This window comes from Drosophila miranda, assembly GCF_003369915.1.
Source record: "Drosophila miranda strain MSH22 chromosome Y unlocalized genomic scaffold, D.miranda_PacBio2.1 Contig_Y1_pilon, whole genome shotgun sequence".
In the NCBI taxonomy this organism is placed as follows: domain Eukaryota; kingdom Metazoa; phylum Arthropoda; class Insecta; order Diptera; family Drosophilidae; genus Drosophila; species Drosophila miranda.
Window position 1 is genome coordinate 47973236 of NW_022881603.1, and position 72089 is coordinate 48045324.

General features: G+C 42.3%; 3 protein-coding genes, 2 non-coding genes and 1 pseudogene across 5 annotated transcripts; 5 read left to right on the forward strand and 1 right to left on the reverse strand.

Annotated features, from left to right (window-relative positions):
• Positions 1-21581: 21581 nt before the first annotated feature.
• On the forward strand, positions 21582-23576 carry LOC117192125. Its single transcript, XR_004474221.1, has one exon. It is a non-coding gene; the product is annotated as a small subunit ribosomal RNA (ribosomal RNA).
• A 596-nt stretch (positions 23577-24172) lies between these two features.
• On the forward strand, positions 24173-24351 carry LOC117192115. Its single transcript, XR_004474213.1, has one exon. It is a non-coding gene; the product is annotated as a 5.8S ribosomal RNA (ribosomal RNA).
• A 406-nt stretch (positions 24352-24757) lies between these two features.
• LOC117192133 lies at positions 24758-27539 on the forward strand (annotated as a pseudogene).
• Positions 27540-34038: 6499 nt separating this feature from the next.
• On the forward strand, positions 34039-34590 carry LOC117191934. Its single transcript, XM_033396682.1, has 2 exons — positions 34039-34185; positions 34250-34590. Exons 1-2 carry the CDS (start codon positions 34079-34081, stop codon positions 34566-34568), a joined length of 426 nt encoding a protein of 141 aa, XP_033252573.1. The 5' UTR covers positions 34039-34078; the 3' UTR covers positions 34569-34590.
• Positions 34591-36233: 1643 nt separating this feature from the next.
• On the reverse strand, positions 36234-38195 carry LOC108158873 (transient receptor potential cation channel protein painless; the record flags this gene model as incomplete). Its single annotated transcript, XM_033396500.1, is given in 4 exon segments — positions 36234-36317; positions 36385-37018; positions 37020-37991; positions 37993-38195. Coding segments are annotated over 4 exon segments (1893 nt in total), but the record flags the coding sequence as incomplete, so codon positions are not given.
• A 14278-nt stretch (positions 38196-52473) lies between these two features.
• On the forward strand, positions 52474-53287 carry LOC117191713. The gene is made up of 3 exons (XM_033396501.1): positions 52474-52615; positions 52681-53152; positions 53210-53287. The coding sequence occupies exons 1-3, from the start codon at positions 52509-52511 to the stop codon at positions 53285-53287; spliced, it is 657 nt and encodes a 218-aa protein (XP_033252392.1). The 5' UTR covers positions 52474-52508.
• Positions 53288-72089: the final 18802 nt, after the last annotated feature.

Genomic DNA, 72089 nt, shown 5'->3' on the forward strand with positions numbered 1-72089 from the left:
GCGGAGGGCGCTCTCCTAACAGAACGAGCACACGATGCGGTCAACCTATTCGTCGACAGCCAAGCGGCGATAAGATCCATGCTGTCGTCCGCGGTCAGTTCCAGAAGTGTCTTGGCGAGCAGGGAGGCATTAGACATCCTAAGCACGACAAAGACAGTGCGGATCTATTGGGTTCCCAGCCACCAGGGCATCGAAGGAAACGAAGCGGCGGACGTACTAGCTAAGGAAGGCGTCGGGCTGGAGAATAGGAGAACCGAGAACGTGCCTGTCTCCCTTAGAACGCTGCAATGCGATCTAGAGAAGCAGGCTAGAACACAGACTGATAACAGGTGGAACAGTACCACCACCTGCAAAACCTCGAAGATAATGTACAAGGAACGCAACGAGAAACTTAGCCACTACCTACTCTAGCCTTAATAGTCTCTGAGATTTGTGAATATCCCCAGACTTTCATCCTTTGCGGGGGCGGAAGGGGGTGTGGCGAAATTTTGAAACAAACTCGTCTCGGTCCGATATATTAGGAGTGTGGATACCAAATTTGGTTGCTCTAGCTTTTATAGTCTCTGAGATCTAGGCGCTAATGTTTTACTCTAAGCAAAGCCGGCTATGCTACGTGTGTGTTAGAGAGAGACAGGGCGAGAAAAAATTAAATTGTTTTCTTGATTCTGGCTATAATAATTATACGATCTGGTTCAGATTTTGCACTCTAGAAGATATAGTCATCTTCTACGATTCTGCGTTTTTAGTTTTCTCGAACCGTCGAAATTGTGGATGCCACAGATTTTCGCCCTTTGTGGGGGCGGAAGTGGGCGGGGCAAAGTTTTGAAATAGTCTTGTGGCAGTGACATATCACAGAAGTCTGGATCCAAAACATCGTTGCTCTCGCTCTTATAGTCTTTGAGCACTAGGCGCTGAAGGGGACGGACGGACGGACAGACGGACAGACGGACGGACGGACAGACGGACAGACATGGCTCAATCGACTCGGCTATTGATGCTGATCAAGAATATATATACTTTATGGGGTCGGAAACGATTCCTTTTGGACATTACACACATCCACTTTTACCACAAATCTAATATACCCCAATACTCATTTTTTGTATCGGGTAATCACTTTTGCACCAAACTCATTTTATTTAATTCGACCTTATATTTAGCTTATTTCTACCCAAAATCGACCATAAACCGACATTATTTAGACAAAAAAACACTTGCACCAAACTCATTTTATGCCTAAATCGACCACATATTTAGCTTAATTGTTCCCAAAATCGACCAAAAACCGAAACCATTTTAATAAAAAACCACTTTTGCATCAAACTCATTTTATGCCTAAATGGACCACATATTTAGCTTAATTGTACCCAAAATCGACCAAAAACCGACACGATTTAAAAAAAGTCACTTTTGCACCAACCTTAGCTTATGCCTAAATCGAACTTATATTTAGATTATTTCTACCGTAAATCGACCAAAAACCGAAACCATTTTAACAAAAAATAACTTTTGCAACAAACTCATTTAATTCCTAAATCGACCACATATTTAGCTTAATTGTACCCAAAATCGACCAAAAACCGACACCATTTAAAAAAAGTCACTTTTGCACCAACCTTAGCTTATGCCTAAATCGAACTTATATTTAGATTATTTCTACCGTAAATCGACCAAAAACCGAAACCATTTTAACAAAAAATAACTTTTGCAACAAACTCATTTAATTCCTAAATCGACCACATATTTAGCTTAATTGTACCCAAAATCGACCAAAAACCGACACCATTTAAACAAAAAGTCACTTTTGTACCAAACTCATTTTAAGCCTATGTCGACCACATATTTAGCTTATTTCTACCCGAAACTGACCAAAAACCGAAACCATTTTAACAAAAAATAACTTTTGCAACAAACTCATTTAATTCCTAAATCGACCACATATTTAGCTTAATTGTACCCAAAATCGACCAAAAACCGACACAGTTTTAACAAAAAATCACTTTTGCACCAAACTCATTTTATGCCTAAATCGACCACATATTTAGCTTAATTGTACCCAAAAACCGACACCAGTTAAACAAAAAGTCAATTTTGCACCAACCTTAGCTTATGCCTAAATCGACCTTATATTTAGATTATTTCTACCGTAAATCGACCAAAAACCGAAACCATTTTAACAAAAAATAACTTTTGCAACAAACTCATTTAATTCCTAAATCGACCACATATTTAGCTTAATTGTACCCAAAATCGACCAAAAACCGACACCATTTAAACAAAAAGTCACTTTTGTACCAAACTCATTTTAAGCCTAAGTCGACCACATATTTAGCTTATTTCTACCCGAAACTGACCAAAAACCGACACAATTTTAACAAAAAATCACTTTTGCATCAAACTCATTTTATGCCAAAATCGACCAAAAACCGACACCATTTAAACAAAAAGTTACTTTTGCACCAAACTCATTTTAAGTCTAAACCGCCACATATTTAGCTTATTTCTACCCAAAACTGACCAAAAACCGACACAATTTTAACACAAAATCACTTTTGCACCAACCTCATCTTATGCCTAAATCGTCCACATATTTAGTTTTTTTTACCCAAAATCGACAATAAACCGACAACATTTAGACAAATAAACACTTTTGCACCAACCTCTTTTTTTTGCCTAAATCGACCACATATTTAGCTTAATTGTACCCAAAATCGACCAAAAACCGACACCATTTAAACAAAAAGTCACTTTTGCACCAACCTCATCTTATGCCTAAATCGTCCACATATTTTGTTTTTTTTTTTTTACCCAAAATCGACCATAAACCGACAACATTTAGAGAAAAAGTCACTTTTGCACCAAACTCATTTTATGCCTAAATCGACCACAAATTTAGCTTAATTGTACCCAAAATCGACCAAAAACCGACACCATTTAAACAAAAAGTCACTTTTGCACCAACCTTAGCTTATGCCTAAATCGACCTTATATTTAGATTATTTCTACCGTAAATCGACCAAAAACCGAAACCATTTTAACAAAATCGACCAAAAACCGACACAATTTTATCAAAAAATTACTTTTGCCAACCTCATCTTATGCCTAAATCGTCCACATATTTAGTTTTTTTTTATCCAAAATCGACCATAAACCGACAACATTTAGAGAAAAAGTCACTTTTGCACCAAACTCATTTTAAGCCTAAATCGACCACATATTTAGCTTATTTCTACCCGAAACTGACCAAAAACCGACACAATTTTAACAAAAAATCACTTTTGCATCAAACTCATTTTATGCCAAAATCGACCAAAAACCGACACCATTTAAAGAAAAAGTCACTTTTGCACCAAACTCATTTTAAGCCTAAATCGACCAAATATTTAGCTTATTTCTACCCAAAACTGTCCAAAAACCGACACAATTTTAACAAAAAATCACTTTTGCACCAACCTCATCTTATGACTAAATCGTCCACATATTTAGTTTTTTTTTACCCAAAATCGACCATAAACCGAAACCATTTTAACAAAAAATAAATTTTGCACCAAACTCATATTAAGCCTAAATCGACCACATATTTATCTTATTTCTACCCAAAACTGACCAAAAACCGTCACAATTTTAACAAAAAATCACTTTTGCTAACCTCATCTTATGCCAAAATAGTCCACATATTTAGTTTTTTTTTACCCAAAATCGACCATAAACCGACAACATTTAGACAAAAAGTCACTTTTGCACCAAACTCATTTTATGCCTAAATCGACCACATATTTAGCTTAATTGTACCCAAAATCGACCAAAAACCGACACCATTTAAACAAAAAGTCACTTTTGCACCAACCTTAGCTTATGCCTAAATCGACCTTATATTTAGATTATTTCTACCGTAAATCGACCAAAAACCGAAACCATTTTAACAAAAAATAACTTTTGCAACAAACTCATTTAATTCCTAAATCGACCACATAGTTAGGTTAATAGTACCAAAAATAGACCAAAAACCAAAACCATTTTAACAAAAAATCATTTTTGCACCAAACTCATTTTAAGTCTAAACCGCCACATATTTAGCTTATTTCTACCCAAAACTGACCAAAAACCGAAACAATTTTAACACAAAATCACTTTTGCACCAACCTCATCTTATGCCTAAATCGTCCACATATTTAGTTTTTTTTACCCAAAATCGACCATAAACCGACAACATTTAGACAAATAAACACTTTTGCACCAACCTCTTTTTTTGCTAAATCGAACACATATTTAGCTTAATTGTACCCAAAATCGACCAAAACCGACACCATTTAAACAAAAAGTCACTTTTGTTCCAAACTCATTTTAAGCCTAAGTCGACCACATATTTAGCTTATTTCTACCCGAAACTCACCAAAAACCGACACAATTTTAACAAAAAATAACTTTTGCACCAACCTCATCTTATACCTAAATCGTCCACATATTTGGTTTTTTTTTTACCCAAAATCGACCATAAACCGACAACATTTAAAAAAAAAGTCACTTTTGCACCAAACTCATTTTAAGCCTAAATCGACCACATATTAAGCTTATGTCTACCCGAAACTGACCAAAAACCGACACAATTTTAACAAAAAATGACTTTTGCACCAAACTCATTTTATGCCTAAATCGACCACATATTTAGCTTAATTGTACCCAAAATCGACCAAAAACCGACACCATTTAAACAAAAAGTCACTTTTGCAACAACCTTAGCTTATGCCTAAATCGACCTTATATTTAGATTATTTCTACCGTAAATCGACCAAAAACCGAAACCATTTTAACAAAATCGACCAAAAACCGACACAATTTTAACAAAAAATTACTTTTGCCAACCTCATCTTATACCTAAATCGTCCACATATTTATTTTTTTTTTACCCAAAATCGACCAAAAACCGACACCATTTAAAGAAAAATTCACTTTTGCACCAAACTCATTTTAAGCCTAAATCGACCAAATATTTAGCTTATTTCTACCCAAAACTGACCAAAAACCGACACAATTTTAACAAAAAATCACTTTTGCACCAACCTCATCTTATGCCTAAATAGTCCACATATTTAGTTTTTTTTTTACCCAAAATCGACCAAAAACCGACACCATTTAAACAAAAAGTAACTTTTGTACCAAACTCATTTTAAGCCTAAGTCGACCACATATTTAGCTTATTTCTACCCGAAACTGACCAAAAACCGACACAATTTTAACAAAAAATCACTTTTGCACCAACCTCATCTTATGCCTAAATCGTCCACATATTTAGTTTTTTTTTACCCAAAATCGACCATAAACCGACAACATTTAGAGAAAAAGTCACTTTTGCACCAAACTCATTTTAAGCCTAAATCGACCACATATTTAGCTTATTTCTACCCGAAACTGACCAAAAACCGACACAATTTTAACAAAAAATCACTTTTGCACCAAACTCATTTTATGCCTAAATCGACCACATATTTAGCTTAATTGTACCCAAAATCGACCAAAAACCGACACCATTTAAACAAAAAGTCACTTTTGCAACAACCTTAGCTTATGCCCAAATCGACCTTATATTTAGATTATTTCTACCGTAAATCGACCAAAAACCGAAACCATTTTAACAAAATCGACCAAAAACCGACACAATTTTAACAAAAAATTACTTTTGCCAACCTCATCTTATGCCTAAATCGTCCACATATTTAGTTTTTTTTTACCCAAAATCGACCAAAAACCGACACCATTTAAAAAAAAATTCACTTTTATACCAAACTCATTTTAAGCCTAAATCGACCAAATATTTAGCTTATTTCTACCCAAAACTAACCAAAAACCGACACTATTTTAACAAAAAATCACTTTTGCACCAACCTCATCTTATGCCTAAATAGTCCACATATTTAGTTTTTTTTTACCCAAAATCGACCAAAAACCGACACCATTAAAAGAAAAAGTCACTTTTGCACCAAACTCATTTTATACCTAAGTCGACCACATATTTAGCTTATTTCTACCAAAAACCGACACAATTTTAACAAAAAATCACTTTTGCACCAACCTCATCTTATGCCTAAATCGTCCACATATTTAGTTTTTTTTTACCCAAAATCGACCATAAGCCGACAACATTTAGAGAAAAAGTCACTTTTGCACCAAACTCATTTTAAGCCTAAATCGACCACATATTTAGCTTATTTCTACCCAAAACTGACCAAAAACCGACACAATTTTAACAAAAAATCACTTTTGCACCAACCTCATCTTATGCCTAAATAGTCCACATATTTAGTTTTTTTTTTACCCAAAATCGACCAAAAACCGACACCATTTAAACAAAAAGTCACTTTTGTACCAAACTCATTTTAAGCCTAAGTCGACCACATATTTAGCTTATTTCTACCCGAAACTGACCAAAAACCGACACAATTTTAACAAAAAATCACTTTTGCACCAACCTCATCTTATGCCTAAATCGTCCACATATTTAGTTTTTTTTTACCCAAAATCGACCATAAACCGACAACATTTAGAGAAAAAGTCACTTTTGCACCAAACTCATTTTAAGCCTAAATCGACCACATATTTAGCTTATTTCTACCCGAAACTGACCAAAAACCGACACAATTTTAACAAAAAATCACTTTTGCATCAAACTCATTTTATGCAAAAATCGACCAAAAACCGACACCATTTAAAGAAAAAGTCACTTTTGCACCAAACTCATTTTAAACCTAAATCGACCACATATTTAGCTTATTTCTACCAAAAACCGACACAATTTTAACAAAAAATCACTTTTGCACCAACCTCATCTTATGCCTAAATCGTCCACAAATTTAGTTTTTTTTACCCAAAATCGACCATAAACCGACAACATTTAGACAAACACTTTTGCACCAACCTCATTTTTGCCTAAATCGAACACATATTTAGCTTAATTGTAACCAAAATCGACCAAAAACCGTCACCATTTAAACAACAAGTCACTTTTGTACCAAACTCATTTTAAGCCTAAATCGACCACATATTTAGCTTATTTCTACCCGAAACTGACCAAAAACCGACACAATTTTAACAAAAAATCACTTTTGCACCAACCTCATCTTATGCCTAAATCGTCCACATATTTAGTTTTTTTTTACCCAAAATCGACCATAAACCGACAACATTTAGACAAAAAGTCACTTTTGCACCAAACTCATTTTAAGCCTAAATCGACCACATATTTAGCTTATTTCTACCCGAAACTGACCAAGAACCGACACAATTTTAGCAAAAAATCACTTTTGCACCAACCTCTTTTTTGGCTAAATCGAACACATATTTAGCTTAATTGTAACCAAAATCGACCAAAAACCGTCACCATTTAAACGAAAAGTCACTTTTGCACCAAACTCATTTTAAGCCTAAATCGACCACATATTTAGCTTATTTCTACCCGAAACTGACCAAAAACCGACACAATTTTAACAAAAAATCACTTTTGCACCAAACTCATTTTATGCCTAAATCGACCACATATTTAGCTTAATTGTACCCAAAATCGACCAAAAACCGACACCATTTAAACAAAAAGTCACTTTTGCAACAACCTTAGCTTATGCCTAAATCGACCTTATATTTAGATTATTTCTACCGTAAATCGACCAAAAACCGAAACCATTTTAACAAAATCGACCAAAAACCGACACAGTTTTAACAAAAAATCACTTTTGCACCAACCTCATCTTATGCCTAAATAGTCCACATATTTAGTTTTTTTTTACCCAAAATCGACCAAAAACCGACACCATTTAAAGAAAAAGTCACTTTTGCACCAAACTCATTTTATACCTAAATCGACCACATATTTAGCTTATTTCTACCAAAAACCGACACAATTTTAACAAAAAATCACTTTTGCACCAACCACATCTTATGCCTAAATCGTCCACATATTTAGTTTTTTTTTACCCAAAATCGACCATAAACCGACAACATTTAGAGAATAAGTCACTTTCGCACCAAACTCATTTTAAGCCTAAGTCGACCACATATTTAGCTTATTTCTACCCGAAACTGACCAAAAACCGACTCAATTTTAACAAAAAATCACTTTTGCAGCAAACTCATTTTATGCCTAAATGGACCACATATTTAGCTTAATTGTACCCAAAATCGACCAAAAACCGACACCATTTAAACAAAAAGTCACTTTTGCACCAAACTCATTTTATACCTAAATCGACCACATATTTAGCTTATTTCTACCAAAAACCGACACAATTTTAACAAAAAATCACTTTTGCACCAACCTCATCTTATGCCTAAATCGTCCACATATTTAGTTTTTTTTTACCCAAAATCGACCATAAACCGACAACATTTAGAGAAAAAGTCACTTTTGCACCAAACTCATTTTAAGCCTAAATCGACCACATATTTAGCTTATTTCTACCCGAAACTGACCAAAAACCGACACAATTTTAACAAAAAATCACTTTTGCATCAAACTCATTTTATGCAAAAATCGACCAAAAACCGACACCATTTAAAGAAAAAGTCACTTTTGCACCAAACTCATTTTAAACCTAAATCGACCACATATTTAGCTTATTTCTACCAAAAACCGACACAATTTTAACAAAAAATCACTTTTGCACCAACCTCATCTTATGCCTAAATCGTCCACAAATTTAGTTTTTTTTACCCAAAATCGACCATAAACCGACAACATTTAGACAAACACTTTTGCACCAACCTCATTTTTGCCTAAATCGAACACATATTTAGCTTAATTGTAACCAAAATCGACCAAAAACCGTCACCATTTAAACAACAAGTCACTTTTGTACCAAACTCATTTTAAGCCTAAATCGACCACATATTTAGCTTATTTCTACCCGAAACTGTCCAAAAACCGACACAATTTTAACAAAAAATCACTTTTGCACCAACCTCATCTTATGCCTAAATCGTCCACATATTTAGTTTTTTTTTACCCAAAATCGACCATAAACCGACAACATTTAGAGAAAAAGTCACTTTTGCACCAAACTCATTTTAAGCCTAAATCGACCACATATTTAGCTTATTTCTACCCGAAACTGACCAAAAACCGACACAATTTTAACAAAAAATCACTTTTGCATCAAACTCATTTTATGCCAAAATCGACCAAAAACCGACACCATTTGAAGAAAAAGTCACTTTTGCACCAAACTCATTTTAAGCCTAAATCGACCAAATATTTAGCTTATTTCTACCCAAAACTGTCCAAAAACCGACACAATTTTAACAAAAAATCACTTTTGCACCAACCTCATCTTATGACTAAATCGTCCACATATTTAGTTTTTTTTTACCCAAAATCGACCATAAACCGAAACCATTTTAACAAAAAATCAATTTTGCACCAAACTCATATTAAGCCTAAATCGACCACATATTTATCTTATTTTTACCCAAAACTGACCAAAAACCGTCACAATTTTAACAAAAAATCACTTTTGCCAACCTCATCTTATGCCAAAATAGTCCACATATTTAGTTTTTTTTTACCCAAAATCGACCAAAAACCGACACCATTTAAAGAAAAAGTCACTTTTGCACCAAACTCATTTTAAACCTAAATCGACCACATATTTAGCTTATTTCTACCAAAAACCGACACAATTTTAACAAAAAATCACTTTTGCACCAACCTCATCTTATGCCTAAATCGTCCACAAATTTAGTTTTTTTTACCCAAAATCGACCATAAACCGACAACATTTAGACAAACACTTTTGCACCAACCTCTTTTTTGCCTAAATCGAACACATATTTAGCTTAATTGTAACCAAAATCGACCAAAAACCGTCACCATTTAAACAAAAAGTCACTTTTGTACCAAACTCATTTTAAGCCTAAATCGACCACATATTTAGCTTATTTCTACCAAAAACCGACACAATTTTAACAAAAAATCACTTTTGCACCAACCTCATCTTATGCCTAAATCGTCCACATATTTAGTTTTTTTTTACCCAAAATCGACCATAGGCCGACAACATTTAGAGAAAAAGTCACTTTTGCACCAAACTCATTTTAAGCCTAAATCGACCACATATTTAGCTTATTTCTACCCAAAACTGACCAAAAACCGACACAATTTTAACAAAAAATCACTTTTGCACCAACCTCATCTTATGCCTAAATAGTCCACATATTTAGTTTTTTTTTTACCCAAAATCGACCAAAAACCGACACCATTTAAACAAAAAGTGACTTTTGTACCAAACTCAGTTTAAGCCTAAGTCGACCACATATTTAGCTTATTTCTACCCGAAACTGACCAAAAACCGACACAATTTTAACAAAAAATCACTTTTGCACCAACCTCATCTTATGCCTAAATCGTCCACATATTTAGTTTTTTTTTACCCAAAATCGACCATAAGCCGACAACATTTAGAGAAAAAGTCACTTTTGCACCAAACTCATTTTAAGCCTAAATCGACCACATATTTAGCTTATTTCTACCCAAAACTGACCAAAAACCGACACAATTTTAACAAAAAATCACTTTTGCACCAACCTCATCTTATGCCTAAATAGTCCACATATTTAGTTTTTTTTTTACCCAAAATCGACCAAAAACCGACACCATTTAAACAAAAAGTCACTTTTGTACCAAACTCATTTTAAGCCTAAGTCGACCACATATTTAGCTTATTTCTACCCGAAACTGACCAAAAACCGACACAATTTTAACAAAAAATCACTTTTGCACCAACCTCATCTTATGCCTAAATCGTCCACATATTTAGTTTTTTTTTACCCAAAATCGACCATAAACCGACAACATTTAGAGAAAAAGTCACTTTTGCACCAAACTCATTTTAAGCCTAAATCGACCACATATTTAGCTTATTTCTACCCGAAACTGACCAAAAACCGACACAATTTTAACAAAAAATCACTTTTGCATCAAACTCATTTTATGCAAAAATCGACCAAAAACCGACACCTTTTAAAGAAAAAGTCACTTTTGCACCAAACTCATTTTAAACCTAAATCGACCACATATTTAGCTTATTTCTACCAAAAACCGACACAATTTTAACAAAAAATCACTTTTGCACCAACCTCATCTTATGCCTAAATCGTCCACATATTTAGTTTTTTTTACCCAAAATCGACCATAAATCGACAACATTTAGAGAAAAAGTCACTTTTGCACCAAACTCATTTTAAGCCTAAATCGACCACATATTTAGCTTATTTCTACCCGAAACTGACCAAAAACCGACTCAATTTTAACAAAAAATCACTTTTGCAGCAAACTCATTTTATGCCTAAATGGACCACATATTTAGCTTAATTGTACCCAACATCGACAAAAAACCGACACCATTTAAACAAAAAGTCACTTTTGCACCAACCTTAGCTTATGCCTAAATCGACCTTATATTTAGATTATTTCTACCGTAAATCGACCAAAAACCGAAACCATTTTAACAAAATCGACCAAAAACCGACACAATTTTAACAAAAAATTACTTTTGCCAACCTCATCTTATGCCTAAATCGTCCACATATTTAGTTTTTTTTTACCCAAAATCGACCATAAACCGACAACATTTAGACAAATAAACACTTTTGCACCAAACTCATTTTAAGCCTAAGTCGACCACATATTTAGCTTATTTCTACCCGAAACTGACCAAAAAACCGACACAATTTTAACAAAAAATCACTTTTGCATCAAACTCATTTTATGCAAAAATCGACCAAAAACCGACACCATTTAAACAAAAAGTCACTTTTGCACCAACCTTAGCTTATGCCTAAATCGACCTTATATTTAGATTATTTCTACCGTAAATCGACCAAAAACCGAAACCATTTTAACAAAAAATAACTTTTGCAACAAATTCATTTAATTCCTAAATCGACCACATATTTAGCTTAATTGTACCCAAAAACCGACACCATTTAAACAAAAAGTTACTTTTGTACCAAACTCATTTTAAGCCTAAGTCGACCACATATTTAGCTTATTTCTACCCGAAACTGACCAAAAACCGACACAATTTTAACAAAATCGACCAAAAACCGACACAATTTTATCAAAAAATTACTTTTGCCAACCTCATCTTATGCCTAAATCGTCCACATATTTAGTTTTTTTTTATCCAAAATCGACCATAAACCGACAACATTTAGAGAAAAAGTCACTTTTGCACCAAACTCATTTTAAGCCTAAATCGACCACATATTTAGCTTATTTCTACCCGAAACTGACCAAAAACCGACACAATTTTAACAAAAAATCACTTTTGCATCAAACCCATTTTATGCCAAAATCGACCAAAAACCGACACCATTTAAAGAAAAAGTCACTTTTGCACCAAACTCATTTTAAGCCTAAATCGACCAAATATTTAGCTTATTTCTACCCAAAACTGTCCAAAAACCGACACAATTTTAACAAAAAATCACTTTTGCACCAACCTCATCTTATGACTAAATCGTCCACATATTTAGTTTTTTTTTACCCAAAATCGACCATAAACCGAAACTATTTTAACAAAAAATCAATTTTGCACCAAACTCATATTAAGCCTAAATCGACCACATATTTATCTTATTTCTACCCAAAACTGACCAAAAACCGTCACAATTTTAACAAAAAATCACTTTTGCCAACCTCATCTTATGCCAAAATAGTCCACATATTTAGTTTTTTTTTACCCAAAATCGACCAAAAACCGACACCATTTAAAGAAAAAGTCACTTTTGCACCAAACTCATTTTAAACCTAAATCGACCACATATTTAGCTTATTTCTACCAAAAACCGACACAATTTTATCAAAAAATCACTTTTGCACCAACCTCATCTTATGCCTAAATCGTCCACAAATTTAGTTTTTTTTACCCAAAATCGACCATAAACCGACAACATTTAGACAAACACTTTTGCACCAACCTCTTTTTTGCCTAAATCGAACACATATTTAGCTTAATTGTAACCAAAATCGACCAAAAAACCGTCACCATTTAAACAAAAAGTCACTTTTGTACCAAACTCATTTTAAGCCTAAATCGACCACATATTTAGCTTATTTCTACCAAAAACCGACACAATTTTAACAAAAAATCACTTTTGCACCAACCTCATCTTATGCCTAAATCGTCCACATATTTAGTTTTTTTTTACCCAAAATCGACCATAAGCCGACAACATTTAGAGAAAAAGTCACTTTTGCACCAAACTCATTTTAAGCCTAAATCGACCACATATTTAGCTTATTTCTACCCAAAACTGACCAAAAACCGACACAATTTTAACAAAAAATCACTTTTGCACCAACCTCATCTTATGCCTAAATAGTCCACATATTTAGTTTTTTTTTTACCCAAAATCGACCAAAAACCGACACCATTTTAAACAAAAAGTCACTTTTGTACCAAACTCATTTTAAGCCTAAGTCGACCACATATTTAGCTTATTTCTACCCGAAACTGACCAAAAACCGACACAATTTTAACAAAAAATCACTTTTGCACCAACCTCATCTTATGCCTAAATCGTCCACAAATTTAGTTTTTTTTTACCCAAAATCGACCATAAACCGACAACATTTAGACAAACACTTTTGCACCAACCTCTTTTTTGCCTAAATCGAACACATATTTAGCTTAATTGTAACCAAAATCGACCAAAAACCGTCACCATTTAAACAAAAAGTCACTTTTGCACCAACCTCTTTTTTGCCTAAATCGACCACATATTTAGCTTAATTGTACCCAAAATCGACCAAACACCGACACCATTTAAACAAAAAATAATTTTTGCAACAAACTCATTTAATTCCTAAATCGACCACATATTTAGGTTAATAGTACCCAAAATAGACCAAAAACCAAAACCATTTTAACAAAAAATCATTTTTGCACCAAACTCATTTTAAGTTTAAATCGACCACATATTTAGCTTATTTCTACGCAAAACTGACCAAAAACCGACACAATTTTAACAAAAATCACTTTTGCACCAACCTCATCTTATGCCTAAATAGTCCACATATTTAGTTTTTTTTTTTACCCAAAATCGACCAAAAACCGACACCATTTAAACAAAAAGTCACTTTTGTACCAAACTCATTTTAAGCCTAAGTCGACCACATATTTAGCTTATTTCTACCCGAAACTGACCAAAAACCGACACAATTTTAACAAAAAATCACTTTTGCACCAACCTCATCTTATGCCTAAATCGTCCACATATTTAGTTTTTTTTTACCCAAAATCGACCATAAACCGACAACATTTAGAGAAAAAGTCACTTTTGCACCAAACTCATTTTATACCTAAATCGACCACATATTTAGCTTATTTCTACAAAAACCGACACAATTTAACAAAAAATCACTTTTGCACCAACCTCATCTTATGCCTAAATCGTCCTCATATTTAGTTTTTTTTTACCCAAAATCGACCATAAACCGACAACATTTAGAGAAAAAGTCACTTTTGCACCAAACTCATTTTAAGCCTAAGTCGACCACATATTTAGCTTATTTCTACCCGAAACTGACCAAAACCGACTCAATTTTAACAAAAAAATCACTTTTGCAGCAAACTCATTTTATGCCTAAATGGACACATATTTAGCTTAAGTGTACCAAAATCGACCAAAAACGACACACTTAAACAAAAAGTCACTTTTGCACAAACCTTAGCTTATGCCTAAATCGACCTAATATTTAGATTATTTCTACCGTAATCGACCAAAAACCGACAAAATTTTAACAAAAAATTACTTTTGCAACCTCATCTTATGCCTAAATCGCCACATATTTAGTTTTTTTTACCAAAATCGACCATTAACCGACAACATTTAGAGAAAAAGTCACTTTTGCACCAAACTATTTTAAGCCTAAATCGACCACATATTTAGCTTATTTTACCCGAAACTGACCAAAACCGACACAATTTTAACAAAAAATCACTTTTGCATTAACTCATTTATGAAAAATCGACGAAAAACCGAACCATTTAAAGAAAAAGTCATTTTGCACCAAACTCATTTTAAACCTAATCGACCATATTTAGCTATTCTCAAAAATCCGACACATTTTCAAATCACTTTGCACCAATATCTTATGCTAATGCACATAATTTATTTTTTTTAGCGAAGATAGACCTTAGGTCGAAACGATCTTAACCTATTCTCAAACTTTAAATGGTAAGAACCTAACTTTCTTGATATGAAGTTTAAGTTATGAATAATGTGCCAGTGGCCACTTTGGTAACAGAATGGCGCTGTGGATGAACCAAACGTTTTCTTGCCTAACATCATGCAGAAACCATAAAGCGTTGGTTGCTTAAAACAGCAGACGGTGATCATGAAGTCGAAAATCGCTAAGAGTGTGTAACAACTCACTGCCGAAGCAACTAGCCTTAAATGGATGGCGCTTAAGTTGTATACCTATACATTACCGCTAAAGTAGATGATTTATTTTTGTATAAATTTTACTTTAGTGTAAAGTGACAATGTTGTAGTGTATTTCTACGCATAACTGACCATAACTGACACAATTTGGTAGTAGCAAATAATCGAATGAGACCTTGGAGGACTGAAGTGGAGAAGGTTTCGTGTGAACAGTGTTGATCACGAGTTAGTCGTCCTAAGTTCAGGCGAAAGCCGAAAATTTTCAAGTAAAAAATCAGTGAGTAATATTGTCAAATCTTTTATGATTTTTAAATACTTGAATAAAATTTTCCCGATTTTAACGAAAGGGAATACGGTTCCAATTCCGTAACCTGTTGAGTATCCGTTTGTTATTAAATATGGGCCTCGTGCTCATCCTGGCAACAGGAACGACCATAAAGAAGCCGTCGAGAGATATCGGAAGAGTTTTCTTTTCTGTTTTATAGCCGTACTACCATGAAGTCTTTCGCAGAGAGATATGGTAGATGGGCTAGAAGAGCATGACATATACTGTTGTGTCGATATTTTCTCCTCGGACCTTGAAAATTTATGGTGGGGACACGCAAACTTCTCAACAGGCCGTACCAATATCCGCAGCTGGTCTCCAAGGTGAAGAGTCTCTAGTCGATAGAATAATGTAGGTAAGGGAAGTCGGCAAATTAGATCCGTAACTTCGGGATAAGGATTGGCTCTGAAGATTGAGATAGTCGGGCTTGATTGGGAAACAATAACATGGTTTATGTGCTCGTTCTGGGTAAATAGAGTTTCTATCATTTATGGTAGTTACTTGTTCCCCGGATAGTTTAGTTACGTAGCCAATTGTGGAACTTTCTTGCTAAAATTTTTAAGAATACTAATTGGGTTAAACCAGTTAGTTCTTATTAATTATAACGATTATCAATTAACAATCAATTCAGAACTGGCACGGACTTGGGGAATCCGACTGTCTAATTAAAACAAAGCATTGTGATGGCCCTAGCGGGTGTTGACACAATGTGATTTCTGCCCAGTGCTCTGAATGTCAAAGTGAAGAAATTCAAGTAAGCGCGGGTCAACGGCGGGAGTAACTATGACTCTCTTAAGGTAGCCAAATGCCTCGTCATCTAATTAGTGACGCGCATGAATGGATTAACGAGATTCCTACTGTCCCTATCTACTATCTAGCGAAACCACAGCCAAGGGAACGGGCTTGGAATAATTAGCGGGGAAAGAAGACCCTTTTGAGCTTGACTCTAATCTGGCAGTGTAAGGAGACATAAGAGGTGTAGCATAAGTGGGAGATATTAGATTTCGGTTTGGTATCGACAATGAAATACCACTACTCTTATTGTTTCCTTACTTACTTGATTAAATGGAACGTGTATCATTTCCTAGCCATTATACGGATATATTTATTATATCTTATGGTATTGGGTTTTGATGCAAGCTTCTTGATCAAAGTATCACGAGTTTGTTATATAATCGCAAACAAATTCTTTAATGAGAAGATGCAGTTATGTATTTTCAATTTGAAAATTTGGTATAACTCCAATTACTCAGGTATGATCCAATTCAAGGACATTGCCAGGTAGGGAGTTTGACTGGGGCGGTACATCTCTCAAATAATAACGGAGGTGTCCCAAGGCCAGCTCAGTGCGGACAGAAACCACACATAGAGCAAAAGGGCAAATGCTGACTTGATCTCGGTGTTCAGTACACACAGGGACAGCAAAAGCTCGGCCTATCGATCCTTTTGGTTTAAAGAGTTTTTAACAAGAGGTGTCAGAAAAGTTACCATAGGGATAACTGGCTTGTGGCGGCCAAGCGTTCATAGCGACGTCGCTTTTTGATCCTTCGATGTCGGCTCTTCCTATCATTGTGAAGCAAAATTCACCAAGCGTTGGATTGTTCACCCATGCAAGGGAACGTGAGCTGGGTTTAGACCGTCGTGAGACAGGTTAGTTTTACCCTACTAATGACAAAACGTTGTTGCGACAGCATTCCTGCGTAGTACGAGAGGAACCGCAGGTACGGACCAATGGCACAATACTTGTTCGAGCGAACAGTGGTATGACGCTACGTCCGTTGGATTATGCCTGAACGCCTCTAAGGTCGTATCCGTGCTGGACTGCAATGATAAATAAGGGGCAATTTGCATTGTATGGCTTCTAAACCATTAAAAGTTTATAATTTATTTTATGAACGACAATGGATGTGATGCCAATGTAATTTGTAACATAGTAAATTGGGAGGATCATCGATCACCTGATGCCGCGCTAGTTGCATATAAAAACATTATTTAATACAATGACAAAGCCTAGAATCAATTGTAAACGACTTTTGTAACAGGCAAGGTGTTGTAAGTGGTTGAGCAGCTGCCATACTGCGATCCACTGAAGCTTATCCTTTGCTTGATGATTCGATATATATAAATTTATTCTTTATATATGAAAATTATTTTTATATATTTATATGAATATACCTATAAATGGTAACATATATATATATATATATTAAAAAGAATATATTTTATATAAATATGGATAAATTATTTATCCTATATAAATTACGCTGGCTTGAATTTGATATAACATTATAAGTTTGTTATACTTAATTACATATGATATTATACTTATAAAAATTTTATTATATAAACACACGAAACATAGATATATGCATATGTGCAAATGTGTATGTATATACATATATATGAAATAATATGAATGCAAATAGCTTGGAGTGATCGTATTTGGAACATTGAAATATTTTTAATATTGGAAATTAATGATATGTGATATAAAATCAAGAATTAAATAGTTTGGTATTTAAAAATAATAACATGAGCATGATTTGATTATGAATACAGAAAATATAAAGATATATTTTATATACATATGTACAACTATATGTATATTTGGAGTGATCGTATGTGGAACTTGGAAGTATTTCTAATATAGGAATATAATGATATGTGATATAAATGCAAGAATTAAAAAGTTTGGTATATAATAAAATGACAATATTATGGATATGGGGAATGTTTCCCCATATCCTAAAAATTAGAGCATGAGCATGATTTGATTATGAATACAGAAAATATAAAGATATATTTTATATACATATGTACAACTATATGTATATTTGGAGTGATCGTATGTGGAACTTGGAAGTATTTCTAATATTGGAATTTATTGATATGTGATATAAATGCAAGAATTAAAAAGTTTGGTATTTAAAAATTATAACATGAGCATGATTTGATTATGAATACAGAAAATATAAAGATATATTTTATATACATATTTACAATAATATATATGTATATTTTTGATATTGTGTTATAATGAATAAAAATAACAAATAACTTTGAGGTGTGCCATAAAATATCAATATTATGTTTTATATGGATATGGATGTGGGAATGTTTCTCATATATAATATAACATTATAACATAAGCATAATGCGATTATATATATAGAAAATATAAAAATTTATTTAATATAAATAAATCTATTACGTGTATATGTGAAATTAAAGCAAAGATACCAGCTGATATGATATTTTTCATGTAAAGACTGATAATGTAATGAAAAATAATTCATTTCATATGATATGGGGAACATACTAAGCCGGCAATGTCTGTATATTTTATATGAGTATATATATATTTCTTAATATATATGAATAATTTTGAAGTGATAGTATAGTATTTTGTATTAAAATACGAAAAGAAACTATTTTTAAGAGGCACTTTCAAGTAAAAATACCCGATTTGCGGAAAGCGTGGCAGAAAACCTATATAAGGAGTGGTAGTCTCGTGCATGGTATATTTCATATGAAAAATTTATAATGAAAAATTATTAATTTAATTTCATATGATATGGGGAATATACTTAGCCGGCAATGTCTGTATATTTTATATGAGTATATATATATTTCTTAATATATATGAATAATTTTGAAGTGATAGTATAGTATTTTGTATTAAAATACGAAAAGAAACTATTGTTAAGAGGCACTCTGAAGCAAAAATACCCGATTTGCGGAAAGCGTGGCAGAAAACCTATATAGGGAGTGGTAGTCTCGTGCATGGTATATTTCATATGAAAAATTTATAATGAAAAATTATTAATTTAATTTCATATGATATGGGGAATATACTTAGCCGGCAATGTCTGTATATTTTATATGAGTATATATATATTTCTTAATATATATGAATAATTTTGAAGTGATAGTATAGTATTTTGTATTAAAATACGAAAAGAAACTATTGTTAAGAGGCACTCTGAAGCAAAAATACCCGATTTGCGGAAAGCGTGGCAGAAAACCTATATAGGGAGTGGTAGTCTCGTGCATGGTATATTTCATATGAAAAATTTATAATGAAAAATTATTAATTTAATTTCATATGATATGGGGAATATACTTAGCCGGCAATGTCTGTATATTTCATATGAGTATATATATATTTCTTAATATATATGAATAATTTTGAAGTGATAGTATAGTATTTTGTATTAAAATACGAAAAGAAACTATTGTTAAGAGGCACTCTGAAGCAAAAATACCCGATTTGCGGAAAGCGTGGCAGAAAACCTATATAGGGAGTGGTAGTCTCGTGCATGGTATATTTCATATGAAAAATTTATAATGAAAAATTATTAATTTAATTTCATATGATATGGGGAATATACTTAGCCGGCAATGTCTGTATATTTCATATGAGTATATATATATTTCTTAATATATATGAATAATTTTGAAGTGATAGTATAGTATTTTGTATTAAAATACGAAAAGAAACTATTGTTAAGAGGCACTCTGAAGCAAAAATACCCGATTTGCGGAAAGCGTGGCAGAAAACCTATATAGGGAGTGGTAGTCTCGTGCATGGTATATTTCATATGAAAAATTTATAATGAAAAATTATTAATTTAATTTCATATGATATGGGGAATATACTTAGCCGGCAATGTCTGTATATTTCATATGAGTATATATATATTTCTTAATATATATGAATAATTTTGAAGTGATAGTATAGTATTTTGTATTAAAATACGAAAAGAAACTATTGTTAAGAGGCACTCTGAAGCAAAAATACCCGATTTGCGGAAAGCGTGGCAGAAAACCTATATAGGGAGTGGTAGTCTCGTGCATGGTATATTTCATATGAAAAATTTATAATGAAAAATTATTAATTTAATTTCATATGATATGGGGAATATACTTAGCCGGCAATGTCTGTATATTTCATATGAGTATATATATATTTCTTAATATATATGAATAATTTTGAAGTGATAGTATAGTATTTTGTATTAAAATACGAAAAGAAACTATTGTTAAGAGGCACTCTGAAGCAAAAATACCCGATTTGCGGAAAGCGTGGCAGAAAACCTATACATGATGAACAGTTGATGTCCATCGGTATTGTAAACAATATTTGGTATAGTATTGTATATGATATTATTATATGTTGTAATTATACTCAAAGTAGTGTTTAATAGGAGATATTTGTTTTCAAATTGATCTTAATAAAGATAATATAGTGAAACTAACCAAGATATATACTATTTAGTATATATCATTTCTGTTTCGAATTATTATCGTGAATTTTTGGAAATGGTCTTATATGATTAAATATTGTATGAGTACCATTTCACCAATGTACCAGCATATAATCAAAGCGATTTATATGCAAATTCAAATATTGCCAAAATATATAAATTCCATTCCACATGAACTCATGTGTTTGGTTTTATTTAATGTATATCACAAAAAACGCATACGAAATTGGATAAATTTTAAATTTGTTGTCAAAATACATAGTTTAAACACAATTTATATTGGTTTAAGCCTATATACGTGTGATAATATATTAAGTGCAAATAAAAAGATATTTTTGAACGAAAAAAAAATTATATATTTATATAATAAAATATATATTTATATAGAGAAAAATGGCGAATGTGAATGCTATATAAAAATGGCCACAATCGTTTAACAAATTCTCATAAACTGTTGATAAAAAATATTTTTTTTTTATTGTTTTTATTCAAAAGTATTATTGAGTTGTCAAATATTTACATATGTGAGCGTATGCGCACGAAACGAAAACATTATTCTGGTTGATCCTGCCAGTAGTTATATGCTTGTCTCAAAGATTAAGCCATGCATGTCTAAGTACACACGAATTAAAAGTGAAACCGCAAAAGGCTCATTATATCAGTTATGGTTCCTTAGATCGTTAACAGTTACTTGGATAACTGTGGTAATTCTAGAGCTAATACATGCAATTAAAACACGGACCTTATGGGACGTGTGCTTTTATTAGGCTAAAACCAAGCGATCGCAAGATCGTTACATTGGTTGAACTCTAGATAACATGCAGATCGTATGGTCTTGTACCGACGACAGATCTTTCAAATGTCTGCCCTATCAACTTTTGATGGTAGTATCTAGGACTACCATGGTTGCAACGGGTAACGGGGAATCAGGGTTCGATTCCGGAGAGGGAGCCTGAGAAACGGCTACCACATCTAAGGAAGGCAGCAGGCGCGTAAATTACCCACTCCCAGCTCGGGGAGGTAGTGACGAAAAATAACAATACAGGACTCATATCCGAGGCCCTGTAATTGGAATGAGTACACTTTAAATCCTTTAACAAGGACCAATTGGAGGGCAAGTCTGGTGCCAGCAGCCGCGGTAATTCCAGCTCCAATAGCGTATATTAAAGTTGTTGCGGTTAAAACGTTCGTAGTTGAACTTGTGCTTCATACGGGTAGTACAACTTACAATTGTAGTTAGTACTATACCTTTATGTATGTAAGCGTATTACCGGTGGAGTTCTTATATATAATTAAGTACTTGTATTTTTTTATATATTCCTCCTATTTAAAAACCTGCATTAGTGCTCTTCATCGAGTGTTATTGTGGGCCGGTACAATTACTTTGAACAAATTAGAGTGCTTAAAGCAGGCTTCAAATGCCTGAATATTCTGTGCATGGGATAATGAAATAAGACCTCTGTTCTGCTTTCATTGGTTTTCAGATCAAGAGGTAATGATTAATAGAAGCAGTTTGGGGGCATTAGTATTACGACGCGAGAGGTGAAATTCTTGGACCGTCGTAAGACTAACTTAAGCGAAAGCATTTGCCAAAGATGTTTTCATTAATCAAGAACGAAAGTTAGAGGTTCGAAGGCGATCAGATACCGCCCTAGTTCTAACCATAAACGATGCCAGCTAGCAATTGGGTGTAGCTACTTTTATGGCTCTCTCAGTCGCTTCCCGGGAAACCAAAGCTTTTGGGCTCCGGGGGAAGTATGGTTGCAAAGCTGAAACTTAAAGGAATTGACGGAAGGGCACCACCAGGAGTGGAGCCTGCGGCTTAATTTGACTCAACACGGGAAAACTTACCAGGTCCGAACATAAGTGTGTAAGACAGATTGATAGCTCTTTCTCGAATCTATGGGTGGTGGTGCATGGCCGTTCTTAGTTCGTGGAGTGATTTGTCTGGTTAATTCCGATAACGAACGAGACTCAAATATATTAAATAGATATCTTCAGGATTATGGTGTTGAAGCTTATATAGCCTTCATTCATGGTGGCAGTAAAATGTTTATTGTGTTTGAATGTGTTTATATAAGTGGAGCCGTACCTGTTGGTTTGTCCCATTATAAGGACACTAGCTTCTTAAATGGACAAATTGCGTCTAGCAATAATGAGATTGAGCAATAACAGGTCTGTGATGCCCTTAGATGTCCTGGGCTGCACGCGCGCTACAATGAAAGTATCAACGTGTATTTCCTAGACCGAGAGGTCCGGGTAAACCGCTGAACCACTTTCATGCTTGGGATTGTGAACTGAAACTGTTCACATGAACTTGGAATTCCCAGTAAGTGTGAGTCATTAACTCGCATTGATTACGTCCCTGCCCTTTGTACACACCGCCCGTCGCTACTACCGATTGAATTATTTAGTGAGGTCTCCGGACGTGATCACTGTGACGCCTTGCGTGTTACGGTTGTTTCGCAAAAGTTGACCGAACTTGATTATTTAGAGGAAGTAAAAGTCGTAACAAGGTTTCCGTAGGTGAACCTGCGGAAGGATCATTATTGTATGTTTCTACCGTTAACAAAAATATATATATATTGCCAATTTACCAAACAAAATATGTTTTTATAAAATCATAATTGTAAAATGAAATATATTCAGTTGTATATATTATATGTTTATATTAATTATATTGCCAATATACTCATTTAGTAGTAGCTATACATATGACATCGTGTTCTATGTCTGTAGCAATTAATATATAGAAACATATTGATGATATTATTACAATAATATTGATTTATAAAATCTGTGTGCATATGTACCATAGTATGCACGCGTTGCGAATATGTATTGTCTATCATAGTTATGGGCATACATTGGTTAATGCAACAGCCTAAAAAGTACAATGTTGTACCTGATTTCAGGTTAATACTTTTATATAAATTGATAATTATCAAACAAACCAAAATACATATTATATTATTTAACTATATGGTAATATATCGTTTATATAAAACTAAGACATTTCGCAACATTCTTTTAGGATAAAATTAAAATTTATTGAAGGAATTGATATATGCCAGTAAAATGGTGTATTTTTAATTTCTTTCAATAAAAACATATCTGACAAATAAATGAATAAACAAATTTTAATCACTCTAAGCGGTGGATCACTCGGCTCATGGGTCGATGAAGAACGCAGCAAACTGTGCGTCATCGTGTGAACTGCAGGACACATGAACATCGACATTTTGAACGCATATCGCAGTCCATGCTGTTTGGTACTTTAATTAATTTTATAGTGCTGCTTGGACTACATATGGTTGAGGGTTGTAAGACTATGCTAAATAAGTTGTTTAAAAATTTTACGAAATTTTTAAGCATATTGTATATTATTGGATATAATACATTCATAATATTGATATTAAATGGAAACGCATTATCTCTCATTGTTGTATATATTTGTGTGAGAAGAACGAAGAAAAATATTTTTTTTTTGTCCTTTTTGAATCAAATAATACTGAGGAATGTCTAGCATAAAAAAAATAATTAAAGTTTTTTCATCTAGAATTGCCTCTTATTAATGTTTCGAAAGGAAATTTTGTTGTAAATATATATATTTAATATACTTCGTGATGTTCGTTATAAAATACGAATATTATAATGATTTCATTATGAGAACGCTCTATATATAATAATATAGTGTAATTATCATTAAAAATTTTAATATACGTATATACAACCTCAACTCATATGGGACTACCCCCTGAATTTAAGCATATTAATTAGGGGAGGAAAAGAAACTAACCAGGATTTTCTTAGTAGCGGCGAGCGAAAAGAAATCAGTTCAGCACTAAGTCACTTTGTCTATATGGCAAATGTGAGATGCAGTGTATGGAACGTCAATATTCTAGTATGAGAAATTAACGATTTAAGTCCTTCTTAAATGAGGCCATTTACCCATAGAGGGTGCCAGGCCCGTATAACGTTAATGATTACTAGATGATGTTTCCAAAGAGTCGTGTTGCTTGATAGTGCAGCACTAAGTGGGTGGTAAACTCCATCTAAAACTAAATATAACCATGAGACCGATAGTAAACAAGTACCGTGAGGGAAAGTTGAAAAGAACTCTGAATAGAGAGTTAAACAGTACGTGAAACTGCTTAGAGGTTAAGCCCGATGAACCTGAATATCCGTTATGGAAAATTCATCATTAAAGTTGTAATATTTTTAAAATATTATAATAATAGTGTGCATTTTTTCCATATAAGGACATTGTAATCTATTAGCATATAACAAATTTATCATAAAATATGACTTATAGTTTATTCAAATTATTATGCTTGCATTTTAACATAGAATAAATGTCATTAATTTGATAAAGTGTTGATAAATTAAAATTAATACAGTGCGTTAATTTTTCGAAATTATATAATGGCATAATTATCATCGATTTTTGTGTTTATTATATGCATTTGTATGATTAACAATGCGAAAGATTCAGGATACCTTCGGGACCCGTCTTGAAACACGGACCAAGGAGTCTAACATATGTGCAAGTTATTGGGAGATAAACCTAATAGCGTAATTAACTTGACTAATAATGGGATTAGTTTTTTAACTATTTATAGATAATTAACACAATCCCGGGGCGTTCTATATAGTTATGTATAATAATATTTATATTATTTATGCCTCTAACTGGAACGTACCTTGAGCATATATGCTGTGACCCGAAAGATGGTGAACTATACTTGATCAGGTTGAAGTCAGGGGAAACCCTGATGGAAGACCGAAACAGTTCTGACGTGCAAATCGATTGTCAGAATTGAGTATAGGGGCGAAAGACCAATCGAACCATCTAGTAGCTGGTTCCTTCCGAAGTTTCCCTCAGGATAGCTGGTGCATTTTAATGTTATATAAAATAATCTTATCTGGTAAAGCGAATGATTAGAGGCCTTAGGGTCGAAACGATCTTAACCTATTCTCAAACTTTAAATGGGTAAGAACCTTAACTTTCTTGATATGAAGTTTAAGGTTATGATATAATGTGCCCAGTGGGCCACTTTTGGTAAGCAGAACTGGCGCTGTGGGATGAACCAAACGTAATGTTACGGTGCCCAAATTAACAACTCATGCAGAAACCATGAAAGGCGTTGGTTGCTTAAAACAGCAGGACGGTGATCATGGAAGTCGAAATCCGCTAAGGAGTGTGTAACAACTCACCTGCCGAAGCAACTAGCCCTTAAAATGGATGGCGCTTAAGTTGTATACCTATACATTACCGCTAAAGTAGATGATTTATATTACTTGTGATATAAATTTTGAAACTTTAGTGAGTAGGAAGGTACAATGGTATGCGTAGAAGTGTTTGGCGTAAGCCTTCATGGAGCTGCCATTGGCACAGATCTTGGTGGTAGTAGCAAATAATCGAATGAGACCTTGGAGGACTGAAGTGGAGAAGGGTTTCGTGTGAACAGTGGTTGATCACGAGTTAGTCGGTCCTAAGTTCAAGGCGAAAGCCGAAAATTTTCAAGTAAAAAATCAGTGAGTAATATTGTCAAATCTTTTATGATTTTTAAATACTTGAATAATTTTGAACGAAAGGGAATACGGTTCCAATTCCGTAACCTGTTGAGTATCCGTTTGTTATTAAATATGGGCCTCGTGCTCATCCTGGCAACAGGAACGACCATAAAGAAGCCGTCGAGAGATATCGGAAGAGTTTTCTTTTCTGTTTTATAGCCGTACTACCATGGAAGTCTTTCGCAGAGAGATATGGTAGATGGGCTAGAAGAGCATGACATATACTGTTGTGTCGATATTTTCTCCTCGGACCTTGAAAATTTATGGTGGGGACACGCAAACTTCTCAACAGGCCGTACCAATATCCGCAGCTGGTCTCCAAGGTGAAGAGTCTCTAGTCGATAGAATAATGTAGGTAAGGGAAGTCGGCAAATTAGATCCGTAACTTCGGGATAAGGATTGGCTCTGAAGATTGAGATAGTCGGGCTTGATTGGGAAACAATAACATGGTTTATGTGCTCGTTCTGGGTAAATAGAGTTTCTATCATTTATGGTAGTTACTTGTTCCCCGGATAGTTTAGTTACGTAGCCAATTGTGGAACTTTCTTGCTAAAATTTTTAAGAATACTAATTGGGTTAAACCAGTTAGTTCTTATTAATTATAACGATTATCAATTAACAATCAATTCAGAACTGGCACGGACTTGGGGAATCCGACTGTCTAATTAAAACAAAGCATTGTGATGGCCCTAGCGGGTGTTGACACAATGTGATTTCTGCCCAGTGCTCTGAATGTCAAAGTGAAGAAATTCAAGTAAGCGCGGGTCAACGGCGGGAGTAACTATGACTCTCTTAAGGTAGCCAAATGCCTCGTCATCTAATTAGTGACGCGCATGAATGGATTAACGAGATTCCTACTGTCCCTATCTACTCAGTTGCTTTTTGACTGCCACTCGAAGCAGACGTGTTTTTCAAGCGGTCCGCTATACCGTCGTTCGAGAAAAGTAAAAAGTGATTTTTCCAAGTGGAAAACATATTAAAATTGCCGCGAGATCACGCGCTGTTCGCCAGTGAAATCGCGTGTTAATTTGGTGAAAAACAGAGCAGCTATTTGCAAATTAATATTTGTAAAATAAACGCTAAAAACAGCCACGTGCGGAACCTTAGTTCGTCAACAAGTGCGAATAGTTCGACAACAAGTCGGAATAGTTCGTCAGCACGTTCGAGTTCGAAGCTTTGGTTCGAAGCTTTGGCTTGAGTTCGGAGCTTTTCGGTTGGTGTCCCCGCTAAAACTTTCGGTTTTAGTCTCCGCTAGAACTTGCGGTTCGTGTCTCCGCCGAGACTTTTGGTTCGCGTCTCCACTAGTGCCGTTTAGTGTCGAGTCACGCCAATAGAGGGAGCCATAACTAGCCGGGTATGGAAGTGGATACGGAGGCCGACGCCAGCGACACTAGCCTGGCTAGTGTAGGGGCGAGCTCGTCGTCGAGCGTTCCCACCCGCAGGCGGGGTCGGCCGAAGTCCTCAGCCGCCAAAAAGGGAGCCAAAAAGATCGGGCTTGGGATTGGGATAGCCGGAGAGCTGCCGATCCCTGCCGAGAGATCGCCGCCACCATCGCTCCCCTTTGAGGAGGCTCCAGGCACCTCTGGCGCCGCCGCTGCCGCTGCCACCACCGCTGCCAGTACCTCTGCCGCCGCTGCTACCATCGCTGCCACCACCGCTGCTGCCACCGCTGCCACCACCGCTGCCGCTGCCACATGCCCGGCAACTGGCATTGTCGCGGCAGGCTACTCGGCCATCATTGCGGAAATGTCTGCGATCAGGATGGCGGTGAACGAGGCTGTGCTGAAGGGGCTGATGCCGACAGAGGCTTCCATAGGAATCCTCGTCGCTACCAACCGGTACGACGAGTTGGTCATGGCCCTGGCTGGAGAAAAGGTGCGCCTGGAGGAGAGGGCAAGGATGCCGCCTCCACCGAGACCCGCTGCTGCTGCCCACACGGGCACCACCGCCGTCACAACCGCTGCGTATGCGACAGCCTTCCCAGGCCTGCCCGCACCGAGCGCCGTCGCTGCACCGATCCCAAGGCCTAGGGATACCTGGTCTGCTCTAATAAGGAGCAAGAACCCGGAGGAGACCAGCAAGGAGCTTGTGGAGCGTGTAAAGAAGACCGTGGTACCGGCACTTGGAGTCCGCGTTCACGAGGTTCGCGAGCTGAAGAGCGGAGGAGCGATTATTCGCACCCCTTCAGTGAGCGAACTGAGGAAGGTAGTGGCCAGCAGCAAATTCGCCGAAGCAGGACTGGTGGTCAAGAAGAGGCCGGAGACCAAGCCTCAGGTCGTGGTGTATGACGTGGACACGTCGATCACACCTGAAGAGTTCATGGAGGAGCTCTTCGCGAAGAACCTGGAGGAGACCATGACCGCCGCGGAATTTAAAAAGTCGGTTCACCTGGGCAGTAAACCCTGGTCGGTCACCGACGGCGCCACGATCAACGTGACGCTAGAGGTCGACACGAAGGCACAGGAGGCGTTGCACGAATGCGTGTACATAAAGTGGTTCAGATGCCGCTGCCGCTCCTTGGTCCGAACATACGCCTGCCACAGATGTGCAGGCTTTGACCACAAGGTGTCGCAATGTCGCCTTAAGGAGAACGTGTGCCACCGGTGTGGACAGAACGGCCACAACGTTGCACGGTGTCCCAACCCCGTGGACTGCCGCAACTGCCGCTTCAAGGGGTACCCTGCAGCACATTCCATGCTGTCAGCGGCGTGCCCGATCTACGCAGCGGTACTGGCGAGGGTGCAAGCTAGACATTAATGTTTAGCTTCATCCAAGCTAATTGTGGCCGTGGCCGAGCGGCTGTGATGGAACTCGGAGCCATCATGCGCAGCTCTGGCCGTCAGTTCGCACTGGTCCAGGAGCCGTACGTCGATGGAGCAGGGCGGATTACCGGCCTTCCTTCTGGAATGCGAGTATTCCAGGACCGCCGAGGAAAAGCTGCTATCATCGTCGACGAACCGGACGCCATCTGCATGCCAATGGAGACCCTTACCACGGATTTTGGAGTATGCGTCAGAGTTACGGGAAGATTCGGCTCAATCTTCCTATGCTCCGTGTACTGCCAATTCGACACCGACTTGGCGCCGTACCTCAGGTACTTAGATGCGGTGCTGCTGCTGGGCAGCCGCACTCCTGTCATCTTTGGGCTCGACGCGAACGCAGTATCCCCAGCGTGGTTTAGCAAGCTCTCCGGACACAATCGGGGGCAAGCTAACTATGCACGGGGTGAGCTGCTGTCTGAGTGGATAACCGAGATGAGAGCCGGCGTGCTCAATGAAGCCAGTCGGGTATTTACATTCGATAACCGTAGAGGCCAAAGCGACATCGATGTGACAATCGTCAACCAAGCTGCGACTATGTGGGCCACATACGATTGGGAAGTGAAGGAATGGGACACCAGCGATCACAACATGATCCATGTTGTGGTGACGACTGACCCGAACGACGCAGTTGAGCCCATTGCTCCTGTGCCGTCCTGGAAGCTTTCCAATGCGCGCTGGCGATTGTTCGAGGAGGAAGTGGTAAGGGAGACAGCCGAATTACCGGAAGACACCGCCGAATCGCCGTTGGACAACCAAGTGTCTGCACTGCGCTCTGTAGTGCACAGTGTGTGCGACAGAGTGCTGGGACGCAGCACACCGAGAGCCGCGAGAAAAGTAGTTTGGTGGACTGCCGAACTACACTCCAAACGCCGAGAGGTCAGGAGACTGAGGCGAAGGCTCCAGGACGCTCGTCGGCACGAGACCGACGCAGCAGAGGAACTTGTGCTCGCGTTGAGGATCTCCTCAGCGCAGTACAAGAAGCTCATCCTGAGATCGAAGGAAGACAACTGGCGACGCTTCGTGGGAGAGAACAGAGATGATCCATGGGGGCACGTCTACAGGATTTGCCGAGGCCGCAAAAAGAGCACGGAGATTGGATGCCTTCGAACGGATGGTAGGCTGGTCGCAACATGGCACGACTGTGCGGGTGTGCTCCTTCGCAACTTCTTTCCTGTTGCGGAGTCGAATGCACACATTGCCATCCCGATCGAGGCTCCACCGGCCCTCGAAGCTTTCGAGGTTGATGCATGCGTCGCCAGGTTGAAGAGCAGACGCTCTCCCGGCATGGACGGCATCACAGGTGCCATTTGCAAGGCATTGTGGCGTGCCATCCCTCAGCACATGACAGCGATGTATTCCCGCTGCCTGGAGACAGGGTATTTCCCAACGGAATGGAAGCATCCTAGGGTGGTTCCACTTCTGAAGGGACCCGATAAGGACCGGACCGATCCAACCTCATATCGGGGTATCTGTCTGTTGCCAGTGCTGGGCAAAGTGCTTGAGGGCATCATGGTGAATCGTCTGAAGGACACCATTCCGGATGGCTGCAGATGGCAATTTGGCTTTCGCCAAGGACGTTGTGTGGAGGATGCTTGGAAACACGTCGTGAGTACTGTTTCGGCCAGCCGGTCGAAATACGTGCTCGGAGTCTTCGTGGACTTCAAGGGAGCCTTCGACAACGTCGAGTGGAATGCTGCACTACGCCGCCTCCTTGAGCTGGGATGCCGAGAAGCAAGCTTGTGGCGAAGTTTCTTCTCCGGCCGGAGTGCGAGCATCGTCAGTAGGCATGGAGTAGCCACTGTTCCAGTTGTCTTCCTTCGATCTCAGGATGAGCTTCTTGTACTGCGCTGAGGAGATCCTCAACGCGAGCACAAGTTCCTCTGCTGCGTCGGTCTCGTGCCGACGAGCGTCCTGGAGCCTTCGCCTCAGTCTCCTGACCTCTCGGCGTTTGGAGTGTAGTTCGGCAGTCCACCAAACTACTTTTCTCGCGGCTCTCGGTGTGCTGCGTCCCAGCACTCTGTCGCACACACTGTGCACTACAGAGCGCAGTGCAGACACTTGGTTGTCCAACGGCGATGAGTAAATACCAAAACCATACATGCCCCGTTATTTAAAACATAAATAAAGAACACAAAATAAAACAAAGATGTACATTAATTTGGGAGGTGTAAGAATTGACGGGGTGGACAGTGCCCTTGTTAATGTATTATGCGGGATATACTGGGACCATCTGCAAGGCCGGAAAGTGCAAAGCCCGAAAGCACAGGAAATTGCCAACATGACGTTGTCGTTCGGTGGAGCCCAAGTTTGCGACATAAGTGCAGCAGGAGTGATTAATTTGGACCATCAACGTAAGGGTAAGTAAATTAGTTACATTTATATTATATTCTTCTAATAATGTATTCCATTCAGCGGGGACGACGCACGCGAAGTATGCTGAGCCTGTTACTCCGGTGCAGAATATTTCTGTTCTGATGATATCTCAGGATATTGAGGATATTGAGAACAATATGAACGGTGATACGGAGGAGTCGGCCACAACTCAGGATATTGAGGATATTGACAACAATATGAACGGTCATACGGAGGAGTCGGCCACAACTCACGATATTGAGGATGTTGACAATATGCACGGTGATACGGAGGAGTCGGCCACAACTCAGGATATTGAGGATATTGACAACAATATGCACGGTCATACGGAGGAGTCGGCCACAACTCACGATATTGAGGAGAATATTGACAACATTTCTGACAATATTCACAATATTTCTGATTATACAGTCAATGATATGGAGTGTACTATTTCTGATGAAATATATGATTCGTCTGAGCCAGTGCACCACGTGGAGGAGAAGCAGGAGCAGGAGGTTCGGGAGGATCCGGACTTAAGTAAGTAAATAAGTAAAATTTAAAAAAACTACATATAATAACTTCTTAATTCTCCAGACATGTTTACTGAAGACATTCTTAGTACTGAAAGTGGAAAGGACTATTTGAAAACACCGATTTCCCCTAAGGCTTCGCCCCCCGTGCATGGCTGCAAATGCAAACTATGCGGCAAAATGATTGGAAGGTTGAGCACCTTGGAAAACCACGTAATGAACCAACATAACACAGCAATAAGAGGTATGGTTTCAAGGAATTCGAAGACAATGCAAAAAATTGCTGCCGTTTTTAAGGAAAAAAAAAGTGACCATGTTAAGACTATCAGAGGAAACTGGGGTGCCGGCCGAGTATTTGATGGCGATAGTCATGTGCAGCGATGACTATAAAAAAATTGGGTGCCGCTTGTGGGCCGCCAAGACGGATGCAGAGAAGCTGAAGGACATCAACCAATAACTGTTTCGTTTTTTAATTTTAATATTTGATTTGGCTTGAATAGACTGATCAAGAGAAGCTGAAGGACATCAACCAATAACTGTTTCGTTTTTTAATTTTAATATTTGATTTGAGTAGAAAAACTCGCCTGTTATTCGTAAATGTAACGACTGAAAATAAACTTATTGACAAAAAAGGGAGGAGTATTTATATTGTGTGGGCGCCTTTGGGCCAAGAAATCATCAAAGTTATTCACGTCGCACAGTTTGGGAAAAAACTGGACTGGAGTGGAGTCGACTGGAGGGACTGCAATGACACTTGCCGGCTGGCGGCCTCTTGGAAATTTTAAGCCTCGTTAAGCTTCTGGTCAACCGCCTGGCTGGTCTGCTTGAGCGCTCCATCGAATGGATATACTGGATGCCCTTTTGGATTACAGGACTAGCGCCTTTGAATGGATAAACAAAGTGCATTTCCTACATGGATTACAGCCGTATAGCGCATCATAAAAGGTAAGAAATCAAGCCACAAATTGAATGCCGAACACAGCAAATGCTTAACCCATGACGCCACCAAAAGGGGGAGAGGGAGTAGAGGGGGATGAGTGCCCCCTATTAATCCTAAGTGCTTCCTGTGATTTTATGTAAATTTGTACACGGGGAACAGAGGACTCCAAAGAGACCTCTCGAGCAGCAATTCAATGTACAAATGACAGGTTGGCTGTGACACAAAACAGCAGCTTAAGGAAGATGTAAAGCCAAGCAAAAATATACCCCCCCCCTCCCCCACTCTCCTTAACCCTTAACCCTTAACTCCTTAATCCCAGAATGGTAGCCAACATTTCGGCCACACCAAGGAGTATGGTGGCATGGTATTTATCGCAAGTCCTATCCCAAACCAACAAAGCCGATCAACTATTGCAAGTCGCAGCTCTGCCCAGGGAAAGTACGTCACCTGACCTGTGATTCGAAACACAACATCGAAGTGGGCCCTGAACTATCACTGGGAGCCGTTCAGAACTGGCTCTGGAAATCATTCAGTACGAATATCTGGAGAGAGCGGCACAACACAGAGAACGGCAGCAAATATCGAAAGCACAGGGAACATAAAGTAAATAAAAATAAAAATACAAAACAAAGCCCATGAACGAATATTTCCTCACAGGTGCTCGAATAAGATGAATCCAACTATTAACAATCCACGTTCCCCATTCACCCGCTCGCGGGGTATTTTCGGATCCATGGGATCCTTCGTCTTTACCGACCAGCAGCAGCAGCAGCAGCCGGGCTGCAGGTCCCCCCGAAGGTTCCGCCGACAAGAATGGACTCAATGCGATGCCCTTCCTAGGCCAAATCCACACCAGTCCTCTGCTGTCCCGCCCAATGGGTCCAATAGGTCACGCTCACCCCCCCACCTTCCCTCCGATGGGAGATTCAGAGGGGTGAGCGGCAGCAGCCCAGACTCCCCTTCCCCCAGGACATAACTTACCCCCGGCTCCCCTGCAGATTCAATGCTTTGCCACAGATGGCTTCGATGGGACCACCGCCCGTGTTGAGCTCCCTCTGGACAGGCGGCGCTTCTCCGGACAGCCGCGGAGACTACTACGACGACCCCCACGAAGAGAATTCCGACTACCGCTACGAGGGCGACTACGAAGGCGACTACTCGATGCCCACCGAGGAGGACCAAGAGGAGGAGTCGTGCTCCTGTCAGAGCCAGACCTGTCAGAGCCAGAGCGAGTTCAGCTCGATAGAGCGCACCGAGTCGGACTCGGAGTGGGAGGAGCTCTCCGACGGCCCTTCCCCCAGGGTCTCCCCGCTGTAGTCCCTCGGCGCAGTCGTGCTCTCCACAATGCAGCCGGAGCACCGTCAGCACATGGCGGCCTTGTACCACCTCGTCTTGGAGACCGCTGTGGTCAAGGTCGTGCTGCTGGTGCTGCAACTGCTGTGCTGCGCGGTGTTCTGGCTGGTCGAGAAGACCGTGGGCTTCAACGAAACCGTCGGCTCGAAGCGCCACCGATTGTGGAACAGCAAGTTCAAGCTGCGCACCATCCAGCGCCAGTTGCTGTGGCGCATGGACAATGCCCGGGGCGACGAGACGCTCGTCTTCTTTGCCGTGCTCATGACCCCCTGTTCTCCCTCAGCCTCCTGGGATTCATCCTGTCCCTGGCGGCGCTCCTGAAGAAGACCGTCGAGCAGCTGGTGTTCCAGATACGCCTGCACCTCGTGCTCTAGGGTCAGCCATCGAGCAGAAAGCAGCAAGCAGTATCCAATCACACACTGACAGAAGACACACGGCCCCCCGCCCGACACTCCACCCCTCCCCTCAGAGATGTTTGCACTTCCATTTGGGCATCTATTTTCGTTGATGCTGGCATCGCAATACACGGAATCGTCTCTCCGTTTTTGGCCGCAATGAAAATAGATACCGAAATATTCGAAATTCAAAGTCAATTCCCACGAGAGAGAGAGCGAGACAGGCCTTCTTCTTTTGGTTTACGGCCTTTCTTTCTTCTGCCTTTGGCATCGCCCACTCCACTCTCTTTATTTTTCTTGCATTAAATTGGCAATAATATGAACTCGCCTTCTCTTTCTGCTTAGTAGTATTCCCCTGTCGCCGATAGCCCGCATCCTCTGCGTTCCAGAATCTGCGGGAGTTTCCAGCTGGGGCTACTGGCGTGCATCAGCCGTCGAGTAGATTGAATGGGAACGCTGCCAGCATATATGTACTATGTGTGTGTGTGCCCAACTAACGCAGACAACTGCGATCTAGAATGAAATATTAATTCATTGGATGCGCACACACAGATCCCCCTTCATCACTCTGTCTTTCCCTCGGAGGGTGGCAGGGTACTGGGTGTCTACGCTGCTCGGCGCTGGCCTGTATCTAATCGCGCCTGCCTTGCTGTGTACCCACTGTAGATGCATATGTACATACAGTTGTTAATCAATGTCCGTTGATTGTCGCATCGTTGCTTGGAAGGGGAATCCCCCTAATATTAAAGCTGGGATCCTATGCCAGAGCAGAACGCAATACTTTTCATATCGCACCTTGGGTTTCCTTAACCAATACCATAACTTTCGACATTGACAATGAGGCTTCATCAGCATTCGTTCGCTCACAGTCATTATCATAATAATGATGATAATGATAATAATGTGCATGTGTGTGGTGTGTGACTCTCGTTTAGGACCTGAGCTCAAAAGTGCAATGCACGGCAGAAAAATCAACACGAGCTGATTTGAGGGGTAAAGATATGTATCTTTGGCACACCGAAGTGCCGACACTCTTTCAATTCAAGCTTGTTCACAGCCCAGCGATTCGCAAATGCGGCCAATGAGTATGTGTTGTGAGTATATAACAGCCCATCCGATCCGATCAGGCGATTCATCAGTGAAGATTTTCTCTCCTTTCGCTTTTCTGCCTAGTGGGGTCCCAAGTGTGGGAAAAGCCACGAGGGCGTGAAACTCAAGAAAAGCATGAAGAAAATTACGATTGAACCGGTGACTCGTAGCGTGTCAGCAGATTGGTGCGGACAATGGCGCCGTTCAGTTCCGCCTGGGCCTTGATGGTCTGTGGGAAAAGAGAGGGGAGAAAACAGTTGGATAAAGCCGAGGAAGAAAAGGATATATAAACCCACCTGAGTATCGCTGACAGCCAGACCATTCAGGAGATTGAACAGCACAATGGTCATGAAGAACACAAAGAGCAGGAAGATCAGGTAAGTGTAGACGCTGTCAAACTTTATGTCACCGGCATCAAATTCTCTCGTGAGCATCACAATCGTCTTGATGAGCGCCTCGATGGGCACGGAGAATGTGTTGAAGTGACCATCATCTTCTCCCTCCTTTGCTGGCTCTGGCGTGCTGTCCTTCGGAGAGGAGGAATCCACCTGGGGCTTGCCAAACAGTATGTAGGAGCACAGACTAAACGTAAGCACAAAGATCGAGTAGAGAGCAAAGCTCTTGATGAAGCTGCTGGAGACGGCGCGCAGCATGAGCATGTGCGTCGAAATTGAGAGTACTGGCAGGGAGCCAACCAGCAGGCAGAACTCCACGGACACCAGCAGAATGGTGAAGACGGCCAGTATGCGCTGCGTCTCCTTGTCGTAGCTGGCTTCCATGCAGGTTAGGATCGACAAGACAATGAGAGCCACCTCCATCAGGTTCGTGATGGACCTGAAGTACAGCAGCGGCGACATGGCAAGCTGTATGACCTCTCGGATCATGAGATACACAATCCCTATCCAAGAGAACAGGCCGAAGAGGGCCCGTGTGGTCGCTTTCGTGGAACTTAAGGAGCGTGTGCGTGATAATGGAGGCAGTGAAGAGAGAGTAAAGTAGAAAGTTCAGATAGAAGATCACAGAGAGGCGGTGCCACTTGAGGAAGAGGAAACTCGAGATTAGCGGGTGCTGCAGCAGGTAACGCAGCTCCTTGGAATCGGCGATGTATGCGATTGGATTCATCTCGTCCTCCAATTGGTGAGGATGGCCAATGCTCCGCTTGTCCGACTGCCCGGGCTCTCGCTGGCGTCTCATCGGATTCTTGTAGTTGATGATGATCTCGAAACTCTGGTCACCGGGCTTCTCCCCGTTGGTGGTGATGCAGGAATCGAAGTGCTCCTCCAGCACTTTTGGGTCCATCTCCTGTATGGGAAGATCTCCGAACGCGCTTCTCGCCCCGATGTACGCTCCCTGCCGTAGAAGCTCCTGTACCACCTTTGTGTTGCGATACTTGACCGCATAGGAGAGTGGCACCAGGCCAGCCTTGTCCGCCTAATTGATGTCCACACGATCGCTCTCGAGCAGAAGCTGGAAGCAGCGCTGGTGGTCACAGAAGTCGTCCAGCGGCTGCTCACCCAGGCGACTGATAACCGCGTTCAGCAGCTTGGAATGCGATGTCAGCCTCAGCTGCGGATGCTTCAACAGCTTCTCTAGCGCCCTGTGGTTGCCCCAGATTACGGCCAACTCCACAGGGCTGATGTCGCTTAATTTTGAAGGATTAATGTTGATGCCCGTCTCGAGGATGGCCTCAAATGCTCGCTGCTTGCCCCGCTTGATACTCTCCGCCAGCAGGGACTGATACTCCTCCTGGTTGGCATTGCATTGGTTGTCTGCGTTTCCGCTGACGTTCTGGTGGTACTCCGCGAACTGTTGCTCGAACTGGTTCTCATCTCCATCCCGCAGCGTGCGGAGGAGTCGCTCGCAGTCGATCTCTGCTCCCGCCTCGCGCAGCTCCGGCAACGGCCGGATACTGATCCCTCAGCATCTGGCGTACCTGCCCGTTCCGATAGCTGTCAATGTCCAACTGTGGTTGTTTCAGGAAAAGTCGGATCAGCTCCAGCTTAGTGCCTGCCTCAATCTTTCTATTCTTCAGCACATGGTGGAGGGGCGTGAACTCGCCCTGATCCACCAAATTCGGAGAGGCTCCGTACTCGAGCAGCAGCTGAATGCAGGAGCCCACCTGAGAGGCATTCGATCGTCCTGGCGATTGGCCTGGGCACCGCTCTCCAGGGCAGTGTGGAATTCCCGTATGTCCCGATTAGCGAGGGCTGCGCTCAACTGGCCCTGCGGATCGATGAAACCGCAGTTGTTAGAGCTCATTCTGCTGTCTGCAAAGAGTCAAGTGAGAATGGGGAGGATGAGCTATGTCTATGTGGGCTTTCGTTAATCTTATCCAACCCACGCTGCGTATGAGTAACTTCTAATGCCGTTTCTATGAAAATGATGCCAGAACCCGCATTGTTAGAGCTCTGCTCTGGTCAATGGAGGGAGGTCTGACCCAACAGACGGTTTCTGTACAGATCTTGAAATGGCCGAAACAAAAGCATGAGATTGGACCGACCCCCGCAAAAAACGGTATTTGACAACGCTTCTTGCTACGATGATTTTCACACAAATGACTGTCTGTCCATGGAGCTGGCCAGCAGCTGGAGGCAGAGCCACAGTCAGAGCCATAGTCACAGCCACATCCGCAGCCGAAAGCTATCCCACAGGTTTCTCGAAAAATAAAAACCAAATCTTCGTTTTGGGGACAATTAAAGAAAGCGTCTTTAAGTGGTTTTTGTGGTACCCGAACTACAGACTTAATTTGCCCTCCCGTGTAGTTATTAAATTATAACAATCCAACTGAAGACAAGGTAAAACAAGGCCTGAGAAGTACTCAGGGAGTGGCTTGATTGTTCAAAGTGATCTACAAATTTGAATCAAGTTTGGTGTTCGATCTCGCTCGCCTTTTGGTATATCAAATTTTAACGATCATAAAGAATAATCATAATATAATCGACACATCAATATCAATTAGCAATCAATTGGTTACGCTTTATGCTTTGAATACTGTTCCGAATGGAGCTTTAGATAAAGCCCTGGGCAGTGCTGAAATCTTGCGATTTATAGGCGGTTCTTTTCGTAAATTTCAAGGCGGCTTCTTCTGTGGGATCTGATCCCTCCAGCCGTCAGCTCAACGTCTTCTCCGCTCTGTTGTGTTCTGTTCTGTTCTGTTCCGTTCTGTCTGCTGTCTGCTTTTATGCTTGAAATGTGTGAGAAATCGGCTAATCACACATGAGACCTGGCTAATTTGAATATTCCCCCACTGATTGTTTATCAATAGCCTACGAATTGGGAATCAGGAAACATCGTCTTCTCTTTTGTAGGTAGCTCTTCGGCTTTAGTATGCAAACAAATTGAGGATTGTAAATGACGCCCCTGGGGTCAAAATTTGTCGTTGATAAGATAAACAGAATCGCACAATCACCTTCCTTAATTGGCCCTTTATTTGATATTTTCTTGTCTCCCATCTTAACCTCTTCCCCATTCTGGTATTTGTTTTTCCACCTGAGTACGAGTATTTGCCCAAGCAATTGACAAACAACTTCATTGTTTGTCCAAGCTGAAGCTCGACCCAAAGTCTTACTAAGACATCGGTTGACAGAATGGCGTAATATCACAATAATTAACAGAAAACTTAACAGCAAACGATTTCAAAAGTGAGCAACTCCTCTCTCAGTCGCATCTGACCCTAGCAATTAAGAGCACTACTTTCAGAAATATTGATGTAGTCAAGGTAATCTATACTTATTGCGAAAAGCTTCGGAAAACACAAATTGCCCTTAAACTCTTAAACATTTGCTTCATCTACGGAAACCAGTCGAAATCACAGAGTATACGGAGTCTGGAGTGGAATTTTAATCCCCCTTCTCTTGGAGCTCACATATGTATATACTATAACACTGGTAAAAAAAAAGTACTCGTATCACTCTGGAATTTGAGAATAAAGTGTGTCACAAAGGAAAGGGAGTCCAACGACATTATTACTAGTTTTAAAAGAAAAATAATAATGAGATTATCTTCATTCGCGATTCGAAAACTGTTTCGACTTCTCATTTTTTCTTTGAGTGAATTTATATTTATAAACCTTTCAGCCCTGTTCTTCTTTCTGTCTGTGGGAACATCTGGAATTTGGAGACTGAGAGAGCTGGAGCCTAGGAAATTGCCCAACAAAATTGGCTCTGAGTTGCACACCGAATCCTCTACTAAAGTTCTTTGTGTTGGTGCAGCTGCAAAAGTGAAATCAGCAAATGACAACACTTCGGAAAGAGTAAGTAGAAGGGGGACAGACGTGATTAATGTAAAGTTTTTAACGCGATAAACTGAATATGTATATGTCCAGCTGCACAGGATCAGCCGCGTTTCTCTGATCGTCTGTCAATAATTTATACTATACACGTACTGTCTTACACTGCTATAACATTCTCACATGATATTTTACCATACCCTTCCCGAATACGTGATGTGATCAGATCGAGAGACCCTCTAGCTGCGTGGGAGGAGGAGAGCAGAGTAATCATCTTCCGATTATCTTTCGTAGTGATCAGACGTGTTTTTGTTTTACGCTCCGCATTTTTTCCTTTTGTTTTGAATAAACAGCCGGTGTTTTCCTTACTAAATTCTAATTATACTTTCTAACCAGACAACAATCTGGAAACCTATTCATTTACGCGAGTGCATGCCTTTTGATTTGTGTTAAAACATTGTTTAACTTTTTATTTTTCGTCGTCGGCTTGTGCTTGTGTTTGTGTTTGTGTTGTTGCAGTGAGTGAGTACGCATTGCATTGCAGTCCGCTCTCGTCTGGTAGCTTTTGTTGTTTTATCACTCTCTCGCTATCACCTCAACTTCAATAACTGTTCTTTCTCTCTCGCTCTTTAAACTTTCTGAGCAATAGCGCTCTCTGCTTAGTAGCTCTCGCTATAACCGCTCTCCACTCTGCTCTCTTTTTTTACCAATTCCGCTGATACCAATTTGTTTTGCAAATAATAGTAAATAAATAAATAATAAAATGGAATACGCTGTGGTCTGTGCCAAAAAAAGCTGTAAGAAGCAAATCACCCACGATCAGCCGAATGTCCCCTGCTGGCTCTGCGACAGCGTAGTGCACGCAAAATGCGCTGGATTTTCTGGCCTCGTGAGTGATGCTATAGCCAAACGTAATGGCTTGCATTACAGTTGCGAGGCATGCCGTGCGGTGGAGAAAGACATGGTGGCTTTCATGAGGCAGACGCGGAGTGGCTTTAAGGAGCTGACCGTTGGTTTTAAAAACCAACACGATCGGCTCCTAGCCATGGAGGCTCAGTTTAGAGGTTTAAAACTGCTGAATGAGTCTCCGAGGCGCAAAAAGGTCACTCCGCGGGATCTGCAATTGCCAACCGTCACTCAGCCGTGCGCCGCCGAAAAACTGACTCCGACCACTCCAAGTGTGCAGCAGTTGATCTCGTTTGCCACTCCAAGGGCAACGACAGCTGCTGGCGATGCAGATTCGGTAGCCGAATTCATCGCCTCGAAGAATGTGCAGCCAAGTACGTCTGCAGCGTCCGTGTCCGTGGTGTCCGCAAGTTCGCTAGTTGTCCCGTCTATCCCGATCCCACCAGTAAATAGACGTTCCGGCCCTCCGGATATTGCCACCACAGGTACTAGGCCTGTGGTGACTAAACCACTGGTGGGAGTCCCACCAAAACGACAAGTTTTTGTTTCACGGCTGGCCCCTGACCTCACATCTAATGATGTAATTGCTTTTATTCAAAGCAAAATAAAAGCCGTGGGTTTAAAGGTGGAGAAATTTAACTTCTCTTATGCCAGGGAGATAGCCTCGCTTAAGATAAGCATCTCCCCAACTCAATTTGACACCATTTGCTCCGCCAAATTTTGGCCGGAGCATTTGGTGGTGAAGGAGTTTAAGGCTAAGAAGAAGAATAGGCCCCCATATCCCTTCCAAATTTTTCCAGTGTGCCACCCTCAACCTCAACTTCCTCTTCCTCAACTTCCCGTCTTGCTTCCACCTTTCCAAAAAACTAACTTCTCTTTTAGTAACCTATCAGAATGTAAGAGGCCTATCTTCCCAACTCAATTTGACACCATTTGCTCCGCCAAATTTTGGCCGGAGCACTTGGTGGTGAAGGAGTTTAAGGCTAAGAAGAAGAATAGGCCCCCCATATCCCTTCCAAATTTTTCCAGTGTGCCACCCTCAACCTCAACTTCCTCTTCCTCAACTTCCCGTCTTGCTTCCACCTTTCCAAAAAACTAACATCTCTTTTAGTAACCTATCAGAATGTAAGAGGCTTGCGTAGTAAGCTCAGCATTCTTTTCCGGGATAGTGTTGCATTTGCTTCCCACGTTATTGTGTTTACTGAAACCTGGTTAAAGCCGGACATTCTTAGTTCCGAGGTTTTGGCAGGTCGGTACACAACTTTTAGAAAGGACCGTTCGTCTCGACGGGCAGGGGGGGTTCTAATTGCAGTGGACTCTTACTTCACGTCGGAACACTTCACAGTCCAAGTTCAACAGGAACTGGAATTCCTGTGTGTAAAACTGATTCTTCCCGCTTTCGCTATATTCATTACTTGCTCGTATATCCCACCTTCTTCGGATATTTCAATTTATGAGCAGCACTTGTCCGCTTTAACCGCTGTTTCTTCCTCGCTATCTGATAAAGATCGTATGATAGTTCTTGGTGACTTCAACTTGCCAGGAACTGTTTGGTCTTCGGTAAACGAGTCTAGTATCCTAGTGCCCATGTCACGACATGACTTTGTTGACGGCTTGCTTGACCTATCCCTGTCTCAAGTCAACCATGTGAAAAATTCCTTGGGTCGATTGCTTGATCTGTGCTTTGTATCGGATCCGACCATAGTGTTGTTAACCCGAGCCCTTCCGCTCACTATACCTGAAGACGCCTACCACCCTACTTTCGAGGTGTCGCTAGATATAGGACCAACTGTATTGGATCGGTCGAGTAGGCTGCCCGAACGTGTCCGCTGCTTTCGTAAAGCCGAGCTTGCGAAGCTTAATAACCTCATTAGGGATTTTGATTGGTCCGCTTTGTACTTGTGCACTGATATCATAAAAGGCACAAACATTTTTTACAATGCTCTTGGCACATTTTTCGATTCTTGTGTCCCGCTTTCTTGTCCGACTAGATCTGGAAAACCCCCTTGGTTTACCAAAGAGTTATCCAGTCTAAAAAACTTAAAATCAAGACTTTATAAAAAATTTCAAGAAGTGGGTTCTCCTACTTCTCACTCTCGCTATGTATTAGCTCGGTCAAACTTTTCAGTTCTTAATGCTCAATGCTATAAGAACTTCCTATCTCGATGCAGGATACGTTTTTCTCAGGACCCTAAACAGTTTTACAGCTTCGTAAACAGAAAGCGTAGAACGTCCGCACACCCATCCTCGCTATCATTTTGTAATACGTCGGCAAATAATGATCAGGCAATTGCTGATCTTTTTGCCCAATTCTTCCAAACCACCTATTCTGAGGAAAGCTACTCTGGTCATCCGTACCCATACGGTTTACCGAGGTCGAACGGCATTTTCAGTCCCTTGTTAAATGAATGTTCCCTACTTCATGATCTTCGACTAGTTAAGCCGGTGTTTTCACCGGGTCCAGACAGGGTTCCAGGTTGTGTACTCAGGTACTGCGCCGAGGCTCTGTGGGGACCTTTGCTTAAACTATTCACCCTATCCATTGATTCTTCTTGCTTCCCCCCGATCTGGAAGGAATCGTTTATAATTCCTCTCCATAAAAAAGGTAGCAAGTCTGATGCAAAAAATTATAGAGGTATAGCAAAGTTATCCACTATTCCTAAAATGTTTGAGAAGGTTTTAACTCCGCACTTGCAACATCTCTGCAAGTCACTTATATCTCCAACTCAGCATGGATTTATAAGGCGGCGATCAACCACCACGAACTTGTTAGAGTTTACCTCTTTCATTATTAAAGGCTTTCAAGGTAACTTACAGACGGATGTTATTTACACCGACTTTAGTAAAGCATTCGACTCTGTAAACCATTCCCTTTTAGCACATAAACTTGACCTCTTAGGGTTTCCGCCCAACCTCCTGAGATGGATTTCTAGCTATCTTTGTTCTAGGTCTTAAAGAGTCCTCTTCAAAAACTCCCTCTCTTTACCAGTAAAGGTTTCTTCGGGAGTACCACAAGGCAGCCATCTAGGCCCCTACTCTTCACACTCTTTATTAATGACTTACCTTCAGTATTAACATACTCTCGAGTACTTATGTATGCGGATGATGTTAAACTCTGTGTCCTGTACAAGGACATTTCATTTCATTCTCGCTTACAATCCGATCTCAATAACTTTCAGTCATGGTGTTGTGCAAACTTGTTACACCTTAATGCCTCGAAATGCAAAGTTATGACATTTCATCGTTCTAGCCCTTTGTTGGCTCCCTACAGCCTATTTGGTGGTTCTCTTGAGAGAATTACCCTGGTGGATGATCTGGGTGTTATGTTAGACCCCAAGTTAAAGTTTTCCGAACACATTTCTACCATGGTAAATAAGACCATTGGCGTGCTTGGGTTTATAAAGAGGTGGTCAAAGGAATTTGACGACCCCTATATAACAAAGACTCTCTATACCTCGCTTGTTCGTCCGATCTTAGAATACGGCTCCTGTGTATGGTGCCCTCAGTACAAAGTACACCAGGACCGTATAGAATCAGTACAGAAAAACTTTTTACTCTTTGCTCTGCGGGGCCTTAACTGGGATGCGGGTGTAAGACTCCCATCTTACTCTAGTAGACTACTATTAGTAAACCTCCCATCCTTAGTTAATCGTTGAAAAATGCTTGGTGTGATATTTATGCACAACTTGATCAGGGGTGACATAGACAGCCCTGATCTGTTGAGCCGCATAAACTTCACGATTCCTATTAGACTGACTAGAAATTTTATACCGTTGTTCCTTCCACTTTGTAGATCGAATTATTACTTGCATGAACCGTTTAGGGTCTTATGCTCGGATTATAATTCCCTCTACCATATTATATCCACCACTAATTCTCTTCCTCTTATTAAATTATTAATCCTTACACACCTTTCTATTAATTAGTAACTGTAGTGGTATTTGTATTTTGATTGCATGCTTAGTTTCTTAGTAAGTTTAGTACTAATTTTCGTCGAATGTTAGTCTAATAGCTATCTTTCTTGCATGTTCGCGTTTGGTTCGGCTACGCACCGCGCGTCATGCGGCAGCGCCCCTCGGTCGGTTGGGCGGGAGGAGGCTGCGTTTTGCCTGGGATCCGCGCGTAACAGCCTTCTGCTGGTGTCACACGGTCCACTTGACGGTGCAGTAACTGCATCGCCTCTTGAAAGATGCAGTCATTGCATGTCAACGTCCAAAGAAATAAACACTAAACTAAATTGCTTGTCCATAAAGTCTGTTTTTTGGCAAACTGTGCTTGGATTGTTTATCCAATTTATGGCATTATTATACCCGATACTCAAAATGAGTATTGGGGTATATTAGATTTGTGGTAAAAGTGGATGTGTGTAACATCCAGAAGGAATCGTTTCCGACCCCATAAAGTATATATATTCTTGATCAGCATCAATAGCCGAGTCGAGTGAGCCATGTCTGTCTGTCCGTCTGTCCGTCCGTCCGTCTGTCCGTCTGTTCGTCCCCTTCAGCGCCTAGTGCTCAAAGACTATAAGAGCTATAGCAACGATGTTTTGGATCCAGACTTCTGTGATATGTCACTGCTACAAGAAAATTTCAAAACTATGCCCCGCCCACTTCCGCTCCCACAAAAGACGAAAATCTGTGGCATCCACAATTTCGACGAAACGAGAAAACCAAAAACGCAGAATCGTAGAAGATGACTATATCTTCTAGAGGGCAAATTCTGAACCAGATCGTATAATTATTATAGCCAGAATCAAGAAAACAATTTCATTCTTTCTCGCTCTGTCTCTCTCTAACACACAGGTTTCATGGTCGGTTTTGCCAATTGCAAAATATGAGTTCAAGGATCTCAGAACCTATAAGAGCCAGAGCAACCAAATTTGGTATCCACACTCCTGTGATATCGGACCTTGACCGTTTCGTGTCCAAATTTCGCCACACCCCCTTCCGCCCCCGCAAAGGACGAAAACCTGGGGCATCCACAAATCTCAGAGACGAAATTTTGAGATACACGTTTTATAGTAATATCTAACAAAAGTGCGGATACCAAATTTGGTTACTCTAGCCTTAATAGTCTTTGAGATTTTTGAATATCCCCAGATTTTCGTCCTTTGCGGGGGCGGAAGGGGGTGTGGCGAAATTTTGAAACAAACTCGTCTCGGTCCGATATACTAGGAGTGTGGATACCAAATTTGGTTGCTCTAGCTTTTATAGTCTCTGAGATCTAGGCGCTAATGTTTTACTCTAAGCAAAGCCGCCTATGCTACGTGTGTGTTAGAGAGAGACAGGGCGAGAAAAAATGAAATTGTTTTCTTGATGCTGGCTATACTAATAATACGATCCAATTCAGCTTCCGCAGTCTTAAAGATATGGTCATTCTCTACAATTCTACGTTTTTGGTTTTTTCATATCTTTAAAATTGTGGATGCCACAGATTTTCGTTCTTTGTGGGGGCGGAAGTGGGCGGGGCGAAGTTTTGAAATATTCTTGTAGCAGTGACATATCACAGAAGTCTGGATCCAAAACATCGTTGCTCTCGCTCTTATAGTCTTTGAGCACTAGGCGCTGAAGGGGACGGACAGACGGACAGACGGACGGACGGACAGACGGACAGACAGACATGGCTCAATCGACTCGGCTATTGATGCTGATCAAGAATATGTATACTTTATGGGGTCGGAAACGATTCCTTTTGGACGTTACACACATCCACTTTTACCACAAATCTAATATACCCCAATACTCATTTTGAGTATCGGGTATAAAAATATTTCCTTCTCTAAAAAAAAGAGAAATAAATTTAATACAATATATATATAGTGACATATCTATAGTCCATGCTCCGCATACCCTTATCGATGTCTGTTACCCTGCACCCACATACTATAAACAATCTAACCCCCTCAGCCTCGAATCCCATAAACAATCCCACGCTCGAAGTGGATCACTTGTAGCCGATAGCCGGCAATGTAAACAAACACCCTAAGCTAGAAGTCGAACATAAAACAATAGATGCCGCGTACCCACCCGCACTAAAATCACGCCACTCTCCAGAGATCAATTACTAAACGATTCTCAAGAACCACGCCATCCTAGCTCACCAATCATAGGCCCTATTCTTAGCCATCCCCAAGTAATGCAACACCGCTCATACGCAGCGGAAGCCTTTCATCAAAAGCCGCCTTTCCCACATATCGATCGAGTCACGTACTCCATCACCGAAGCCGAAGCCGAAGCCAACGCCTCCGAATCCCAATCGGAGCATCGTAATATAAATAGTCTACATCTAAGGAGGCAATGCAGTTCTGTTCAAGACAAACGTCAATCGCGACACCGTCGGAGAATTCACCCAAGTTAATTCCGTTTAAGACATCTGACCTTAGTCATCGTCGGGGAAACTAACTAACCATTGTACGCTAAGTTTAAGTGAAAAAATAAATCTTTTTTAAAACTTAAACTCGAGTGTCGCATATTTAACTGGCGTATTCGGTATTATCTCAGTTAAAAGTGAATTTTTTTAAGACGATCAATTGGCGTAGTGACAGTTACAGTGCGTAATAACCTACAGTGATAAAAAAAAGTAACACTATCACTAAAGAGATCCGCCAAAGAATCTACACACGATTCAAACTCAATTAATAAAAAAAACGAGGGGAACGTTGTGAGTTGCTGCGGACACCGCAACTCTAAGGTTATACCCGATACTAAGTCAGTATGGCTCTCCTCCGGCAGGCGCCGCTAATATTAAACGACACGACAAAGAGTGCGTGCGAGAGAGACAGAAAATCAGTCTGAGCGTGACGTCGGGCGCTGCGAAGCCACTGCAAATTGATTTTTTCCTATTGGCTATAAAAATGATCTGATCTGATCCAGATTCAGCAATCTGATAGATATGGTCATTATCTATGATTCTGCGTTTTTAGTTTTCTCGAATGTGCAATATTGTGGATGCAACAGATTTTCGTCTTTTGTGTGGGCGGAAGGGGGTGGGGTGAAATTTTGAGATACACGTTTTATAGTAAGATCTAACAGGAGTGCGGATACCAAATTTGGTTACTCTAGCCTTAATAGTCTCTGAGATTTTTGAACATCCCCAGATTTTCGTCCTTTGCGGGGGCGGAAGGGGGTGTGGCGAAATTTTGAAACAAACTCGTCTCGGTCCGATATATTAGGAGTGTGGATACCAAATTTGGTTGCTCTAGCTGTTGTAGTCTCTGAGATCTAGGCGCTGTTTTACTCTAAGCAAAGCCGCCTATGCTACGTGTGTGTTAGAGAGAGACAGGGCGAGAAAAAATGAAATTGTTTTCTTGATGCTGGCTATAATAATAATACGATCTGGTGAAGATTTTAAATTCTAAAACATATAGTCATCCTCTACGATTCTGCGTTTTTGGTTTTATCGTATATTTAAAAATGTGGATGCCACAGATTTTCGTCTTTTGTGGGGGCGGAAGTGGGCGGGGCGAAGTTTTGAAATATTCTTGTAGCAGTGACATATCACAGAAGTCTGGATCCAAAACATCGTTGCTCTCGCTCTTATAGTCTTTGAGCACTAGGCGCTGAAGGGGACGGACAGACGGACAGACGGACGGACGGACAGACGGACAGACAGACATGGCTCAATCGACTCGGCTATTGATGCTGATCAAGAATATGTATACTTTATGGGGTCGGAAACGATTCCTTTTGGACGTTACACACATCCACTTTTACCACAAATCTAATATACCCCAATACTCATTTTGAGTATCGGGTATAAAAATATTTCCTTCTCTAAAAAAAAGAGAAATAAATTTAATACAATATATATATAGTGACATATCTATAGTCCATGCTCCGCATACCCTTATCGATGTCTGTTACCCTGCACCCACATACTATAAACAATCTAACACCCTCAGCCTCGAATCCCATAAACAATCCCACGCTCGAAGTGGATCACTTGTAGCCGATAGCCGGCAATGTAAACAAACACCCTAAGCTAGAAGTCGAACATAAAACAATAGATGCCGCGTATCCAGCCGCACTAGAATCACGCCACTCTCCAGAGATCAATTACTAAACGATTCTCAAGAACCACGCCATCCTAGCTCACCAATCATAGGCCCTATTCTTAGCCATCCCCAAGTAATGCAACACCGCTCATACGCAGCGGAAGCCTTTCATCAAAAGCCGCCCTTCCCACATATCGATCTAGTCACGTACTCCATCACCGAAGCCGAAGCCGAAGCCAACGCCTCCGAATCCCAATCGGAGCATCGTAATATAAATAGTCTACATCTAAGGAGGCAATGCAGTTCTGTTCAAGACAAACGTCAATCGCGACACCGTCGGAGAATTCACCCAAGTTAATTCCGTTTAAGACATCTGACCTTAGTCATCGTCGGGGAAACTAACTAACCATTGTACGCTAAGTTTAAGTGAAAAAATAAATCTTTTTTAAAACTTAAACTCGAGTGTCGCATATTTAACTGGCGTATTCGGTATTATCTCAGTTAAAAGTGAATTTTTTTAAGACGATCAATTGTCGTAGTGACAGTTACAGTGCGTAATAACCTACAGTGATAAAAAAAAGTAACACTATCACTAAAGAGATCCGCCAAAGAATCTACACACGATTCAAACTCAATTAATAAAAAAAACGAGGGGGAACGTTGTGAGTTGCTGCGGACACCGCAACTCTACGGTTATACCAGATACTAAGTCAGTATGGCTCCCCTCCGGCAGACGCCGCTAATATTAAACGACACGACAAAGAGTGCGTGCGAGAGAGACAGAAAATCAGTCTGAGCGTGACGTCGGGCGCTGCGTAGCCACTGCAAGTTGATTTGTTCCTATTGGCTATAAAAATGATCTGATCTGATCCAGATTTAGCAATCTGATAGATATGGTTATTATCTATGATTCTGCGTTTTTAGTTTTCTCGAATGTGCAATATTGTGGATGCAACAGATTTTCGTCCTTTGTGGGGGCGGAAAGGGGTGGGGCGAAATTCTGAGATATACGTTTTATAGTGAGATCTAACAGAAGTACGGATACCAAATTTGGTTACTCTAGCCTTAATAGTCTCTGAGATTTGTGGATGCCCCAGATTTTCGTCCTTTGCGGGGGCGGAAGGGGGTGTGGCGAAATTTGGACACGAAACGGTCAAGGTCCGATATCCCAGGAGTGTGGATACCAAATTTGGTTGCTCTGGCTCTTATAGGTTCTGAGATCCTTGAACTCATATTTTGCAATTGGCAAAGCCGACCATGAAACCTGTGTGTTAGAGAGAGACAGAGCGAGAAAGAATGAAATTGTTTTCTTGATTCTGGCTATAATAATTATACGATCTGGTTCAGAATTTGCTTTCTAGAAGATATAGTCATCTTCTACGATTCTGCGTTTTTGGTTTTCTCGTTTCGTCGAAATTGTGGATGCCACAGATTTTCGTCTTTTGTGGGAGCGGAAGTGGGCGGGGCAAAGTTTTGAAATTTTCTTGTAGCAGTGACATATCACAGAAGTCTAGATCCAAAACATCGTTGCTCTAGCTCTTATAGTCTTTGAGCAATAGGCGCTGAAGGGGACGGACGGACGGACGGACGGACGGACGGACGGACGGACGGACGGACGGACGGACGGACGGACGGACAGACGGACGGACGGACGGACAGACGGACAGGGCTCAATCGACTCGGCTATTGATGCTGATCAAGAATATATATACTTTATGGGGTCGGAAACGATTCCTTCTGGACGTTACACACATCCACTTTTACCACAAATCTAATATACCCCAATACTCATTTTGAGTATCGGGTATAAAAAGTGACCATGTTAAGACTATCAGAGGAAACTGGGGTGCCGGCCGAGTATTTGAGGGCGATAGTCATGTGCAGCGATGACTATAAAAAAATTGGGTGCCGCTTGTGGGCCGCCAAGACGGATGCAGAGAAGCTGAAGGACATCAACCAATAACTGTTTCGTTTTTTAATTTTAATATTTGATTTGGCTTGAGTAGACTGATCCAGAGAAGCTGAAGGACATCAACCAATAACTGTTTCGTTTTTTAATTTTAATATTTGATTTGAGTAGAAAAACTCGCCTGTTATTCGTAAATGTAACGACTGAAAATAAACTTATTGACAAAAAAGGGAGGAGTATTTATATTGTGTGGGCGCCTTTGGGCCAAGAAATCATCAAAGTTATTCACGTCGCACAGTTTGGGAAAAAACTGGACTGGAGTGGAGTCGACTGGAGGGACTGCAATGACACTTGCCGGCTGGCGGACTCTTGGAAATTTTAAGCCTCGTTAAGCTTCTGGTCAACCGCCTGGCTGGTCTGCTTGAGCGCTCCATCGAATGGATTAACCTTCGCTCTGGATATACTGGATGCCCTTTTGGATTACAGGACTACCCTCTTTAGCGCCTTTGAATGGATAAACAAAGTGCATGTCCTACATGGATTACAGCCGTATAGCGCATCATAAAAGGTAAGAAATCAAGCCACAAATTGAATGCCGAACACAGCAAATGCTTAACCCATGACACCACCAAAAAGGGGAGAGGGAGTAGAGGGGGATGAGTGCCCCCTATTAATCCTAAGTGCTTCCTGTGATTTTATGTACATTTGTACACGGGGAACAGAGGACTCCAAAGAGACCTCTCGAGCAGCAATTCAATGTACAAATGACAGGTTGGCTGTGACACAAAACAGCAGCTTAAGGAAGATGTAAAGCCAAGCAAAAATATACCCCCCCCTCCCCCACTCTCCTTAACCCTTAACCCTTAACTCCTTAATCCCAGAATGGTAGCCAACATTTCGGCCACACCAAGGAGTATGGTGGCATGGTATTTATCGCAAGTCCTATCCCAAACCAACAAAGCCGATCAACTATTGCAAGTCGCAGCTCTGCCCAGGGAAAGTACGTCACCTGACCTGTGATTCGAAACACAACATCGAAGTGGGCCCTGAACTATCACTTGGAGCCGTTCAGAACTGGCTCTGGAAATCATTCAGTACGAATATCTGGAGAGAGCGGCGCAACACAGAGAACGGCAGCAAATATCGAAAGCACAGGGAACATAAAGTAAATAAAAATACAAATACAAAACAAAGGCCATGAACGAATATTTCCTCACATGTGCTGGAATAAGATGAATCCAACTATTAACAATCCACGTTCCCCATTCACCCGCTCGCGGGGTATTTTCGGATCCATGGGATCCTTCGTCTTTACCGACCAGCAGCAGCAGCCGGGGCTGCAGGTCCCCCCGAAGGTTCCGCCGACAAGAATGGACTCAATGCGATGCCCTTCCTAGGCCAAATCCACACCAGTCCTCTGCTGTCCCGCCCAATGGGTCCAATAGGTTACGCTCACCCCCCCACCTTCCCTCCGATGGGGGATTCAGATGGGTGAGCGGCAGCAGCCCAGACTCCCCTTCCCCAGAGGACATAACTTACCCCCGGCTCCCCTGCAGATTCAATGCTGTGCCACAGATGGCTTCGATGGGACCACCGCCCGTGTTGAGCTCCCTCTGGATAGGCGGCGCTTCTCCGGACAGCCGCGGAGACTACTACGACGACCCCCCCTACGAGGGCGACTACGAGGGCGACTACTCGATGCCCACCGAGGAGGACCAAGAGGAGGAGTCGTGCTCCTGTCAGAGCCAGACCTGTCAGAGCCAGAGCGAGTTCAGCTCGGTAGAGCGCACCGAGTCGGACTCGGAGGGGGAGGAGCTCTCCGACGGCCCTTCCCCCAGGGTCTCCCCGCTGGAGTCCCTCGGCGCAGTCGTGCTCTCCACAATGCAGCCGGAGCACCGTCAGCGCATGGTGGCCTTGTACCACCTCGTCTTGGAGACCGCTGTGGTCAAGGTCGTGCTGCTGGTGCTGCAACTGCTGTGCTGCGCGGTGTTCTGGCTGGTCGAGAAGACCGTGGGCTTCAACGAAACCGTCGGCTCGAAGCGCCACCGATTGTGGAACAGCAAGTTCAAGCTGCGCACCATCCAGCGCCAGTTGCTGTGGCGCATGAACAATGCCCGGGGCGACGAGACGCTCGTCTTCTTTGCCGTGCTCATGACCTCATGACCCCCTGTTTTCCCTCAGCCTCCTGGGATTCATCCTGTCCCTGGCGGCGCTCCTGAAGAAGACCGTCGAGCAGCTGGTGTTCCAGATACGCCTGCACCTCGTGCTCTAGGGGCAGCCATCGAGCAGAAAGCAGCAAGCAGTATCCAATCACACACTGACAGAAGACACACGGCCACACGCCCGACACTCCACCCCTCCCCTCAGAGATGTTTGCACTTCCATTTGGGCATCTATTTTCGTTGATGCTGGCATCGCAATACACGGAATCGTCTCTCCGTTTTTGGCCGCAATGAAAATAGATACCGAAATATTCGAAATTCAAAGTCAATTCCCACGAGAGAGAGAGCGAGACAGGCCTTCTTCTTTTGGTTTACGGCCTTTCTTTCTTCTGCCTTTGGCATCGCCCACTCCACTCTCTTTATTTTTCTTGCATTAAATTGGCAATAATATGAACTCGCCTTCTCTTTCTGCTTAGTAGTATTCCCCTGTCGCCGATAGCCCGCATCCTCTGCGTTCCAGAATCTGCGGGAGTTTCCAGCTGGGGCTACTGGCGTGCATCAGCCGTCGAGTAGATTGAATGGGAACGCTGACAGCATATATGTACTATGTGTGTGTGTGCCCAACTAACGCAGACAACTGCGTTCTAGAATGAAATATTAATTCATTGGATGCGCACACACAGATCCCCCTTCATCGCTCTCTGTTTCCCTCGGAGGGTGGCAGGGTACTGGGTGTCTACGCTGCTCGGCGCTGGCCTGTATCTAATCGCGCCTGCCTTGCTGTGTACCCACTGTAGATGCATATGTACATACAGTTGTTAGGCACGGAGAATGTGTTGAAGTGACCATCATCTTCTCCCTCCATTGCTGGCTCTGGCGTGCTGTCCTTCGGAGAGGAGGAATCCACCTGGGGCTTGCCAAACAGTATGTAGGAGCACAGACTAAACGTAAGCACAAAGATCGAGTAGAGAGCAAAGCTCTTGATGAAGCTGCTGGAGACGGCGCGCAGCATGAGCATGTGCGTCGAAATTGAGAGTACTGGCAGGGAGCCAACCAGCAGGCAGAACTCCACGGACACCAGCAGAATGGTGAAGACGGCCAGTATGCGCTGCGTCTCCTTGTCGTAGCTGGCTTCCATGCAGGTTAGGATCGACAAGACACTGAGAGCCACCTCCATCAGGTTCGTGATGGACCTGAAGTACAGCAGCGGCGACATGGCAAGCTGTATGACCTTTCGGATCATGAGATACACAATCCCTATCCAAGAGAACAGGCCGAAGAGGGCAGTCAGTCCCGTGTGGTCGCTTTCGTGGAACTTAAGGAGCGTATGCGTGATAATGGAGGCAGTGAAGAGAGAGTAAAGTAGAAAGTTCAGATAGAAGATCACCGAGAGCCGGTGCCACTTGAGGAAGAGGAAACTCGAGATTAGCGGGTGCTGCAGCAGGTAACGCAGCTCCTTGGAATCGGCGATGTATGCGATTGGAGTCATCTCGTCCTCCAATTGGTGAGGATGGCCAATGCTTCGCTTGTCCGACTCTCGCTGGCGTCTCATCAGATTCTTGTAGTTGATGATGATCTCGAAACTCTGGTCACCGGGCTTCTCCCCGTTGGTGGTGATGCAGGAATCGAAGTGCTCCTCCAGCACTTTCGGGTCCATCTCCTGTATGGGAAGATCTCCGAACGCGCTTCTCGCCCCGATGTACGCTCCCTGCCGTAGAAGCTTCTGTGCCACCTTTGTGTTGCGATACTTGACCGCATAGGAGAGTGGCACCAGGCCAGCCTTGTCCGCCTCATTGATGTCCACACGATCGCTCTCGAGCAGCAACTGGAAGCAGCGCTGGTGGTCACAGAAGTCGTCCAGCGGCTGCTCACCCAGGCGACTGATAAATTAATCTTTAGCTAAGTTGAGGAGCGTAGCGTATCGGATCAAATCAATCAAAAGTTGATGGGTCTAAGGGGCTAGCTAACGAGGCAGTCAATGGCAATGGCAATGGAAATCCAAATGGAAATTTATGCAAACCATGCGGCAAAACTAAAAAAAAACTAAACTAAAAACGTAGAATCATAGACGAGGGGGAACGTTGTGAGTTGCTGCGGACACCGCAACTCTACAGTTATACCCGATACTCAGTCAGTATGGCTCTCCTCCGGCAGACGCCTCTACAGAAAATCAGTCTGAGCGTGACGTCGGGCGCTGCGTAGCCACTGCAAATTGATTTGTTCCTATTGGCTATAAAAATGATCTGATCTGATCCAGATTTAGCAATCTGATAGATATGGTTATTATCTATGATTCTGCGTTTTTAGTTTTCTCGAATGTGCAATATTGTGGATGCAACAGATTTTCGTCCTTGTGTGGGCGGAAGGGGTGGGGCGAAATTCTGAGATATACGTTTTATAGTGAGATCTAACAGAAGTACGGATACCAAATTTGGTTACTCTAGCCTTAATAGTCTCTGAGATTTGTGGATGCCCCAGATTTTCGTCCTTTGCGGGGGCGGAAGGGGGTGTGGCGAAATTTGGACACGAAACGGTCAAGGTCCGATATCACAGGAGTGTGGATACCAAATTTGGTTGCTCTGGCTCTTATAGGTTCTGAGATCCTTGAACTCATATTTTGCAATTGGCAAAGCCGACCATGAAACCTGTGTGTTAGAGAGAGACAGAGCGAGAAAGAATGAAATTGTTTTCTTGATTCTGGCTATAATAATTATACGATCTGGTTGAGATTTTACACTCTAGAACATATAGTCATCTTCTACGATTCTGCATTTTTGGTTTTATCGTATCTTTAAAAATGTGGATGCCACAGAATTTCGTCCTTTGTGGGGGCAAAAGTGGGCGGGGCAAAGTTTTGAAATATTTTTGTAGCAGTGACATATCACAGAAGTCTGGATCCAAAACATCGTTGCTCTAGCTCTTATAGTCTTTGAGCACTAGGCGCTGAAGGGGACGGACAGACGGACGGACGGACAGACGGACAGACGGACAGACAGACAGGGCTCAATCGACTCGGCTATTGATGCTCATCAAGAATATATATACTTTATGGGGTCGGAAACGATTCCTTTTGGACGTTACACACATCCACTTTTACCACAAATCTAATATACCCCAATACTCATTTTGAGTATCGGGTATAAAAACGCAAAATCATAGATAATGACCATATCTATCAGATTGCTGAATCTGGATCAGATCGGATCATTTTTGTAGCCAAAAGGAACAAATCAATTTGCAGTGGCTACGCAGCGCCCGACGTCACGCCCAGACCGATTATCTGTAGAGGCGTCTGCCGGAGGAGAGCCATACTGACTTAGTATCGGGTATAACTGTAGAGTTGCGGTGTCCGCAGCAACTCACAACGTTCCCCCTCGTCTATGATTCTGCGTTTTTAGTTTAGTTTTTTTTTTAGTTTTGCCGCAGGGTTTGCATAAATTTCCATTTGGATTTCCATTGCCATTGCCATTGACTGCCTCGTTAGCTAGCCCCTTGGACCCATCAACTTTTGATTGATTTGATCCGATACGCTACGCTCCTCAGCTTAGCTAAAGATTAATTTATAAAACAAAAGATATACAAAAAGGGTAATAAAAGAGTAACGAACAAGATTAAGAACCATTAACCATAATATGTGCGTAAACAACACACACATTTTGAACCGAATCATATCAAATGCAAAAAAAAACATAATGAAAACAGAAAACAGAAAACCAATTAAAGATAATAAAACTATTATAACGAAAAGAAAAAGAAATGAAAATTCAAGAATGCATAAATCTAACATTTGCAACTACAAAATATTTACTCTGGTACAAAATGGTACATACAGTAAAGATATTCGTTTATACAATATTTACTGTCTATATAACCATTATATACTACTTACTTACTGACAACAAATTATTAAGGGTTTTGTTCAATTTCATTATTCGTATGTTAATAAAAACAATTTCAGACTAACTTAAACTTACAGTCTGCTCTGAATACGGGTTAAATGCTAGTGCTGTGCTAGTTGATTATTACTCGTACAATAAATACTATAGCTTAGAGCCATCCTGCGTCCCTGGTCACCGGTGGATCAAGCCTTCAGAGCAACAAAATCAATCAAACAACAACAATCAATTCAAAAATCAATCAAACAACAAACAAAAATTGAACACTACAGCTAAAAATCTTGTACAGGCTTCTACAGCTGAAAATCTTGTACAGGCTGAAATATTCTACATTCTACAGCTGAAAATCTTGTACAGGCTGAAAATATTCTACATTCTACAGCTGAAAATCTTGTACAGGCTTCTACAGCTGAAAATCTTGTACAGGCTGAAATTTTCTACATTCTACAGCTGAAAATCTTGTACAGGCTGAAAATATTCTACATTCTACAGCTGAAAATACATTAACTATGTATAGTACATGTATAATACATACTACATAAAATAAATAAAATAAAAAACAAATTATTATTATTATTATTAATGAATTTCATTCCCGTTAATTGGGATTGCAGCGACTGCAAGAATTTTCCATTTATGTACCGGTCCTTTTTTTGCATATTGGTACCACGGCATGTGATACTCATCCATGTAAATGGAAAATTCTGAGTCGCTTAGTTTCTGTAAATTTACAGTCATGTTAATGCGTCTATTCATTATGTTTCCTTGCATTTTCAGTTCTTCCAATGCGTCCGTTACCAGATTTTCGGGGGCCTGTACCTTTGTGCAATTCATTGCTCGCTTGAAGGCGACCAATATCGTTGACCAGATCATCGTTACCGACGATACCTGGAGGAAGAAAAGTCTGATTCACCTGCTCCAATGTAATTGCCACAATCTACTCACCTTCAGTGTCGACGTCGTCAACATCCATAGGCAATGTACTAACCAGCCGGTCCAGCGGTCCACACGGCAGATGTTCCTCTGCCTCTTTGTCCTGATACGGCTCGAACAGATTGAGTTCATTTATGTCCTCATCGAAACACGACAATTGCGACGGCTCCAACAGATTGAGTTCATTTATGTCCTCATCGAAACACGACAATTGCGACGGCTCGAACATATCTTCCTCTATGTCCTGATACGGCTCGAACAGATTGAGTTCCTTTATGTCCTCATCGAAACGACAATTTATGCATTTCTGAATCTATCTTTTTATCCATCTTGGCGCGGTTCTTGGGTTACTCTTATTAACTTATTTCACTCTTTTCTCTATTTTTGTCGATCTTCGAATAACTCGCCTCAGACTTATCGCAGTATAATATCGCATAAAACCTATCGCAGTATAATATCGCATAAAACTAATTGCAGTATAATATCTCGATCGGTTAGGGTTAATATATGTTGCCTTACAATTATTTTATTTTTATTTGTATACATGTTGAAATCAGGAAACTAGACGCGGAATTATGTGATATTTATCGGTCCGTATCGTATAGCAATAAAATATCTGTAAAGGTTCTTCCTTCTTGATCGTCGTATTCGAATAAATGTGTGTTGGCATATCGAGTACATTGGTATTTCTTATAATACTATCGATGAGTAAATACCAAAACCATACATGCCCCGTTATTTAAAACATAAATAAAGAACACAAAATAAAACAAAGATGTACATTAATTTGGGAGGTGTAAGAATTGACGGGGTGGACAGTGCCCTTGTTAATGTATTATGCGGGATATACTGGGACCATCTGCAAGGCCGGAAAGTGCAAAGCCCGAAAGCACAGGAAATTGCCAACATGACGTTGTCGTTCGGTGGAGCCCAAGTTTGCGACATAAGTGCAGCAGGAGTGATTAATTTGGACCATCAACGTAAGGGTAAGTAAATTAGTTACATTTATATTATATTCTTCTAATAATGTATTCCATTCAGCGGGGACGACGCACGCGAAATATGCTGAGCCTGTTACTCCGGTGCAGAATATTTCTGTTCTGATGATATCTCAGGATATTGAGGATATTGAGAACAATATGAACGGTGATACGGAGGAGTCGGCCACAACTCACGATATTGAGGATATTGACAATATGCTCGGTGATACGGAGGAGTCGGCCACAACTCAGGATATTGAGGATATTGACAACAATATGCACGGTCATACGGAGGAGTCGGCCACAACTCACGATATTGAGGAGAATATTGACAACATTTCTGACAATATTCACAATATTTCTGATTATACAGTCAATGATATGGAGTGTACTATTTCTGATGAAATATATGATTCGTCTGAGCCAGTGCACCACGTGGAGGAGAAGCAGGAGCAGGAGGTTCGGGAGGATCCGGACTCAAGTAAGTTGTTCAGGCCAGCAGTTGTACGCGCACCTACAGTCCACATACATATATACCGAAATACAAGGAACATATTTATTGGAACAACTCTGACTTCTTCTTTTGGATATTTTCCCACTCGTCGCTGGAAAGCCGCCTGGTGATCCGCCCTCCTACAAACATTGGTCCTTCGAGCCGGATCTTCGCCTTCCCCATAAGGAGAAGCTTACCCCATCCAGCATCGGCAGATCGCTCTAAGTTCAAGATAAGCAAGCCCAACACCAGTGCAGTGATTTTGTGCGAGTTTTCCATCCCAGTCCGAGTACCCGTGGCATACATATGTACATACATATGTATTCATTTCTCGCTCTAGCTCCAAATTAAACCATACTTCGTTCTGCCAACGGTTGTGGCCACCTACTTCTCCAAAGGTTTAATTTGATCCGAGCAAGCTCCTGCGGTCAACCTCCTCTTCCAGCTACCAGCTGAGCTTTGGTTGCTGACATATGCACATGCATACAAGCACATGTACACATCGCAACGCAATCCAAGCGGCTGACAACAATCATAAATTCATATGCTTGCAATTGGTTTGTTGTTTTTTTTTTCCATGCTCAACGCACCATCGGTTTTCGGTTTTATAAATAGAGAAAATAAATCACTGCGTCTCCGTATTTAACTAATTATATTGCCAACAAAGATAAGACTCGATCCATACATACGGCACCACATATATATTTATCTTACATATACATACATACGTACGCATTTTAAAATTATACATATTGCATATAAAACGGTCATCCACCGTTTTAACCGTTGTTTTACTTCTCGCCAAAAAGTTGGGTCGTCAACCCAAGCCACGGTACATAGCACTTACATCCATACGCACACACATACAAGCAGCAGCAGCGGTGCATTCGTTTCGTTTTTCCTTTCGCTTTCGCTTCTCCACCGTTTGCTTGCGCTGTTGTTGGTGGGAGAATATTTTTCGGTGCCGCGCTTGACCGTAACGGAACGCCAAGTGTAGCGCTACCCAGCACTTCGAGGGTATATTGTTTTCAACATTCGTTTGCAAACCGACTCTATATAGGGGTACCTTGTGCATCCATATCATTGCTCATCCTTATTAGTCGCTCTTGGTTTGCCCTTTGTTTTTTATTTGATCGTAGTATTTTATATTTATATATTCCGGCCACGGTGCCCGACCTCTACTATATAAATACTCGCGATAATTCCCGCCAAGGCCACATAACCACGGTTCGTCGTTCACAACTTCCACTTCTCCATTTCCGCTCACCTGCTTTGCGACTCTGATACGCGCTATCGCAAATCCATCAGCCAACCATGCCCTCTGGTGAGAAGAAATCTCGCAAGAAGTTTATGCGGGGGAGTTCGCTGAGTTTGACCCATCCACCCAGCTCCAACGGCTCAGTCACTACGCCCACAGCTTCCCGTCCGGCCCCAGCTGAGCGAGGTCCGACCACGTCCAGGGCTCACACACCACATGCCCCACGGTCGTCCCTCGCACGGTTCCGAGCACTATGGCCCAATCGGTCGCCAGTTCCGCACGGTCTAAGTTTGCCTTGGCTGCAAGCAGACTGACACGCTTCGACCAGAAGCTCAGCGCTCCAGATGCTAGCACACCAACCCGCTCGCTCTCCCAAGTCCATCGAGATCAACTCCGAAGCCTGTGGGCGAAGGTGGACGCGGAGTTCGAGGCCTGTGTGGAGGTGATAACGGAAGTAGATCCAGAGGGGGCAGCTGACGTCCAGGGGATGTACGATGACTGCTACGCGGTCTACGCGCAATGCCTTGCCGAACTGAACGATCAGCTCGAACCCCCGACTGTCCCTCACACGCCTCAACTGGCCATTCAAGTGCCGACCTCCGGCGGTTGCCGTCTTCCTCCATGTGACACTGATGTTTTCAGTGGGGACTACCAACAGTGCCCACGTTCCGAGACCTGTTCACCGCCATATATATAGAGAACCCGAGGTTGGCTCCAGTAGAAAAACTGTTCCACCTCAACAAAAAAAACAAGCGGTGAGGCCCACGACATAGTGGCACAGGCTCCACTCACGAACGAAGGGTTCGCGGCCGCATGGAGCGCCCTCCGTGAGCGTTTCCAAAACAAGAGGCTGATACTCAAAGCCCAGCTAAAGATCCTTTTCAGTCTGCCCCAAATCCGCACCGAGTCAGCTGCAGCGCTAAAAGAGCTTCAGAGGGCCGTCCACAAGTGCCTTACGACACTCAATCACTCCGAGGTCTCCACAGACAGCATTTTCGCTGACGGAGTGTTAGTGTACCTCATATCCGCGAAGTTGCCTAAAGCGACTTTGGAGCTTTGGGAGCAGTCCGTGACACACAAGTCCGAAATTCCCACCTGGCACGCTATGGACAAGTTCCTGGCGGAGCGGTACCTGTCTCTCGAGGTGACCGAGGATGGCCATCCAGGCATGGAGACTCAGGCCCACTCCAGGGCGAGTCTACCCATGTCAGAGAGTTCAAAGGGCAATCCCAACCCATTCCGTTCCCAAGGGAGCCCTGTTGCAAGGCGGGTTCACTCGTTCGGAACAACTGTGGATCCGAAGCGGAGAACGTGTGATCTTTGCTCCAAAGAGAACCATCCGATCCGGGTATGCCCTCAATTCCTTCAGATGAGACCTGATGCTCGCTCCAGCTATATTAAGCAAAAAATGCTTTGCTTAAACTGTTTCGCAAGAGGTCACCAGATTCGTGAATGCCAAAGCGCCCACAACTGCAACACGTGTGGAGACCGGCATCATACGCTGCTGCACCGTGGCACTCCGGTTTCCAGCCAATCCGTGCCCAACTCCGTACCACTTCCGACTCCTGCCGAAGCTCAGCCTAGCGTTCAGAACTAATTCGCCTCCGGCAAGAGTTCGGTACTCCTGGGCACGGCTATTATTAATATTTGCCACTTGGGGACAAACTTTCGCGCCCGCGCTCTAATCGACCCGGGCTCCGAGGCGACGTTCATTACAGAACGTCTCTTCCAGATCATTAAGTTGCCATTCCGACTCGCCCAGGCACAGGTCTCGGGCCTCAATCAGACCATATCCGCTCAGTCCAAGAAGCTCTGCCATTTTTCCTTCCGCTCCCCGACTAAGCCGGGCTTACACTTGGACGCCACAGCCTATGTCCTGCCGGAACTATCAGGCAGCCTTCCCTCCCATCCGATCCCGCAACACTCGTTGCGAGACTTGCCGAACCTGCCATGGGCAGACCCGACATTTTACGCAAGCTCACAAATAGATGTCCTGATTGGTGCCGACATCCTTCCATCCATCCTCTTGAGCGGCTCACAGACGAACATCTGTGGATCTCTCCTCGGACAGGAGACCAGTTTCGGATGGGTTCTTACAGGCCCAGTGCCAAACACGGTACAAGGCAGGGTCGCATCCTTCTCCACGCAAATTTCCACCGAGCTAGAGACTCCGTTAGACAAACTCCTCACAAAGTTTTGGGAGGTGGAGGACATTGCTACTAAAATAGAAAGCGAGTCGGATTCGTACTGCGAAAGAAATTTCCTCCGAACTACGTCAAGAACGCCAAGCGGGAAATACGTCGTCACGTTACCGTTTCGCGACCCAGATCATCTCGGATCAGATCTGGGGTATTCAAGGGAAACCGCGCTGGCCCAGTTCCTAAGAAACGAAAATCGCTTGAAAAGAAACAGTCCCCTACAAGAGCAGTACGACACCGTGATCCAAGAATACCTAGAGCTTGGACACATGACAGAAGTTCTTCCGACTCATGGGTCCTCAACCTACTACCTGCCGCACCACGCTATCTTCAAGCCTGATAGCACCACCACGAAAGTCCGCGTTGTATTTAACGCATCCAGCCCGTCAACTAACGGTATCAGCTTGAATGACCTTCTGCACCCCGGCCCTGTTCTCCAGTCCGACTTAACCCTTCAGATCCTGAAGTGGCGCTACTACCGGTACGTCTTCAATGCTGACATCACCAAGATGTATCGGCAGATTTGGGTAGATCCGAAGCACACCCCCTTCCAGCGAATTTTGTTTCGCAACAAGGAGGGCGAGATACGCGACTATGAGTTGCAAACTGTCACCTTTCGAGTCAATTGTGCTCCCTTTCTCGCCATCCGGGTGTTGCAACAGCTTGCAGACGATGTCCAGTCCCGATTCCCAAGAGCCAGTCACATCATTCGGTCCTGTATGTATGTCGACGACGTCCTAGCGGGAGCAGACTCTCCCACTGAGGCTCAACTAGCTATCCGCGAGTTACAGGCCGCCCTGAGTTCTGCCGGGTTTCCACTGAGAAAATGGACGATGACTGCTACGCGGTCTACGCGCAATGCCTTGCCGAACTGAACGATCACCTCGAACCCCCGACTGTCCCTCACACGCCTCAACTGGCCATTCAAGTGCCGACCTCCGGCGGTTGCCGTCTTCCTCCATGTGACACTGATGTTTTCAGTGGGGACTACCAACAGTGCCCACGTTCCGAGACCTGTTCCCCGCCATATATATAGAGAACCCGAGGTTGGCTCCAGTAGAAAAACTGTTCCACCTCAACAAAAAAACAAGCGGTGAGGCCCACGACATAGTGGCACAGGCTCCACTCACGAACGAAGGGTTCGCGCCCGCATGGAGCGCCCTCCGTGAGCGTTTCCAAAACAAGAGGCTGATACTCAAAGCCCAGCTGAAGATCCTTTTCAGTCTGCCCCAAATCCGCCCCGAGTCAGCTGCAGCGCTAAAAGAGCTTCAGAGGGCCGTCCACAAGTGCCTTACGACACTCAACCACTCCGAGGTCTCCACAGACAGCATTTTCGCTGACGGAGTGTTAGTGTACCTCATATCCGCGAAGTTGCCGAAAGCGACTTTGGAGCTTTGGGAGCAGTCCGTGACACACAAGTCCGAAATTCCCACCTGGCACGCTATGGACAAGTTCCTGGCGGAGCGGTACCTGTCTCTCGAGGTGACCGAGGATGGCCATCCAGGCATGGAGACTCAGGCCCACTCCAGGGCGAGTCTACCCATGTCAGAGAGTTCAAAGGGCAATCCCAACCCATTCCGTTCCCAAGGGAGCCCTGTTGCAAGGCGGGTTCACTCGTTCGGAACAACTGTGGATCCGAAGCGGAGAACGTGTGATCTTTGCTCCAAAGAGAACCATCCGATCCGGGTATGCCCTCAATTCCTTCAGATGAGACCTGATGCTCGCTCCAGCTATATTAAGCAAAAAATGCTTTGCTTAAACTGTTTCGCAAGAGGTCACCAGATTCGTGAATGCCAAAGCGCCCACAACTGCAACACGTGTGGAGACCGGCATCATACGCTGCTGCACCGTGGCACTCCAGTTTCCAGCCAATCCGTGCCCAACTCCGTACCACTTCCGACTCCTGCCGAAGCTCAGCCTAGCGTTCAGAACTATTTCGCCTCCGGCAAGAGTTCGGTACTCCTGGGCACGGCTATTATTAATATTTGCCACTTGGGGACAAACTTTCGCGCCCGCGCTCTAATCGACCCGGGCTCCGAGGCGACGTTCATTACAGAACGTCTCTTCCAGATCATTAAGTTGCCATTCCGACTCGCCCAGGCACAGGTCTCGGGCCTCAATCAGACCATATCCGCTCAGTCCAAGAAGCTCTGCCATTTTTCCATCCGCTCCCCGACTAAGCCGGGCTTACACTTGGACGCCACAGCCTATGTCCTGCCGGAACTATCAGGCAGCCTTCCCTCCCATCCGATCCCGCAACACTCGTTGCGAGACTTGCCGAACCTGCCATGGGCAGACCCGACATTTTACGCAAGCTCACAAATAGATGTCCTGATTGGTGCCGACATCCTTCCATCCATCCTCTTGAGCGGCTCACAGACGAACATCTGTGGATCTCTCCTCGGACAGGAGACCAGTTTCGGATGGGTTCTTACAGGCCCAGTGCCAAACACGGTACAAGGCAGGGTCGCATCCTTCTCCACGCAAATTTCCACCGAGCTAGAGACTCCGTTAGACAAACTCCTCACAAAGTTTTGGGAGGTGGAGGACATTCCTACTAAAATAGAAAGCGAGTCGGATTCGTACTGCGAAAGAAATTTCCTCCGAACTACGTCAAGAACGCCAAGCGGGAAATACGTCGTCACGTTACCGTTTCGCGACCCAGATCATCTCGGATCAGATCTGGGGTATTCAAGGGCAACCGCGCTGGCCCAGTTCCTAAGAAACGAAAATCGCTTGAAAAGAAACAGTCCCCTACAAGAGCAGTACGACACCGTGATCCATGAATACCTAGAGCTTGGACACATGACAGAAGTTCTTCCGACTCATGGGTCCTCAACCTACTACCTGCTGCACCACGCTATCTTCAAGCCTGATAGCACCACCACGAAAGTCCGCGTTGTATTTAACGCATCCAGCCCGTCAACTAACGGTATCAGCTTGAATGACCTTCTGCACCCCGGCCCTGTTCTCCAGTCCGACTTAACCCTTCAGATCCTGAAGTGGCGCTACTACCGGTACGTCTTCAATGCTGACATCACCAAGATGTATCGGCAGATTTGGGTAGATCCGAAGCACACCCCCTTCCAGCGAATTTTGTTTCGCAACAAGGAGGGCGAGATACGCGACTATGAGTTGCAAACTGTCACCTTTCGAGTCAATTGTGCTCCCTTTCTCGCCATCCGGGTGTTGCAACAGCTTGCAGACGATGTCCAGTCCCGATTCCCAAGAGCCAGTCACATCATTCGGTCCTGTATGTATGTCGACGACGTCCTAGCGGGAGCAGACTCTCCCACTGAGGCTCAACTAGCTATCCGCGAGTTACAGGCCGCCCTGAGTTCTGCCGGGTTTCCACTGAGAAAATGGACGTCCAACCACAAGGATATCCTGACTACCATTCCGAATGACCATCTCCTTCACACCGACTTCCTTGAACTCGAGGCAGAACGCACAGCCAAGACTCTCGGAATTCGCTGGAAGGCGACAACAGACGATTTCTTCTTCGTTCCGCCAGAACTGGCATCTACGGCATCCAATACCAAGCGAGCGGTGCTTTCCCAGATAGCAAGGTTGTTTGACCCTGCGGGCTGGTTGGCGCCTTTCATTGTCCGGTCAAAGATCTTCATGCAAGAGATCTGGTTGCAAGAAGTGGGATGGGACGAAGATCTTCCGACCGAGATGCGTCAGCGCTGGCAGAGTTTTCTGCGGAGCTACTCCGCTCTCGACCAGATCCGCATTCCAAGGTGGATTGGCTCCGAACCAGCTGTAAGGGTCGAGCATCACGGATTTTGCGATGCGTCCGAAAAGGCGTACGGTGCGGCTATCTACGTACGCATCGAGACTGAACACCTGGTCAAGGTGCAGTTGCTTACCGCGAAAACACGAGTCGCACCCGTTAAGACTGTATCGCTCCCCCGGTTAGAGCTGTGCGGCGCCTTGCTGCTGTCCGAAATGGCGACGGCTATCCTGCCAAATATGCCAAGCAGTATCCAATCACACACTGACAGAAGACACACGGCCACACGCCCGACACTCCACCCCTCCCCTCAGAGATGTTTGCACTTCCATTTGGGCATCTATTTTCGTTGATGCTGGCATCGCAATACACGGAATCGTCTCTCCGTTTTTGGCCGCAATGAAAATAGATACCGAAATATTCGAAATTCAAAGTCAATTCCCACGAGAGAGAGAGCGAGACAGGCCTTCTTCTTTTGGTTTACGGCCTTTCTTTCTTCTGCCTTTGGCATCGCCCACTCCACTCTCTTTATTTTTCTTGCATTAAATTGGCAATAATATGAACTCGCCTTTTCTTTCTGCTTAGTAGTATTCCCCTGTCGCCGATAGCCCGCATCCTCTGCGTTCCAGAATCTGCGGGAGTTTCCAGCTGGGGCTACTGGCGTGCATCAGCCGTCGAGTAGATTGAATGGGAACGCTGACAGCATATATGTACTATGTGTGTGTGTGCCCAACTAACGCAGACAACTGCGTTCTAGAATGAAATATTAATTCATTGGATGCGCACACACAGATCCCCCTTCATCGCTCTCTGTTTCCCTCGGAGGGTGGCAGGGTACTGGGTGTCTACGCTGCTCGGCGCTGGCCTGTATCTAATCGCGCCTGCCTTGCTGTGTACCCACTGTAGATGCATATGTACATACAGTTGTTAGGCACGGAGAATGTGTTGAAGTGACCATCATCTTCTCCCTCCTTTGCTGGCTCTGACGTGCTGTCCCTCGGAGAGGAGGAATCCACCTGGGGCTTGCCAAACAGTATGTAGAAGCACAGACTAAACGTAAGCACAAAGATCGAGTAGAGAGCAAAGCTCTTGATGAAGCTGCTGGAGACAGCGCGCAGCATGAGCATATGCGTCGAAATTGAGAGTACTGGCAGGGAGCCAACCAGCAGGCAGAACTCCACGGACACCAGCAGAATGGTGAAGACGGCCAGTATGCGCTGCGTCTCCTTGTCGTAGCTGGCTTCCATGCAGGTTAGGATCGACAAGGCAATGAGAGCCACCTCCATCAGGTTCGTGATGGACCTGAAGTACAGCAGCGGCGACATGTCAGGCTGTATGACCTCTCGGATCATGAGATACACAATCCCTATCAAAGAGAACAGGCCGAAGAGGGCAGTCAGGCCCGTGTGGTCGCTTTCGTGGAACTTAAGGAGCGTATGCGTGATAATGGAGGCAGTGAAGAGAGAGTAAAGTAGAAAGTTCAGATAGAAGATCACCGAGAGCCGGTGCCACTTGAGGAAGAGGAAACTCGAGATTAGCGGGTGCTGCAGCAGGTAACGCAGCTCCTTGGAATCGGCGATGTATGCGATTGGAGTCATCTCGTCCTCCAATTGGTGAGGATGGCCAATGCTTCGCTTGTCCGACTCTCGCTGGCGTCTCATCAGATTCTTGTAGTTGATGATGATCTCGAAACTCTGGTCACCGGGCTTCTCCCCGTTGGTGGTGATGCAGGAATCGAAGTGCTCCTCCAGCACTTTCGGGTCCATCTCCTGTATGGGAAGATCTCCGAACGCGCTTCTCGCCCCGATGTACGCTCCCTGCCGTAGAAGCTTCTGTGCCACCTTTGTGTTGCGATACTTGACCGCATAGGAGAGTGGCACCAGGCCAGCCTTGTCCGCCTCATTGATGTCCACACGATCGCTCTCGAGCAGCAGCTGGAAGCAGCGCTGGTGGTCACAGAAGTCGTCCAGCGGCTGCTCACCCAGGCGACTGATAAATTAATCTTTAGCTAAGCTGAGGAGCGTAGCGTATCGGATCAAATCAATCAAAAGTTGATGGGTCTAAGGGGCTAGCTAACGAGGCAGTCAATGGCAATGGCAATGGAAATCCAAATGGAAATTTATGCACACCATGCGGCAAAACTAAAAAAAAACTAAACTAAAAACGTAGAATCATAGACGAGGGGGAACGTTGTGAGTTGCTGCGGACACCGCAACTCTACAGTTATACCCGATACTCAGTCAGTATGGCTCTCCTCCGGCAGACGCCTCTACAGAAAATCAGTCTGAGCGTGACGTCGGGCGCTGCGTAGCCACTGAAAATTGATTTGTTCCTATTGGCTATAAAAATGATCTGATCTGATCCAGATTTAGCAATCTGATAGATATGGTTATTATCTATGATTCTGCGTTTTTAGTTTTCTCGAATGTGCAATATTGTGGATGCAACAGATTTTCGTCCTTGTGTGGGCGGAAGGGGGTGGGGCGAAATTCTGAGATATACGTTTTATAGTGAGATCTAACAGAAGTACGGATACCAAATTTGGTTACTCTAGCCTTAATAGTCTCTGAGATTTGTGGATGCCCCAGATTTTCGTCCTTTGCGGGGCGGAAGGGGGTGTGGCGAAATTTGGACACGAAACGGTCAAGGTCCGATATCACAGGAGTGTGGATACCAAATTTGGTTGCTCTGGCTCTTATAGGTTCTGAGATCCTTGAACTCATATTTTGCAATTGGCAAAGCCGACCATGAAACCTGTGTGTTAGAGAGAGACAGAGCGAGAAAGAATGAAATTGTTTTCTTGATTCTGGCTATAATAATTATACGATCTGGTTGAGATTTTACACTCTAGAACATATAGTCATCTTCTACGATTCTGCATTTTTGGTTTTATCGTATCTTTAAAAATGTGGATGCCACAGAATTTCGTCCTTTGTGGGGGCAAAAGTGGGCGGGGCAAAGTTTTGAAATATTTTTGTAGCAGTGACATTTAACAGATGTCTAGATCCAAAACATCGTTGCTCTAGCTCTTATAGTCTTTGAGCACTAGGCGCTGAAGGGGACGGACAGACGGACGGACGGACAGACGGACAGACGGACAGACAGACAGGGCTCAATCGACTCGGCTATTGATGCTCATCAAGAATATATATACTTTATGGGGTCGGAAACGATTCCTTTTGGACGTTACACACATCCACTTTTACCACAAATCTAATATACCCCAATACTCATTTTGAGTATCGGGTATAAAAACGCAAAATCATAGATAATGACCATATCTATCAGATTGCTGAATCTGGATCAGATCGGATCATTTTTGTAGCCAAAAGGAACAAATCAATTTGCAGTGGCTACGCAGCGCCCGACGTCACGCCCAGACTGATTTTCTGTAGAGGCGTCTGCCGGAGGAGAGCCATACTGACTTAGTATCGGGTATAACTGTAGAGTTGCGGTGTCCGCAGCAACTCACAACGTTCCCCCTCGTCTATGATTCTGCGTTTTTAGTTTAGTTTTTTTTTAGTTTTGCCGCAGGGTTTGCATAAATTTCCATTTGGATTTCCATTGCCATTGCCATTGACTGCCTCGTTAGCTAGCCCCTTGGACCCATCAACTTTTGATTGATTTGATCCGATACGCTACGCTCCTCAGCTTAGCTAAAGATTAATTTATAAAACAAAAGATATACAAAAAGGGTAATAAAAGAGTATCGAACAAGATTAAGAACCATTAACCATAATATGTGCGTAAACAACACACACATTTTGAACCGAATCATATCAAATGCAAAAAAAAAACATAATGAAAACAGAAAACAGAAAACCAATTAAAGATAATAAAACTATTATAACGAAAATAAAAAGAAATGAAAATTCAAGAATGCATAAATCTAACATTTGCAACTACAAAATATTTACTCTGGTACAAAATGGTACATACAGTAAAGATATTCGTTTATACAATATTTACTGTCTATATAACCATTATATACTACTTACTTACTGACAACAAATTATTAAGGGTTTTGTTCAATTTCATTATTCGTATGTTAATAAAAACAATTTCAGACTAACTTAAACTTACAGTCTGCTCTGAATACGGGTTAAATGCTAGTGCTGTGCTAGTTGATTATTACTCGTACAATAAATACTATAGCTTAGAGCCATCCTGCATCCCTGGTCACCGGTGGATCAAGCCTTCAGAACAACAAAATCAATCAAACAACAACAATCAATTCAAAAATCAATCAAACAACAAACAAAAATTGAACACTACAGCTAAAAATCTTGTACAGGCTTCTACAGCTGAAAATCTTGTACAGGCTGAAATATTCTACATTCTACAGCTGAAAATCTTGTACAGGCTGAAAATATTCTACATTCTACAGCTGAAAATCTTGTACAGGCTTCTACAGCTGAAAATCTTGTAAAGGCTGAAATATTCTACATTCTACAGCTGAAAATCTTGTACAGGCTGAAAATATTCTACATTCTACAGCTGAAAATACATTAACTATGTATAGTACATGTATAATACATACTACATAAAATAAATAAAATAAAAAACAAATTATTATTATTATTATTAATGAATTTCATTCCCGTTAATTGGGATTGCAGCGACTGCAAGAATTTTCCATTTATGTACCGGTCCTTTTTTTGCATATTGGTACCACGGCATGTGATACTCATCCATGTAAATGGAAAATTCTGAGTCGCTTAGTTTCTGTAAATTTACAGTCATGTTAATGCGTCCATTCATTATGTTTCCTTGCATTTTCAGTTCTTCCAATGCGTCCGTTACCAGATTTTCGGGGGCCTGTACCTTTGTGCAATTCATTGCTCGCTTGAAGGCGACCAATATCGTTGACCAGATCATCGTTACCGACGATACCTGGAGGAAGAAAAGTCTGATTCACCTGCTCCAATGTAATTGCCACAATCTACTCACCTTCAGTGTCGACGTCGTCAACATCCATAGGCAATGTACTAACCAGCCGGTCCAGCGGTCCACACGGCAGATGTTCCTCTGCCTCTTTGTCCTGATACGGCTCGAACAGATTGAGTTCATTTATGTCCTCATCGAAACACGACAATTGCGACGGCTCCAACAGATTGAGTTCATTTATGTCCTCATCTAAACACGACAATTGCGACGGCTCGAACATATCTTCCTCTATGTCCTGATACGGCTCGAACAGATTGAGTTCCTTTATGTCCTCATCGAAACGACAATTTATGCATTTCTGAATCTATCTTTTTATCCATCTTGGCGCGGTTCTTGGGTTACTCTTATTAACTTATTTCACT

Bases quoted from the DNA above. Each gene is read 5' to 3' on its own strand.
- LOC117191934 (XM_033396682.1), top strand. From the start codon at position 34,079: ATGCCCTTCCTAGGCCAAATCCACACCAGTCCTCTGCTGTCCCGCCCA. The intron at 34,186-34,249 runs GTGAGCGGCAGC...GCTCCCCTGCAG, and splicing joins CCGATGGGAGATTCAGAGGG to ATTCAATGCTTTGCCACAGA.
- LOC117191713 (XM_033396501.1), top strand. From the start codon at position 52,509: ATGCCCTTCCTAGGCCAAATCCACACCAGTCCTCTGCTGTCCCGCCCA. The intron at 52,616-52,680 runs GTGAGCGGCAGC...GCTCCCCTGCAG, and splicing joins CCGATGGGGGATTCAGATGG to ATTCAATGCTGTGCCACAGA. The intron at 53,153-53,209 runs GTCGGCTCGAAG...CGCACCATCCAG, and splicing joins CCGTGGGCTTCAACGAAACC to CGCCAGTTGCTGTGGCGCAT.